Source organism: Amblyomma americanum, chromosome 5, assembly GCF_052857255.1.
Source record: "Amblyomma americanum isolate KBUSLIRL-KWMA chromosome 5, ASM5285725v1, whole genome shotgun sequence".
NCBI lineage: Eukaryota > Metazoa > Arthropoda > Arachnida > Ixodida > Ixodidae > Amblyomma > Amblyomma americanum.
In genome coordinates this window covers 72,879,589-72,951,677 of record NC_135501.1, presented here as the reverse complement: position 1 = coordinate 72,951,677, position 72,089 = coordinate 72,879,589, and the positions used below count along the sequence as shown (strand labels likewise).

General features: G+C 45.2%; 1 protein-coding gene and 1 long non-coding RNA gene across 3 annotated transcripts; one reads left to right on the top strand and one right to left on the bottom strand.

The window, feature by feature from the left end:
• Positions 1 to 160: 160 nt before the first annotated feature.
• LOC144132541 (chymotrypsin-elastase inhibitor ixodidin-like) lies at positions 161 to 7,505 on the bottom strand. The gene is made up of 3 exons (XM_077665026.1): positions 7,349 to 7,505; positions 5,611 to 5,690; positions 161 to 442 (listed from the first exon to the last, which is right to left on the bottom strand). The coding sequence occupies exons 2-3, from the start codon at positions 5,678 to 5,680 to the stop codon at positions 186 to 188; spliced, it is 327 nt and encodes a 108-aa protein (XP_077521152.1). The 5' UTR covers positions 5,681 to 5,690; positions 7,349 to 7,505; the 3' UTR covers positions 161 to 185.
• A 22,273-nt stretch (positions 7,506 to 29,778) lies between these two features.
• LOC144134800 (uncharacterized) lies at positions 29,779 to 51,059 on the top strand. Of its 2 annotated transcripts, XR_013315257.1 has the most exons (5): positions 29,779 to 29,788; positions 35,864 to 35,961; positions 43,892 to 43,980; positions 49,177 to 49,261; positions 50,944 to 51,059. It is a non-coding gene; the product is annotated as an uncharacterized LOC144134800 (long non-coding RNA). The 2 variants fall into 2 exon arrangements; XR_013315258.1 differs by lacking the exons at positions 29,779 to 29,788; positions 35,864 to 35,961 and adding an exon at positions 42,031 to 42,052.
• Positions 51,060 to 72,089: the final 21,030 nt, after the last annotated feature.

Sequence of the window (72,089 nt, the reverse complement as noted above, 5' to 3'; positions counted from 1 at the left end):
CTACGAACTAACTTTTCCATTTGTCGCTAGGTATAGTGAGTGGCGCATGTTGGAAGAGAAGCATATTCCTATTGCAATTGTATATTTTACCGAATAAATGTTGGTTTGTCTGTGTTCATCCGTGTCATTCTGCAAAATAAGTGATACAAATTCATATTGCTCAATTTCTTCGGAGTTGTAGATTTTTATTCCTCATTTTCAATCATAGCTGCGATTAGCAGATATTTGCGAAGTTCTTGTGGTTTTTGTGCTACGGTGAGCAAGCACTGCATAGCACTGATGCATTTCTTTCTCTCCTGCGATAGGACATAGCCTGGCTTGCAGACACAGCCTGGAACACACGGCTTGTCACAGGTCTCGAGCCTTCGAGGCTCTCCACATACAGCCGGGCAGGCGGAACCACAGGATCTGAAGATAGCATTTAGTCCACACTTTGCATCTTCTGAAAGAGATGGGGGTATTTAGACTTTGAATAGGCGCAAAAACTTAACGGTCAAAGTTGTGGTTAGAAATACATGAGCTCGAACATAGCCGCGGACAAATATTAAAAAGCTTCTAATACAGATCTGATAATAAAAACTGAATGTTTGTTTTCAGTTTGCAAGTTCATAATTTCATGTATGTCAAAATTCGTCAGCATAGAAATGTTGGGGGCAGACGGGAAGTCCAGAAATATATTTCCAGAGCTTTTTCCTCACGGGCTCGGTTTCTGCCAAATTTCTCCGCCAGCGACGCTACATCATGGAGTCTGTCATGTCGTCCCGGCGGCCATGAGATAAAAATTAATTCGGCTAGTCGTCTGTGTAAGGACTGTGCTGCTCGGACTTTGGAGTACGTGGCGTATTACAGTCACGGAGCACATAATTTGCCGCTGAACGAACACTGAGGCGGGGCAAACAAGCTCCGATGTATAGCTTCAAATATAATTGAGAGGCTTCATAATACTCTGCAAGGGCACCGGCAGAGCGGAGACCTCTCTTGAAGGATGTCGCGTGAAATAACGAGCATGTGAGAGCCTGGCAGCGAAAAAGCCTCTGTGACGGTACTTCGAATCAAGCCTTACAGCTTGTTGACTTCGGAATTTTAGTAAACGGGCAACGAAAGCTCTCCTGTTTAAAAAAGAAAATTTGTCTCTTTCGAAAGTTACAACGCTTGGACAGAAAAATTAATGAAAACAAATGTGAAGAAAGTCGGAAGAAAAGAAATGAGAGAGACTATTTCATCCATCACCTTGTAAATCTGGCAGGTGGATGGAATGATCGGGTGGTGCACTGAAAAATTTTCCTAACATGTACAGGCCTCTGATTTACGAACAAAGGAAAGGACTGCTTGCCCAGGAAAGCTCAGCGCTCTTTTCATGAATTCCAGAGGTATTCTGTATCATAACATTTTCATGTAAGAAATGTTATGTAGACCGGCCTGGTCGATGTGTCAGTCATCGAATAAAGAAGTAGCAGACGTCTTTCATTACATAATCAGGTTCAAAGTATGTTACACAACATTGGAAAAAGACTCAGTATGTCCCATTCTGGAAGCATTCATCTCATCATATCTAGAGTTACCCAAATTTAGAAGTAAAATCTCGAAGCACTTATGTATAAAGCTTATCAATAACATTTCCAACTTCATAAGAGATTAAATGGGTGTGGATAGTCGTGAGTTTTGTTTTCTTCGAAACGTTTACATTCATGAAAGTAAAAAAGCGTATTTCCGCTTTTTTTCATTCCTTCTGTTAGAGAATTACGTCTTGATTTGATTTTACCCTTTGTGATAATACAAGCACTTTCGTTTTTCTCTCCACTAGAGTAATGATACAACTGAACGGAGATGGGAGGCAGGCAAATAGAGGTCCTTATGACCTAACACTCAACTGATTCCCACAGTTTCACCCAGCAGTTTTTGTGATGCGAACAATGCAATTATCTTGCCGTATATATGGGCCACTCTACAACGTTTTTCAGTTTTTCATGACGGAAACATGAAACTGCGAATTCGAGAAAATTAACTTGCTTATCATTCCTTTTTTATTGGGTTCGAATGTTCTCTTTGATTTTTTACTCAGAAAATTCATATTATTACACCTACAAGAAATATTCTCCTTATACCCGCTCGAGTCAAGTGCGCCATTTCGGCTCACATTGTAACGAGACCGTCTTAATTAAGATATGCGAGTTTCCACCAACTTCGGTAGCTTAATATGCTCAATATATTTTCTACCCAACAACATGACCAGACTGAGTCTTTTGGAGAAGTTGGAAATGAATCCTCAGTATTCAGTGGATGGTATCAGTGTGGTCCAGTTATTTTTCTAAAGTATTGGTTATTAGAGCTTTAACTATTTACTTTGAATTGCTTGCATGCGCCATATATTGAATGACTATTAATTGATATACACATTTTGTATTTGCACACCTTCTTTTGGCAATGGTTTTGACGCGCCGGAAACTCTGGAGAAACATACATTTCAGTTGATGCAAGGTACAATATTGCTATAATTTATTTACATGATATAAATGATATTGTGACCAGCAGGTTGGAAAAAAAACGGGCTGGCTGAAGCATGGCTTAAACGAACCGTTAACGGGTTGATAGAATTATTCAATTTGATCCCTGATAATGGCAATGTTCTTCCAACTCATCTACCCAGGAATCCTCGTATTGCTTTAGTCACAGTGAATGGCAGATTCCATTCCTATTTAAAAGAAACTTGTTCATGTGGAACGTTATGCGAAGACGTCCGTCAATACTGCAGTATTTGTTCACTTGCTGTTCCTTTCTTTTCCTGTTCAGTCTCTCTGCTCATCACTCATTACACCATTTACTTGCACATCTCTTTTAAGAGACCTTGCTGCTAGTGTTCTACTTCAAATGGTTCACCTCATAAGCAGCACAATTCCTAATTATACATGATTAAAACCTCTATTACTCTCCTTTATAATACGCAAGTTTTGCTCAGAGGGCTCCGTGCTCTTTTGTTGGGCACGTGTGCCCATCGTCCTGGCAAGAACAATGTCCGTTTAATGTCTGATTGTGAGTGTGAGAGCGACTTTGACTTTGCTGCAACTGATTTCCTCGCGTTTTTTTTTCACTGCCCTCCTTCTCGCCATGGCCTGCACACTGTGTTTGAGGGTCTGACTGTGATTGAAGCTGTGACCTTTATTTTCTGTGAATGTTTTCTTCTTGTTTTCTTTTTTACTTCTGTATTCTTTGCCGTGGCCTATTCTTTGCCATCGTGCTTTGGCTGTCTGGCTGTGAACGTGCCTGAGAGATTGACGGTGCTGCGACTTTGATTTTCTGTTGTTTCTTTTTCTTCTTTTGTTACCATCTTACTTTTGCCCCTAAACTTTGTCTTTTTTTGGCGTTTAGCCCCTTTTCATTTGCTTTCCTTCGGCTTTATGTCCGGCAAAGCGTTACTTGTTCAGGTTCCCTCTTTCTTTATTTCATTTTTTAATATTTTCCTCAGAAGACCATTAAACGAGTAAAAAAAGGGTGGTAGCAATAGAAACCAATGCAGCGGAAAGTCAATAAATAAGGAGTGCCCGTTGGCCTCAGCAGTACCTAAGTGCTCACGAGATACCGAGCTTTCCAGATCAAGCATCTTAAACAGCACAGTAATTTGAACATCGTTATAGCGGTTGCCTTTTGCTATAATAATTCTACAGCATGCTTATCCCGTCTGTCATAGCAAACAGAATGTGATTAATCTATATAGAGCGGAGATAATCATAGCATACAAACGCAAAGTTTACCAAGCTCTCAGAGAATTTTCTATGCATAAAAAGCATGAAATGTGCTATATGTAAAACTTGTAATATCGGTAGGAGACACGATTTACTCACGATGAACTACAGTTTTCAGAGGAAAATTGGCAGATGTAATGCGGCTTGTATATAGCTTATCAATTAGTGCCGCTATAATGCCTATATTTAAAACTTGCAATACTTCCAAGTGAAACTTGCGCGAAGAAACTTACAGATTTGTTTAAGCTTTGAGGCACTGGATGCGAAATATAGCCTGCTATGTACTCTCACGCACGGAGAGTTGGGCAACGTCACGAAGCAGTTTTGCTTTTGCACTTGTGCTGGCATATCTCGAACGCTATCCCTACATATAGAAAGGAGGCCTCTGCGACGTTCAGAGCTCGTTATCAGGCAGCCGTGGCGCAGCATGTTGCGTCGCTACACCACTCAACTGTCGAGTACTCATGTCTGGAGATAATATCTGCTGCATAGGAATGGCTCTCTTGCACCGCTCCGTCGATGAATAGAGTCGGAGTGCTGATCGCTAAATGAAACCAGTAAAATAAAACTCTTGTTTGCGCCAGCAGCCAGTAACCTTTGTTTCGGGGGTGCTGTCATGTGTCATGATCACCGCATTCGATGCGGAGTGCACACCGTAGCTTCCGCTAGATTCAGGAAGCTTGTTCAGATCTTTATAGTCTTGGAAGACATGATATTTTGAGGCAATATCAAATTATACGTAATATGTAGAATTATTCAGCTGGTTACCAGCTCACTTTAAGGTATATCATGCTTTGAAAGAGCTATCACTTCAATTATTTTTAGACAAAGATGAAGTTGTTGCGTCGCAGAGCACCGCATGATTTTATGCTAGCGTGTTAGCTTTCTCTGATAACTATACAAGCAAACTTGAGTTGAATGCCGTCGTTAGCAAGTATTGATTGGAATTATCACCAGCAGTGTATTGCGCTTCGTGAGGCTACCGTTTCGAAATAAGCGCTCGCCGCTCTTGGGCTGCAAATATAGCAAGTAAATGTGTACGGAGGCTCTCACAAAAACGTTAATTTAGCGCTTTCCTTTCCCCTTTCGTCTTCTGAACGTGACGACCATGTAAAAGTCTCATCTCAATGGGCCTTTGATTATCTTTCTGACATTATGAGAGACGGTACAGCGCAGCTTGGTATTCAGGGACAAGCTTTTAACACATTTGAAGGAGCGACCGCTTACAGCAGCGGTCGGTCGGTCACTTTGACATGCTCAGCGTGCACAGTTCCTTTGTTCTAAATACGGTCGAGAGTAGTAAAAAATGCTTACCTAAAAGTGCAGTCAAGATATTTTTCCGGATATTTGTCACGGTTTGCTTAAGAACGAGGGAAAAAAATAGAATGGTACTGCGTTGCACTACATTAAAAAAAATTAAATTGGACGTTTCTCAGCTCATACTGCATTTTTACTGGACATATCTGGGCCTAAAATGTGTAGTTTAAATTTCGGGTCAGCAACAGCAGCGAAACCTGTTAGGCCAAAATAAAAACATAGGCGTCGCTCAGCACGACGCATATCCATCCTCACATACCATAACTTTTAAAGCCTTGGGTCGAGAGTAGTATTTAAAATTCTGCATCTTACCTCGTGTCTATTTTCTTCTTATATGAGATACTCGCAAGATCCACAGAACACTATTTTTTTCAGTGTTTCAAACATATCAACAGCGGAATTTTAAATGCCAATGTACAACACGTTATACTTCAAACAGTGATGGCGATCCCCGCGGAATGTGCCTAGAACGATTCAAATTCGACAGATGTCCAAAATACTCTTAAATTGTACAGATGTCCGAATTGCTTTCCAGAAGTAGCTGAACGCTCACCGTCGGACACCACACTGTGCATGTTGAATGCCAGGAATTTTAGGAGCACAATGACGAGGCACATCTTCATTGTGAAGAATCTGGAAGCAAGGACCAGAAAAAGAGGGCAATTTTTTTTGTAACTGAAAACTCATTATGAGCAAACTTGAACTTAATCTAATAAATTCCTCAATCGATGCCGAAGGCTAAGAAACCTGTGCAAATGACATAAACAAGTCGCTGTTTCTTACTTATGTACTCTGTAACAACATCTTGCGTTGAATGCCAATGATTGTATTAGAACCCGTCTTTTAAAATTTAACAAGCCTTCAGGCGCCAATTATGGCACAGCGGTTCAGCCGTAACAATACTAATGTAGAGATATTGTTTCAATATGTTAAAACAGGTTTCTAATAGGTACACATTCAGTACCAACGTGAACCAGAACGCCACATTTATCACGTGTCGAGATACTGTTGAAGAAAAACATCTGTGGGCCTCTTACTGGAGCGAAATTTATTGCTTTGCAAGCGCAAAGTTAAAAAATATAAAAGCAACAATTATTTTGTTGCGAGCGAATTTTTAGTTGGTAATAACGAACCTTTATCTCAGTAGAGAAATAGTTTGCGCAAGCTTTCCGATTCCGTAGTCGGTCGGTCACTAAAGCCCATAATATGTTTCTGGACAAATTTCTTTTGACAGTTGTGCATCCGTGATACAAACAGCAAAAAAATATAGTGCGAAAAATTCAGAAAGCAAAAGCTTGCGCAGCATTAGTAGCCATAATCGAATTCCGAATTTATTGCATATTGTTACCAGGAGTTCCTTTTACACAAGCCAAGGCGTCATTATACATTAGGTAAAATTTCTTTATTGAAAAATTCAGTGGACAAATAATGTCACCGCTTCAGACCGTAGCAAAGCACGCTGTCATAAGCAGCTATTCGCTGCTAATCCGGCAGTCATGTATTCTTAAAGCGGAAGAGAACTAGACCGAGACGAAATTAAATAATATTTTGTGAAGAAAGGGGAGAACCTCTTAATTACTATCATAAAAACAATATCACGTTGACGGCCACAAAGTTGAATCCTTCATAGTTTGTAGTAGTCAATTTGGATGGCAGTGAGGACGACCTTGTGGGGATAAAAAAAGTTATTGTGAAGCATGCAATACTGCTAAAAATGCATATTTAGTTGGGCTAAAGACAATAATCACATGAAACAACATTCACATAGTCTTGGTTTAGCTTCGTTGTTTTGTGAGCCTAAATTCAGATATAATTTTCCCCCGCCCTATTTTTTAGTAAAGAATGCATAACGCGCTATTTATTCAGAAAACTATAAATATTCCAAACCATATAAAACGCATTGTATTTAAACATTGCTCGAGCTCAAAGAGGCCAAGAGGGAAATCACTGGAGTACATAGCTTATGCTTGTTTTGTGGTATTTAGAATGCAAAATCATTATTCTGCAGCACTGTCGTATTGATATATGAAAGCATGTTTGCTCAGTAGGAGGGAACATATTTGCATTTACAACATAACAGCAAAACAAAGTTTGATTCGTTTTTGATACCTATTTTCTGAAAGTGTACTTAAGCAGCATAAAAAAACAATAATATTTTCATTATTCCATCACATCATTTCTTTTACTAGGTTCTCATAAGACCACGCTTTGCGCTCAGTTATTTTGGCTTTCTTCAGTGGACATCTATAACGGAGCTTTTTGATGATCAAAAAAGGAAATAAACATCTCACCTGGTCCGGTAATATCTAACAGGTCAAGTCCAACCGTCGCTCCAACGAAGTGGACGCAAACGATTGAGGCTGACGTCGAGCTTTGCGGAGATCACTGTACCCAATAGCTGTAGATTTCTGCCGGGAAACCCGAGCACGAGGAAGCGACGTTATCAGCTGCAGCTCAAGAAGGTCAGATATAACAGGGCAGAACAGCTGAATTCTTATCGCGAATTGTACAATGCCTGTGACTGATTACGCTATCTAATTTATTTTCTGAAAGCCTGGTAGCAAAACACGTTTAGGGTTTTGCCTGCTTTTGTCTATCCAATCGGAGCTACATTACTGACGGCTTCTTTGTATAAAAGCACAAATAATGAATGTTGTATACAAATGATGCTGTTATTGCTTCATTCCACGGCTTTTCAGGTTTTAAATCTCAAAGCATAATACTGATTTATCTACTGATAGTAGCAGATATTTCTTTCGGGCAAAGAGAGAATAACGCTCGAAAAAGTTTTCCAGCAGAATTTTCGGAACAAAACGCAGCTTAGAGACCATCAACAGTAGCCTGCCTGCGCCTAGTAAAAATGGCAAGAGATTCGTCCCTTGAAACCTATTTGGCTAGATTAAAGGTCGTCATAAAAGATGGAAACACAAATCACTTAGGAGAATATGTGTTCCAATATTTTGCATTACCCTTGAAAAATGTAACTTTCTTTCGTGAGGTATTTCCCTATCAAGTAGAACCCTTTGGCTGAGGCGTCGCCTTGAAGAAAAGGTGCTCTCAAGAGTGGCAACAGGCATGAGCAGTCCAGATTTAAACAGGAAGGTCATGTAGCTTTGTTGTAGCCATATAGGCGTGCATGCAGCGTGGAATCCTCATTGCCATCCTTTCATTAAATCTATCTGTTCAATTCAATAGCTACCGGTCAATTCGATTGATATTTACTCGCGTGCCAACCCAACGCTGGCAGGTGACGGCCACCTGAAGAATACGCAAATAGAGGGTGGTGCCAGAACAGAATGCAAAGCGGTAAGGACAATGCAAAGCTATACCAGCGTTCATTGAGTCACGCGGTAAGGCTGTAAGCCAGGCTCTACTAGCTTTTTCCGAATGTTTTTACTCTAGGTTACATTCAATATGATCCTGTTACATACAAACACTCAGAGTTCTTACCTTACATGCTTAGAGTTCATGGTGTCAGTTGTGGTCCGAACGCGGCTGTGATCCATTAGACGTGACAAACCCTGTGAAAACACAAATGCTAAGTAAGAGAGGTGGTTGTTGCTGGGCGCACAGTTTTCGCCGCTGTAAGACTGAGAACGGGTGCGCAGTCAGAGGTGATCAGAACAACAACGTTTAAGCAGCACAGGTACCATACACAACGGTTACACATAACGTCTAAGCACATATATGAAGAACTGAACTTGAGGTAAGCTACAATACGCAGAGATCTTATAGTAATAGTGTACTAATACGCGAAAATCTCTCAATAACACGAGAGAAACAGACCTAAGAAAAAGTTGCTTCTCATGAAATGCGGCTGTCTGACTACCGTAGGATTAAATAAGTGACCGTTCCGAAGAATAGCACGCTATTTCTTGCTGGTCCATTGACCGGGCGACTGCGGTGCTGACTTCGAGAGTCCCACAGTAGAATTTTCGTCAAAGCAACCGAGTCTACAACCCGATCTAACCACCGGTGGTAAGCGACGTCCTCTTGTGGATACGCCTGATCTGTTTCTTGCGTTGCTCATAGTGCCGTAGTGACATAGTGGCTGCCTTTAAAAAACAAAACAAAATATCCAGCAAAGACTGTAAGCAGGACCACGATACTCCATAATGCGAAATTTCACTGCTGCTTTGTAGGCGTGGGAGGCTCTGATGGCTCATTGTATAGCTTCGCTGCGCCGTCAGAAAGTCTAGTGACGCTACTTGTTTGACGGTAGTATTAGTAGATGATGACATCGATGTGCAATGTACAGGGCGTGAGAATGCGTACATTATTCCGATAGGTGTATTAGTTGAAGACGAGGACGATGTGCAGTGCACAGGGCGACAGTGCATTGTAATTTAACACGAGGTCTGATTGGCTGCGGGGACAGTGGCGAACGTAGGTGATAAGTTCGCGGTGCCGCGGGTTCGAATAGCAGTCACGGCAAAGTACATTTTTTTTTATTTATGATTCGGTTCGGCTACACCGAGGGTGTCCAAAATTAAAAAAACTCCAAAATATCCCCCAAAATTTTCTGTGCAGTATCACCACATTACACGCTGTAAACTGTGGCATAGGGGAGCCGCTTGGGAACCTGCTTAGCTCTTTGTGCCGTCCACATAATGGCAAGGGTTTTAGAGCAACAAATTGTTGACATCAGTCATGTGTTGCGTCCACTACAAATTCTCCCATCGTCTGATTCGTGCGAAAAGAAACTGGTAAGAGTTCAGTATGTGCATACAAATTTGGGCAGTATGTTTGCCGGCGACGGCGTGCAAAACTAGTGTACGGTCATCAACCAAATTCAGGAAAAAATTCTATTTTTCAGCACTACCTTGGTAGCTTCTCAGCTGGTATTTGTTCCAGCCTGGGCCACAGCCATAACTCTTTATGCTTCTGTGCTTTTCATTTGTGGTAGGTGATCCACATTTTCTGGAGGTCCGGGTAGCCGCGGCTGGTGGGCTGGCATTGCGGGTTTTCGCTGGCCAAGCTTATTGCCGAAAGGTGCTTTTGGGACCACCTGTGGCGTTGGGACCACCTGCTGGGAACAGAGGGCACAAGTCAGTTACGAAGAGGTCGGAATTGGAAGAATACAGCAGTGCTGTGTCAATTATCGGTGTTGGATGGGGTACGCTGTAATGTGTCGCAAACATGGCCCCGCCTGCGACGGCTGCTTTGTCCTGCACGGAGGCAGTCACTTGTGAAGGCGCCAGGTGTAATCCGTGGCAGGCGGTTCGGGTGGCGCGTGACGGGCGAAAAGGCTCTGGTGTGGCTTGCATGCGCGCCCCGAGACATGAAAGAAGGACAGATGGGCCCACTGTGGTTGGGCATGACGTAGCAGGCGAACAGGCGACTAGAAGCGAGTTCGGGCCCGGGTCGAGAGGGAGCTCTTCTGGTGATGGTCAAGGGTCAGCCGCCACAGTGATAAAGCAGAACTGGGAAGGAGGCGCCGTGGGACGAGAGCTCTCAGGGGGATAACCGTCCGTAGGGGCCGTTGGAGCAAACTTGAGAGAGACCGGTGTGGGAAGCGGCTCCGGTGTAGTAGCTGGCAGAGGGAAAACCGAAGAAGCGGTGAAGGATGATTCGGGCAGTGGTCGCGAGGTGAGTGGCGCTGCAGCTTCCTAGTCAAGAACAGCAGCGCAGAGAGTCGGCGTAAGTTCCAAGCCAAAATACGCCGTTAGGCACTTTGTGAAGTCGGCGTAAATGTCTGGGCCAGGAGGCGGCCACCGAAGTTTTGCCAGGTGGCTGGTGTGCTGATAGCGCAAAAGCTGGCTGGACACGTTGTTGACGTGGAAGTGCGAGTCCAGCAACGCTAGCCACAAAATAGGGTCCCTGGCATAAAACGTAGGCATTTCGGGCAGCCGAAAAAAGGGAGCGTTGACACGGCTCATGGAGTTCATCGGATGCGATGGTAGGCGCGTACATGGCGGCGAGAAGCTGCCGAAAACCGGGCCAGAACAAAGGGTGTGCAGCGGCAAGGCCAAGTGAAGGGAAAGGACCGGCAGGAGAGCAGAGGCGGTGGGAGCGGCGGTTCGTGCGTTGAATCTGTGGTGCACGGTCACCAGATGTGGTAGGCGATCCACATTTATTGAAGGTCCCGGTAGCCGCGGCTGGAGAGCCGGCGGTACGGGCTGTCGACGTTGCTGGCCAGGCTGATTGCAGGATGTTGTTGTTGTTTGCCTCACAAAATCGTTCATATCCACAAGGGGCATTGGCCATAAGCAGGCGGTGACTCTTTGCATACCAGATTGCATGCGGCAAGTTTAGGGTGACCTAAAAATTTTGGGAACTCAGTTTCTGTGACAGAGTAGGTTGCAGGTGGGTAGAGGTCTAACAAGCTTAAATTTAGGCAAGAGAGTGAGTACAAAAATATAATAGTAAAAGAAAAATTGTGGGAATTGCGAAATTGAATTATCTAAATAAAAAATCATATGATGGTGTGGGCAGTACGAAAGCTTATGATGGAAAAAGTTTTGTTTCTAGAAAAAATTTTTTAACAGTAGAGTGAACATTCCCATTGGTATAGCCAAGCTTAGAAGCGCCAAGAGACAGTACAACCACGGAAGACAGACGCAAACTGCGGTTCTGCAACTGAACTTATAACAGTCGCCTCCTGAGCGAAGAATAGAGAAGAAAGTTATCTACTGTTTCCGGCTCAGCACAATACGGACACATTGGGGAGATCGGAAGAACTGGCCCGGTAAGACCAGGCAGAGGTAAAAGTTTAGATACGGCACCCGGCAACGTAGTCGCGTGATGGAAACTTCAAGTTTGCGAAGTCGCCAGGCAGTACTCCTCCAAGGGAACAGGGGGTGCTGAAAATCATCCAATCAAGTAAGCGTCCATGCGCCAAATTCTTACATTAAACTGTACGTACGAAACCGTGCTGCCGTAATGAAAGCACTGGTCGGAAGGAGGTCAACAATCAGAGTACTCAGGGCTGCCTCCGCTAAAGCACCAACTGATTTATTTAATAGAAGACCCCTGCGCCCAGGAACCCAAACGAATTGATTTCACATGTCGAGTGATCAAAAACTTTAATATTCGAAATGGTTCCGAATCAGTAGACGCAGAAAGGGAAGTGCATAAAGATAATGAGTCCGTAATTATTATTTCGCGTAATGAGTTTCTTACCTTACGCAGAGCAAGAACCACTGCTAGAAACTGGGCCAGATTAATAGGTGCTAAATCTTGATGACGGAGCGAAAAAGACCACTCAAGGGACTGGGAGAAAATGCCTACACCAGCCTTTTCTTCACACACCGAGGCATCAGTCGCAATTGCAACATGTGGGCAGAAGGTCTTCAAGTGGTCTTGCAACATATTGTTTAACGATGTGTTCTGTTCTGCTCGAGTGAGGTCACGCTCCCAGCTTCATTTTCATCAACTTGCTGGCGACACGAGCGCCGCTACAGGTTTATTTGCTCTGCCTGATCAGGCACCAGTAATTTTTACTCCTTGAGTCCACATTGTGAACTTTTGTTTCTTACAGTAGTGGACCCGAACTTCAACGTGACAAAAAATGCGCTAGCTACCATTGCATTCAGATGAATAAGAGTGATGAAATTTTCTGCGTCGATTGAGCTGTACGCAGCATGCCATCCCCTTATCCTGAGAATGCGTTGAAGTATCTTTGTTTTGGAGCAAAAATATTTTCTTTTTTTTTCATTTACGAAATATACGTGCCTAATGAAGCTATGGGCGTAGTTTTTCTTTGAAAAATTTTGTATTGTTCAGGTGTCCAACGATATATGAGACAGATACTGCGCGATTTCCTTTCCCCGAAAAACCAATTCTTAAAAAAGACGAAAAGAAAGGTTTTTTTCGGAGCTTTCATGACTTTATTAAAATTGAAGTCTCCAGCTCCAAGGCAGGGAGCGCTCATGCAATCCGTTCATAGTGCAAATGTTTTCTCCTCAACCCGCCAGGGCGCACGTCGACATTGATCAAGACAGAAGCAACTTTCTATAAGGTGTGAGTCATTTCTCATTCGGTGAGGCGCTCCGTATCTGGTGAGATGCAGAAGGGCATCGCGTAACACACGCAAAGTTGCGCGCTCTTCATCAATAATCGAAAAATTAAGTTTTCTCGCACACGCGATGGTGTAATGAATGGCCTGTTAAGTCGGCGGAAGAGCTGAAAAGTACGACCCATGGTGACAGGAAGAACACCAGTGCATTTCCAAGCAAGCCAGCGGATCGCAACCAAGGCGTGGAAAACAGCACGCCTCAACGGCTGCCGCGCTTTGGAATCTGTGGACGGGACGCCAGTTTGCGTGGTTTCCAGAACCCGTAAGCGGCGGACGCTACCGCGGACGACCCAACGGACCCTAGTGCGGCGGGGAAAGAGGGATGGACAGCATCGCCGGCTTCGCTTGGAGGTCGGTTTACTGTTACGCCCTTTCAGCGGAACCGACACGCCGCCGAGGAGGCGCACTCAAGAACGGCGGTGAAACGGACCGAAATGCCGGGCAGACCGTGGTTGCCTGTGGAATGCTGGTTGTGTTTGTTTTACGCGGTGATATACGTGCTCGCGTCAGGGAGGCGGGTCTCCGTGGCGCCGTGTGAAAAGGTGATCGTTGATTGGTCCGTGCCAATTCCCTGACTGGGGACCTGGGGAAATAGAGAGGGGTTAAAGAAGCCATGGTTCAGTATTGGAGGGCATTCTTCTGGTTTTCGCTGAGATTGCAACATGTAAGACGAAAATAAATTCGTTCTGTTACGAGAGCTCCTCTTCTCCGTGGTCCTTCAACGCCAAGCCGGTCTTCACTACCTTCGGCTCCGGCCCTACATCCGGAGTCGCGACAATGGCTCGCGAGGGCGCACTTCTCTTCGCTGCACCCCGAGTCCCTAAATTTACGCGAATTTTGCTACTGTTACGTAGCACAGACATGTTGCCACGTGTGAAAAATCTTCTCAGATATCTCACTGTGAAGAAACAAAAATGCATAAGGTTTGATTAGAACGTTTCATTTCGTTTGGTTTCTTGGGGTTTAAAGTACCAAAGCGACTAGCGTTGTCAGGGACGCCGCAGTGAAGCGCTCCTGGAATTTCGACCACCTACGGTTCTTTGACGTGCACTGACATCGCACACTACTCGGGCAGCTAAAATTTCGCCTTTATCGAAATATTTTAAACACCGCGATAAATGCGTGTCATGAAGCCGGACACATCAAAAGGCGATCTATCGTCTGCACGTATTTCCTCGAAAGCCCAAAGTTTTTGTGTGGCCTGACACTTCTGCCGCGCACATTGGATTCCATCACAAAAACTGGCGTTGAAACGAGAGCAAAGCTTACATAGAAGACAGTTCTCAAACAGCACGATGAACCACCTGTGCAGTGTAGCAGACGACAAACACCGTGATTACTCGTATACGCTGACGGACACCGGAGCCGGAGGTGATCGGGGATATCGTCAGCGGTACCGTCTGCTGTAGTGCGTGCATCAATTTCGGGTGTTTTGCATGGCGTTTGAGGCCTGCCTTTTCAGTTAATGCTGCATAATCTGTATAGTTTGAAACACTGTATTTGTGAACAAATGCAGTGCGCGCAGACGCATATCGGAATACACGAGAAGCTTGCGCGATTCAGGAAAGCACCGATCAGGTAGAGCGCCTAGTGGGGGTTAGTCCGGCTTGACAACAAATATTTATAGTCGCGATTTTCAAAGGCAGCTCAGAAATGACAAACTATACTCTATCACATTCCTCTTGAAAACACCTACCAAAAGTTAACAGACAGCCGCTTCCATAGGTACCCTGTGAAACGACGAAAATATTCCTGAAAGCTTTTCTTATATGCGTTTCAGAGCGCGCGCTCCCGCCCAGCACCTCCGGCCGGGAATTACGCCCATGCGCAGTAAACGCGGTGTTTTGAAAAATACATGGCCTTCGAAATGATGTCTCATGCTTCCGGACTCACTTCCAGGGTGAATTTGGCTATTTTTGTGGAATTGACGTCATCGTATCTGCACTTTTATATCAGAAACCTGCTTTCGAAACATTTGCGACCATAAATTCTTTTGGGCATTAAGCCTATTTTTCACCCCCAGTTTTACCACAGTGGTCGCAGCCCGCGGCGGCAAACGCCGCCTTTTGCTTATGTCTCCGATTGGTGTTCGTTAATTGCATTTCAGGTTGAGGATTTAACACCTTTTATTTGTTGTAAGCACGAATTTCAGTTACAGATCCGTCAGAATGAAATAAATACACATCGAGTACCTTTTTCAACCTTAAGTACTATTACTCGCAATCTGCATATTACAGAAAAGACTGGTCATAGAGCCCCAACGCTGCCGCGTATGCTAATTTTTGCTCTCCTGCTCCAGAACAGAGGTGTCCCAGTGAATTTCAATTATTATTTTGACACAGAGTGAGACAGGATATATCCTTCAGTATATGTCCTCGGATAGAGATTTCTCTTGCATTTCTTGAGTATCAATGCTCCTTACTTTTACACCCCCTTTCTTAAGACTGCACAGCCCAATTTGTAAAATATTTAGAGAGGTGCTGCAGAATTTGCCCGCAATGCAGTGGTGTGCACAAAAGGCAGACAAATGCCCGTTTATGTTACAGAAGCTAGAGCTCCATGCTACAGCTAAAAGAAGCTACAGCTGCCTGCAGTGCACGCGTTAACAATACAATTCTTGTGGCGCCGAAATTCGAGTCTGTAAACAAGCATTGCATACTTTTTCAGCCGTCCATATAAAGCCTAACGCCGGAACCAGGTATATCCATCTCTCGCGAAAAACTATGCGCCGCATATTTTGTAAATAGAAGCCTTATCAAAACCGGGGCATTTTCAAACCTTTTCCTCTCCAACTGGAGTGTTTTAGCACTGCCGCGAAATTGAGTGATGCCGGATAAAACAGGACGCGGGGTAGCAGGACATGGACAATAAGACACATCGCTGACGAACAATTTTTCTTCTTGTGTGCGTCTTGTTACCCTGCCCACTTTTTTGCTCAGAATCACAAACCAACTGGCCTGTTTGCTTCCCTTGCTTAACTGCTAGTTAAGCAAACATTATAGGCATATGCTTACAGAGAGACGTACTGGTAGCAAAAAGATTGTCTTGCAATTTTGCTACGCCACTGTTATAGCCACTTCAATTTTCTATTCGTAATCAAAAATTTGTCTTTTCTGACGTCCTTCTTAGTTAGCTAACAGCTCAAAGTGCAATCTCTTCCTTAATAATAATAATAATTGGTTTTTGGGGAAAGGAAATGGCGCAGTATCTGTCTGATATACCGTTGGACACCTGAACCGCGCCGTAAGGGAAGGGATAAAGGAGGGAGTGAAAGAAAAAAGGAAGGAAGAGGTGCCGTAGTGGAGGGCTCCGGAATAATTTCGACCACCTGGGGATCTTTAACGTGCACTGACATCGCACAGCACACGGGCGCTTTGGCGTTTTTCCTCCATAAAAACGCAGCCGCCGCGGTCAGGTTCGAACCCGGGAACTCCGAACCCGACCGCGACATCGCACAGCACACGGGCGCCTTGGCGTGTTTTTTTCTCTTCCTTGGCACCACTGCTTTCTGTATGTGCGTCCTCGGACTTCCCTAGCGGGTATGTTTTTACACTTCGCATGTTTCGCATGGCGAGCGGAATCAACGACCAGTTGTCAGTGCACCTTGGTTTGCTAAAATGGACTATAAGAAGCATATCTCACATAGAATGGATGCGATAATATACGTACTTCATATTCCTTGTTCTGATACTTCACTTCCTTTCGGAGTTGGCGCGCTCACCACATGATAGTGAGACTCCGACAAGAAGAAGCTGGCTGGGTTGGTGCTTGATACGGGGTAAATTGACACAGCGATATCCCATTCAACCGTTAGTTTTCCTATAGGAATGCTAAGAAAGACATTTGTGTTTGCATTACCAAAGAAGCGTAGTCGCATTGAAGGTGCTAGAGGCGCTTTCGGAGCTCAGCCCTTAAGCGCTCGTTCCTGGGGGCGAGAATGGCAACAAAGAGGAGATTATGGTGACAAAATCAAAAAAGAGAAATACTGCGCGACCGAAAAGGCGTAAGGCGGAAAGAGGAGGCTTGGGTGCAAACAAATAGCTGCGGCACACTCCGTCTGGGACGATTTTTTGGGGGCTAATACACCTACTGCACTGAGTTTGTTTAATGCTTATGTAAACTGTGCAAATGCTGCCTGCATTATCTGCTTAAAATTTCGGAAAGGTTGATATGAACTTCATATCAACAATAAGCAATAGAAGTATCAGCTAGCTTACGCATTCTCTTGATTTCGTCCACACCTAGCTTTGCGTCAGACATTTTTGTTAGCACTCTTCAGAAACATGTTTCAGCGGTGGTGCCTTCAGAATATGGTTACCGAACACACCTAATGGCCTTCGGTAGCATAATGGGTCGGATACAGTAGAGTGTAACAGGAGTTGTAGCATCGGTAGCGCTGAAAAAATCTCTGCTGAGAGTTTTGCCAACTCGATAAATTGCAACGGCCGGTGGAGAAGGCTGGTAACATTCAGCGGTGTTCATCTGATGAGGTAGAATACCACTCCAGAAACTGCAGCAGAGGCCAACTCTAGTAATACCATATTAAAAAATTCGGCCGTTTTATTTGCTAATGAACACCATGATATGGCGCACGGCTTCAAATATAGCATGTTGAATTGGTATATACGTAATAAATGCATAGACCCAGACCAGTCACGCTGGCGTTTAGAGCTGTTCAGATGTTCTTCCAGGCTGCGTACTCAGGCATCTTCTATTCTTGATGTATTTTATTGATTTACCATCGTGGCTAACACCATCATCAGAGTGTCTTTTGTATGCAGACGTCACCACTGTTGTTTGCTCGCACAAAAGCATTGACGCGTTATCCCACCAACTGAGCCAAGATATCGCTACCCTAGATGTATGGTGCCAAAATAACAAACATGTAATTAGGCCTTCCCCAACTAAGTACATGGTTTCTAGCACGCGAAAGAACCATGATAACATAACTCGGGTTCTCATCAACGATGAACTTATACAGCATAGTGGTTATTGCGCATATCGCGGTATATAGCTTGATGCATTTTGATGCTCATCCTCAGGATAAGCAGATCACAAAAATATTTCATATCGCTTACAGGTTGCCTTAAAAGCGCTTAACTTCACAACACGAACGCTATTCATGATTTATTATGCCTTCAGCCATTGTCGCCTCAATTAGTGGTTTAGTTCCTAGGGACATACATATCAGTCTCATTACTCCTGAACACACCCAAAATTATACTGCTGGATTCATTACAAGCCCAATAGTCGTGTTAAATTTCACGTTGCCCTACTTCTCTAAAGGACTGCTTGTTCTTTCGATTAATTTGCCGGTCATCTCTAACTTTGGCATTGCCGCGTTTCGTTTTGTCGCTAATACAGCACTACTTTATATAATAGGAAGCACTAGGCTAAGAGAGTTATATGGAGTTTAATGGCGTAAAAGCAACTAAGGCTGTGATGCGCCAAACAGAGGGTTCAAATTACCATTGTTAAAGGAGTTTGTTTAAAACCTGTAGTTTGTTTAAAATACTGGCTTCCTTAACAGACATGAAAAAACTTGAAAAATCAACCAGGAATTCATTGCCTAAAGATCACATGCGGTGCAGTCAGGTCTATTCATTATAGAACGTCGTAGCATATTTATTTCTTCGTTTCTCACAATTTGAACATAAAATTAAAATGTGGTTTACTGTGGCACACGCTATTCGCAGAGTGGTTTGTCTTGTTTTGTCAATAAGATGTTATGTGTAAGATGTGCGTGTACAAAGTGTAGACGATATAAAATAACTTCTGTGGAACGTTCTTGATCTTTACATGATTACCATTCTCCTAAAATGGGCTTTATAGAATGCAGTTCGTTGTTTACCTGTACTTCCCATGTTGCCTGCCACTTATTTCCCAGTTTAATGCATAGTATTTAAAACAGCCTCTGTATCTCTGCTACAAATCGTGCCTGTGCTGCGCCTGTATCCAGCTTTTTATTTCCAACCATTCCGACATGCTAAGTACCAAGAAAGTTTAATATTTTAATTTTCTGCTTTGAATTTGCTATAGACTCTGTGATGTTTCCCATTATGGGTTCATAGCATTTCTAGAGTGCAGTGCTTTGAGGATACTCAAGGAATCAGTGCAAATGATGCTGTTTTCTACATTCTCTTTTACTATTTCTGATCAATATGCGATGACATAACATTCGCCAGTAAAAACCTATGCACACTATTGCAGTCATATCAATTATTCAGTTATGCCTCTAACTGCTGTCTTTCTAACATGAGTTTTTGTTCTTGAGTCATCATTATAAAACGCAGTATAGGTGTCTTTTTTTTGCAGAACAAAGCATTCTGAAATATGTGCTCATGTGCCATCTTCATTTTGTGGAAACGTGTTAGCGTGAAGCTACGTACCGAATGGAGGGTGTAATATGTGGCTAATATTCATTTCATTTTGCTATGTGCGGAATGGCACCTATTACTGCCGACTCTTCGCATCTAACTTGAAAACGCAGTAATAAATTCCTGATAACAGGTGGTTTGTTGTTGAACAATCTGTTGGAGGGGCTATGAGTGAAAATAGGATGGCAGAGATGTTTCGGGAGAGAACAGATTTTTAGAGCGTATATGCATATAAGTACGAATCTTCGATCGACTGCAGCGGGCTGACCCGCTTCAGAGTAATGATTGGCTACCCGCGATGTTCTGTGTGGTCCAGATAATAAGCGCAGACCAAGATTATGAACACGTTCTAAATGTTTGAGCACTATGTTCTTGCTGAAACATATACTACAAAGCCGTAATATAGCTTAGAGCGCACTATTTAGCGAGAGATTTGAAAAAAGGGGGCTCTCTATGAGCCCACCGTTTTCTCTAAAGCGCTTTTGTACTTTGAGGGCTTTAGAAGCTATACTTTTAAGGTTATGTGTGGTATAAATGTGAGTTTTTTGTGATATGTGACGCCTATATAATTTATCTTCTTGTTTGGTACTGCGGTTTTGTTACGGTATAGAATAGGATCGACCTGTTGACGCCGTCGCAATCAGAACATAACAGCTGCTGTTTTTTAAGAAAAACTTGAATCTTTTTCTGCATGCCCAAGGGGCCAGTTTATTTAGTGTCCAGCTGGATAAAGAGCATCCTATTTCTTGGTCATCTCAATGAATCAAAAACGTTGTGGATTTTGGGATTATTTTCAGTAAGGAACAAAAATTTAGAATAAACGGTGTCGTGCTTAGAACATACCCATTGGCTATTTAGAAGAACTTTGGTGTACGCCAGTTGGTATGACATCATGAAGAGGGGGGCTACGCTGGTTTATTTGGTAAAAGTCATGGCTAAAGTCTCCTTAGGCGGATATGAAATGTGCGGATAGCCAGGAAGTCTTTCAAGCAGTTCAGCATCCTGCCACGGACACCTAGCTCTGTTAGGTCACGGATGATGCCGAAGCTCAATGTGGTTTGATAGGCCTTCTTTAGGTCGAAGAAGACCCTGATACAGTGATACAGTGCTGCTCGTGGATAAATTGCCCCCGATGGCGTCTTGTGAGTGGACAAGGTGATCAGTAGTTGAATAACTTTTATAAAGCCACTTTGGTAGATGTCCAAAAAGTCAACGGTATAAAAATACGAAAGTCAGTCTTGTCTTAACAACACTTAAGAATGATTTTAAAACACAGCCGATGAGGGCTATCGGCCTGTAGCTGCTAGGAGTTGTTAGTGGTCGTCCGGGTTTAAGGAAAGATACTGTAATTGCTTTTCTGCTCATTAAGCATACTTTCCCATTTACCCAATATTTGTAAAAAGATTTCAAGAGTGACTTTACGGCTGCTTCAGATAGATGGGCAAGCATAGCTTAATGCAGACTTTGTGGACCTGGTGCTGCCTATTTACTGGAGGATAATGCACTATTTAATTCCTGCAGTATGCTAAGCTGGTTGCGGTGCTCATGCATGCCTACATAATCGGGGAATTCTTTGTTTTTCTGCTATTGCTTTGTGTTTCCAGAATGTATTTGTGTTAGTTGACGAAGTTTATACTTCAGCAAAACGCGCATCCAATATATTGGCCTGTTTTTGTAATGATGTTTACGTACCAGGCGTTGTCACCAACGGCAATTTGAAAGCAGTACAGCAACTAGTGATTTTATGTAGCGGTTTCCAAATTTTCTTTGAAGACACTGAACTGCTCCCAATAAAAAATCAATTACTCGTTTGCATAAACCCAATCGCAGCCAGACGGCTGCAATGTAAACATGTGCAGCTTTCACAGAAACATTGCAGTTAAAGAAAAATTCGTCCTCGCCCACGGTTCAAACTATGGACGACCGCTTCCGCGGAACAGTCACATCCACCCAACCGCAGTCCGGTGGATGCCAGTGAGTACCCAAGCAGCACAAGTGATTGACCCAACATTGGAACCGTATTGGCAAAGGCCGGCCCTACAAAGGGCCAGGATGGGACCATCTTGGCGCAATATTGGGCCGATGACCTGTGCTGCTTGGGTAATTGCTCCCGTATTACTAATCAACTCCACCTTCGCGTATTCTCCTGAACATTTGACCAAATGTAGAGGACACATATTTCTGCTAGAAGAATTTCTCTGCAATTATTCGAACATACCGTGTTCTGGCCTTGGATATGTTAAATATAAGTCCATTACATGCAATGGCATAATGATAGTGAGCGTTCCAGACTTTTTTTTGCTGCTTTTTAGCGTATATTCATTCTTGGCTACACCATATTTCAAGTTTCTTCTGTAGGAGTCTTGTTCTTTGTGGAGCTAGTGTTCTGGCCGATGCTATGCATATGGTAAACTTTTCAATAATTTCATGTACGCTGAGCTCTTTACAAAATTATTTTTCTAGAGTTGAACCTGTGTCTAACATTCTCTGACAAACATTTTTTAAATTTCTAAATTCTACAATACTGTTATACAAATTATCTAAGGTAATGGTAAAATATTCTAATTTGTAGCAAAATCTTGCTTTTAAAGTGTTTCCATTGATTACACCGAACAGTTAGGACTGTCTAACTGATAGGGAACGCCTTTGAAGATAGCAAAAACGCAAATAAAAAAACAAGACTGCCGTTGGGTTACCTTCTGATATATTGACTCTTATAGTAAAATCTTACATTATACTACATTTGTACGTAAAGTTTCGAGACTGATTTATTTTCTTCTCTAGAGATGATCTCCCAAAGCAAATGTTGGAGCGTATGTGAAGCGCCATCTTTTCTGGCTAACCTGAGCTATTTATGTTGATTGCTGTGGCAGCCGCTAGAAGGCACTACATGTAGAAAAATATGTTGTGACTAGTCGTTTGCGCATTCTACTTTGAGTGAATGTGGAGAGATGGACGTCCGCCTCGAACAGCATGTAAATGTAAAATCCTGTGTGAAGCTTGCCAAGACACCCACACGGACGTATCAGGTCTGTTGTGTCCTAGGTTTCGGTTCCTGTTTGGTTCAACTTTTCTTCTGCAAACGACGCGCCGCTCTGAGGTCCCTTACGGATTTTTTTTCGTCTGTAACGTCTTTCTGCAGGACAACGAAAAGAACGTAGGTGGTCTAATTCAATATCAAATTCAGTGCGCGTTCTAGTTGACGTCAGGAAGCCTCTAGCAACCTTCATACCTGTTTTAATGTCTTCCAAACTGGAAGTGAGGGCTTCTTTGCACGCCTCTTCCATTCGAGTCTTAAATGCCATCCAATCGATGTCGCTTGTTTAACTGGGCCGGACGCCCCAAGACCTGTAATATTGAGGTAGGTGGGTATGAGCTCACTTCCGTGGGTCTCCACATCACAAAACCACTGGACACGCCGGCGCAGAGATCGCATAACTAGCGTCAGGTCTAGGCAACTGCTGTATGAACTGCCTCGCAGGTATGTCGGGCTACCGGCATTCATTACGTAAAGTTCATTTTCTGAAGCACATAATGCCAGATACCTCCCTCTGGAGTTGACTGTAGGACTTCCCCGAAGCTAGTGGTGGGCGTTGAAATCTCCGCTAAAAATTCAAGGAGCCCGGGTTTCCTCCATATTTGTCTTCAGCCTCTCGCAGTTCAATTGACTGGAGCAGGAGACATACGCCGCAACCAGTGTGAACTCTATGGATCCTTTTTTGACTATGAAACACACGTATTGATTATCACTGTGGGCTTGAACTGGGCATCAAACGTATGTTATGTCGGTGAAGATGTAGACAAGAACTTCGCTGCGCTCCCCGCATGTGGGAGAAAAGAAGGGCTCATTCCCGGAAAATCTGATTGCTTCGAATAAGTTAGGTTCAATGATGACTAATATCGGAAAGTGGTTGTTGAAAACATGTGGCCGAAAACTTGCGATTCGTGACTTTAGGCCCCTTGCGTTCCACTTGAAGACCGCTGCACCCCTTTTTTGATCAAGAAACGTGGGAAGCTGGCCAGCCATTCTGTTTTAAAGATCTTTTAGTGCTGGAACCAGAGTGTAAAGGCGCCAGTAAAGCTGTTCGGGAGTTGACGATTGCAGGGCCTGTATCAGAGGGCGAATGGCGTTGACCACCATCCTGAGGATCACTGGGGCTTGGCGATTTTGCTCCGGGAGCCCTTCTCTGACGACAGGTGAGCTCGGCCACGGGAGCTTGCGCTAAGGAGGCTCAGCAGGACGTAACGGCGGAAGCGCTGGCCAAGCATCCGCACACGAAGAGGTCTTATTATTCTTGGCGATATTTCGCTGACTGGACACACTTCAATGTGGCGGCACGGGAGGAGGTTTAGAAGGAGGTGCCGAGGGCGCGTCGATGTGATTGCTTCTTGCAATAGACTTTCTCGAGTTCTTGCGGTGAGAACGCCTTTTCCGAACAGTAGCGGCAGCCTCATGGTGCGTAGAATTGTCCCGAACTATTTGCATTAGAACGGCTCGCTTGTTATAAATGCGCGGACAATAATTAGATGAGGCGTCACGAGGCCCGTTGCAGTTGGAACACTTAAGCACTTGCGCATTACAGGACTCAGCGCTGTGAGCTCCGGCACAGCGAGAGCACACTCTCGTGTTTTCGCAGACCCCACTCACATGACCCATTTTCAAGCAATTGTGGCATTGCAGGGTTTTGGAAGAAATGAGCGCAAGGCATGGCGTAAACAGCCCGCCTTCACGTGTGATGGAACGCTGTCGCCTTGGAACAATATCTTGACACAACGGGAATTGCCCAGACGTGATGTTCGCAGAATTACGGTGCCTTCATTTGCCTGCCTCACGATTATGGACAAATCATCTCGCGTGATAGCCTCGTCAACATCATAGATTACGCCGGAAGGGGACTCATACTAGCCGAGCCGAATTACAGTACGTGCTGATAAACAGCCGAGCTGAGTTATGGCCCGCAGTGATTCTAGTGCAGCCGCATGGTAGACGTCAAGAGCTACAATGTTCTCCATGCATTCACTCGAACGTCTTTGATTTCGATAGGCACGAGGGTCTCAAAATCGACAGAGACGACTTGCCTGTTAAGCTGCCTCATGATGTCGGTTGGCTGCACAGGAAGGACGAGGATGGTGTGTTCAGATGTGTTGCCACTTGTTTTTACAGTGAATCACTGGATGATGATCCGGATCATAGAATTCTTCTTTTGTTTTTTCGTCTGAGATGAATGTTGTCTTTAGTCGTGAGGAACTTGATGCTGCCCTTGCAGAAAGCAAGCGTTCGTCTGCATCAGGTCCAGATGGCATTACATATCCTGCGCTATGCGACCATGGCCACACGCGCTAAAGAGCTACTCAGCCTTTAGAAATATTCGTGGCAAGACGAAGTTCTTCCTCTCCAGTGGAAATCCAGTCGCATGATGCCATTACTAAAACCAGGAAAATAACCGCTCGACCTGTCATCATACACGCCAATAGCGTTGGCAAGTTGCGTGGGAAAAGTCATGGAAAGAATGCTTCTGGCGCGTCTTGAGTGGTACCTTGAGCAGAATAACGCGCATCCTAATGCCATGGTGGGTTTCCGACGAGGTCGCTACTCTATAGAAACCGTCATATTCTTGTATCCACAGTACAGAAACAGAAACGCCTGAAACACATGTGCGCAGCACTTTTTCTAGATATCAAAGGTGCACACGATAACGTGACACATGAGGCCATCTTTGATGCGCTAGAGGCTGTCTGAATCGCTGTACGGATGTGTAGGTGGGTCCAAAGCTGTCTTATCAAAAGGACATTTTTTATTATCTGTGAAAAAGGCTCCACACCCGTGCATTACACCTACCGGGCCGTGCCCAAGGGCGGAGTGCTGAGTCCTACTTTGTTTATTCTAACATTTATAAGGCATCCGGAGTGCTTACCTGATTCGTTCCATATTTCTGTGTATGCCGATACCATCTGCATCTGGGCCTTCTTTGTGACGCGTCTCCAGGTGCGAGCATGACTTCAGAGGGCAGCAACCATAACTTCCTCCTATCGCCGAGAGCAAGGACGGAGCGTGTCAGCCGAGAAGTGCGCTATAGTGGCATTTACGCGCAAAAGTATAACTCGTTATCCGCTAAGTATTGACGGCCATGTCATTGCCTATCGTGCATCGCATCGTTTTTTTAGGAATAGTTATAGATCTGAATTTATCATGGGGCCCACATTGCCGCATTCTAAAGAAAAAGCTAATGTCTTGTCACACACCTGCTCAGATTTCTTGGCGCAAATAATGGGGCTTGTCGATTCTATAAATGCTGCAACTCTACAGAGTACTCTTTTTGGGATTTTTGCGGTATAGTGCACCAGTGCTTTCAAGCACATGCAAAACGAATTTGCGTGCCCTCCAAACTATACAAGGTCAGGCACTTCAAACATGCCTGGGTCTCCCTGGCAGCACATCAACACTTGCTAGCACTGCTATCACCCAGGACTACCCACTCTGGACGTATATAAAACTTGGCAGCCCGCGGATTTACATACGGCATCTAGCAAGGATTCGCCAGCACCACCTTGTGTCAGTGGCGGATCAAAGACCACATGCAGCGTTTTCAAAGGTTATAGCAGCCCACCAGTCGCCCATCCCATCACAGTCAACCCCGGAAGCAGGGCCTTTCTCGGCGCTGTGGTGTCTGCGGGAGCCATGCGTGCGCCTTACAATTCCGGGTATGACGAAAAAATCAAACTTGTCGACACCAGCTATTAAACAGTTGACACTCTGCCTACTCCACGCCGCATATAGTGACCGCACTCTTGTGTATACAGATGGTTCGGTCTCAGGTACAAATTCAACCTACGCCGTGGTCATTCCTGCGAGACAGGCCAGTATTATCTAGCAAACTTCGCATCGAACAACCTCCACCCGGTCAGAATTGGCCTCTCTTCGTGCGGCTGTGCAGTACATTGGTGCACAAACACCCCACAAAGGGCTGTGTTCTGTGACTCAAAAGCAGCCTTATAGTGTCTCAATTCTGCTTTACGCCGTGGCGATCACGATCAGCTCGTAGCTGAATTAAGACATTTCCAACACCAGGCGCAGGAAAAGGGTCATGACGTCGTCTTCCAGTGGTTACCGGGACACTCTGGCATAATTGGAAACGACGCAGCTGACGCTGTAGCTGGAGCGGCTCACGGCAGTGCCAACATTGTCCAGATACCGTTCACAAGAGCTGACGCAGCAAGACATCTGTGAATGTTTGGCCAAAGAGAGCTTTTAGCGTCATGGTCTTCTCCTGACAACTCCACATGCCGTCTGCACCGCCTAGACCCCTTACTTCAACTCAGTCCTCTGTCTGGTCTCCCCACTGCACTATTGTGTCGCCTGTGGCTGGGAGTGGTGTTCACAAATGCCTGCTCCCACTTAATCGAAATGGCAGACTCTACTGCGTGTGAGATCTGTGAGTGCGACGAAACTATAGAACGCCTTCTTTGTAACTGCCGTAGGTTTCAGCTTGAGCGTGCACTCCTGGCTGCAACACTCCGCCGTTTAGATCCTCGGCCCCTTAATGAAGCCAAGATACTGGGTACTTGGAGGAAGCCTTCATCGCAGAAGACAGCTTTGAAGTCACTTTTCAAGTTCTTGAAAGACTGAAGACTGAGTGCAAGGTTGTGAACTATCAGTGTGCCTTGTGTACGCTCCAAGTAATGGCCAACGGACATGTGGAAATGCGATCATCTCCCTTTGTTCTCTCACCTTTCTATCTCTCCCACCGTTCCCCTTCCCACGTGTAGGGTAGCATATACTGGGCGCTGCCTAGTTAACCTCGCTGCCTTTCCGTTTCTCCTTCTCTCTCTCTCTCTTGGTCCTACTTGGATTAAATTTGGCCTTGTCTATGTGCATCTGTACTTTGGAGTGCCATGTGATCGTTCTGTATAAAAACGGATCCCACCATTAATAAAATGTCACTCGCCATGTTTTCCTAAGTCTCGACATAGCTCTTGCGGCCATCCAGGCCGACACCACATTGGCCACGAGTACGGGATTTATTAGGCCCATTGGCCTAGCGTAAGTTAGCTTTCAGGAATTAATTGTGACGACGTCCCGTCGTCTTCGGTTCTTTTCTTCACGTCATATTCCTAGCGGCAAATTCAACTTCTTCATCGTTGGACCGGCGTCTGCTTGCCTCCTCCTGCGTTGTCATTGAGGACCGGGCCACTACCAAGGAGCTGCGTTCGCCCGGAGTACTGAAGCTTTGGAAAGCGAGCGAATGCTTTCATCACCGGTGTTTCTTTGACGCGTGAAGAGTGTTCTTGTGAAAATGAACGAGGTTATGTTTTGAGACGCCTCGAGTTCAGCTGGTTGAGGTGGTCGCTAAGCCTAGCGAACCTACGCAGTTACCGCCATTGCGTGCAACCTGTTGCTGCACAGACGAGGAAGGAGGAAGACCGTTTGCTGCCATTTTCTGTAACCGGCAATCGTGAAGACCGGGAGGGCGCCAACTTTCATGCTCAGTATTCAATGCGGATGGAATGAAAAACCGCAAGTACGTTGTACTGCGACCAGCATTTTTGTTAGCAGCAATTCAGGAGGCTTCTGCTGTTTTCTAACCGGCCATTTGAGGAGCCGAGAAGCTGCTGCCGTTTTCATGACCTGCCATTAAGAGATTGGAAGGCCATTGCCGTTTTCGAAATCGACTAGTGGGGTTGCCAACCGCCTTTTTGAGTATGTGGTCGGGAAGCCAATGCGTCATATCTGGCTATAACGTTTGACAGTTGAATTGAGGGACGATGGTACTAGAGAAATACAACATGTGAACAAGATTATCAACGAAAATGAAGTGTCGAACGCGACGCACGGGTTTTCCGGCGTTTATGAGCCCGAGCCTTTTTTCAGAGACCGGGACGCCTGGCGGTGCCTCGGGCACAACGAATACAAACATTTGAACTTTATTTGAACTTATCTGGTGGTTCTTCAGCATCAGCTGAAAGCAAGAAATCGTTGTTGATATGCGATTTAGGGGACAAAGGGCGCATAATATATTTTTCATGTACTACGACGCAACCGGAAAATGCGTCGCTTTCAGCTTCAGTGTCCACAGAGACGGCAGATAGTGCGCAAGTTTTTTATCAGGCTGCTGAAACATTACTTGCCCAAGAGTTTTCTGTGTTGTGAAATTTGGTTGTAGAACGACGTAAGTTCTACAACCGCGTGCAGCAGCCACATGAGCCGCTCACAGAATACATAGCCGCACTCCGAGATCTGGCAAACGCGTCCAGTTTTGCGTCCCCAGATGAAGCAATGAGAGACAGGTTTGTGACTGGCGTCTCATCACTACGTGTTCGCTAATGCCTTTTGTTATAAGCATCCTATATACCCTTGGCTACACCTTCGAATATTGCTTTGCAGTATGAAAAAACGGCTCGCCACACTCTAGAAGTCGCAGCACCAATGCAGGAAGCCACCTACTCATTGAATCAAGTTTGTTCACAGCGCTAACATCTATCGTTGACACAAGTTCCTCTGTGAGCTCAAGAAGAAGTTTCGTCTTTTCATCAAGCTCATCCCCGACGTCAAGAAACTATGCCTCCGCTTCAAGACGCCCGTTCTTTAAGACGACCGGCGCAACAACGCATCGTAGCACTGTGTGTGGCAGACGCAACCTCAGCAACGTTGCTGCCAGCGTTCCGACTGAACGCAAGTTTTCCGATAATGTTCTGTCAATGAACGTGAACAGACGCGCAACGCGCAACATGCCACACTGCTACTGCTACAAATGTGTATCGGATCGCCACATAGCATCGGCACCTATATGTGCTGCGCAATGAAGAAATAGTTTTTATTGTGGACGTGCTGGACATTTTCATTCAGTTGGCCATCGTCGTCGACCTTCTATGCAGGAAGTGCAAGACTATGCGTTTGAGGAAGGTTACATTCCAGCTACGGCATACGCGTCGGAAGAAGAGATCATTCCAACAACTAGAGTTCATGGCGTAAAAACTGCGAAAACACCTGTGCCTCCATTGCCGCCTCTTCCTTTTCCAGACAAGCCTTGGCAAAAGATGGCAAACGACACAGTCAGCCTGTTTGAGCGGCGGCCTCGACATTGTCGCTATGCATTAAATTTAGTTGACCATTTTTCGAAATTGCCTGAGGTGAAGATGACAGATAGTGTAACAACTACAAATATTGTAATAATAATATTTGGTTTTTGGGGAAAGGAAATGGCGCAGTATCTGTCTCATATATCGTTGGACACCTGAACCGCGCCGTAAGGGAAAGGATCAAAGAGGGGGTGAAAGAAGAATGGAAGAAAGATGTGCCATAGTGGAGGGCTCCGGAATAATTTCGACCACATGGGGATCTTTAACGTGCACTGACATCGCACAGCACACGGGCGCCTTAACGTTTCGCCTTTATCGAAACGTAGCCGCTGCGGTCGGGTTCGAGCCCGGGAACTCAGGATCAGTAGCCGAGCGCTAACCACTGAGCCACCGCGGCGGGTGCTACAAATATTAGATTTGTTTTTTGACGTTTTGCGCATAAACGCTATCCAGAAGAGATAGTATTCTATCAAGGCCCTAAACTCATAACAAATGAATTTAAGCAATTTCTGAGTAACAGGGCTATCAAGTTAATACTTCTTCCGTGTGTCACCCACAGACCAAAGGGCAAATCGAAAGATTTAACAAAACTTTCAAGTCATTTGGTGAACTGTCATCGCTGGAACGTCGGTTTTTGAAAACCACATTTGCACAGTATTTGGGCACATATAGATGTACACCTCATGCCACAACATGGGTGGCACCGGAGGTTCCTCTCCATGCAGATGCCTTCGTAAAAAGCTAGATATTGTGGGATTTCCTTCATTTCCGTCATTTTTTGCTCAGAATCTATATCTAGCTATTCAAGATGTGAAAAAAAAGGATGGAGAAGAAACAGATGATGATGAAATAATACTCAGATAACAAACGTGGAGCACGTCCATCCAGAATTCTGCCACGGGACTTTGTAAAAGTCCGTAAACAGCTCATTCAGTTCAAAGGAGACAAACGTTTCTACGCACCACGGGAGGTCATTCAGCCACACAGTCCAGCATCTTACCGCCTAGATGATGGCAAGCTATGGAATGCGTCTAAGCTGGCAAAGGTACCTAGACAACTGAATCCCTGAATCCGGAATAGGAGGAGGAACATTTTGATTTATTTCAATTACCTTTTCTCAAAGATTCAAAAAGTTATGCACAGGATCAAGGCTCGGCGGGCCCACTCTTGCCTCGGCAGCTTCCTAATGCATCATCGGTACTTCAGTCTTCAGAATCTAGAACTCGCTTTACCATTTCTTCAAGGCCACCAGCTGGACAATCCAGGTCGTCCCGCCTCCACAGTGATGTGAGTGAACCTGTGAACGGTTGTGATGTGCCTTTTGGCACAAGTGCTCAGTGTCCAAGTGATTTATTTGTGGGCATGCACGATGTGTCTCCTGCCTCGCGTGCCCAGTGTTCAGTGCTGCCTGATGAAAGTGAGCGAGCCCCAGCTGTCCCACCAAGGAACAACCTGGACTGAGGACGTCTCCTCAAGAATCCAGTTTGGCACCGGAGCAACCATTGAGCACTCGAAAGCCATACTGGTTTAAGGACTATGTGTCCCGATAACTTCTCTTGCATTCGTCTCCCTTCTTTAAGCAGGGGCATCGCATTTTTTTAATTCTTTGCGTAACATAGCTCATGATATGCAACCGGGTATTTCACATGTATTTCAATCTCATTTCGTTCGTGTGCAGTTTCTCCTTCCCTGTAGCTTTTGTATGAGAAATGATTTCAGTGCATAATGTCATACTGATATGACGTGACGTGTTTCGATATTTGTGATATTTCTTTCATTTTATTTGCAGGATTATTCAGTATAAAATTATGAGGTTGAATTTCTCATTAACGACATTCTTCTAAGTGACATTATAACATTATAAAGATAATGCTCAACTTTTCAATAATGAGTACTATTTTTAATGCTAATATGCATATTTCTATTTCGTTATGAAGGCACATTCACCTATTGTACTGTATAATATCAGAGATTATATGTCATTGCAATCAGAGTTGTGTGACTTGTTTAGAAGGTGACTTGTTGTTTGTATATTTATTCCGGTTTAGAAGAATTGGCCGATGTTCATGTGCATATATTCAGGTTGAATAAATCTAGCCGATGTCCTATGGTTGTGTAGACCTTTAATTTTCAGTGATGTAGGATGTTTCTTCCGGCCAATTATAACTAGCCGACGTTCTACGGTCATTTCATAATTCACCAAGAAGGAGCATTTTATAAGATATAATTTTATTCGGACTAAAATTTCACTGCTTATGGGGACGACCATCAGCAGATTCTCTGGGGACGCTCAGGGAATAGAAAGTTCATCTAAACCTTAATGATATCACTCGAGCTCCAGTGTCTTACGTTACTAGTAACCTACAGTGGCACTGCCCTAGCAGCATTTATCGAACATTTTTGAAGATTTGAGCTTGCCATGAATTTAAGACCTCTCATTATTTCGTTTAAAAACGGGGAGAAGATATATTTCGGAAGAATATATTCATTGTTTTCTATGAAGTGTTCATTGTTCTTTTCGGATGTTTTAGATCTTCATTGGTTTGATGAAATGTGAAACGTTCGTTTTTGATGAAGAGTGAAGTGTTCATTCATTGTCCTTAAGGGATGGGTTGTGAAATTTTGTTTTGGATTCAAGCCTTAGATAGGAGAAAGCTAGCTTCTGTGTTCAGATACTTGTTCATGTTGTATTTGTATAATATCGTATTCAAAATTTTCCATTCAATCTCAAATTTTTACCAAAGTTTGCTTTTCCCCGAAAGGAGGGATTATGTTGTTTCCTAGGTTTCGGCTTCTGTTTTGTTCTACTTCGATTGGATATGACCTGGTCTGTGTGCATCTACACACTGGATTGTGATGTGATCGTTCCATATAAAAAACCATCCCGCCATTATGAAAAGGTCATTCGTCAAGTTTTGCTAAGTCTCGACTCACTTCTTGCTGCCGTCCAGGCCGACACCTCAAGCTCCTTCATGTCGCTTACGGCAAAGAGACATTATCGCGGGCGCGAGTTTTCGAGTAGCACAAGAGTTTCGTTTCGGAGAGAACGACGGTCGAAGACGACACAAGGCAGGGGCGCCCTTCAACATCACCGAATGAACACAACGTGGCTCGATCAAAGAAATCATACAGCAAGGCCACATCATTACAGTCCGCATGCTATCAGATGCTCTCGACATTATTAAGACAGCATGCCAACAAATTTTGTGTGAAAACTTGGGGAAACGAAAGCTGAATGCCAGACTTCTGCCGCACTCTCTCATACAGGACCACAAGGACTCGTGGGCATCAGTGAGCGCTGATCTGCTCTCCGAGGCAGTGAAGGATGCTGCATTCGTCGGCAGCATCATTGCTGAAGACGAAATATGGTGTTTTCAAAAAGAGCCTCAAACAAAGAGGCACAGCACCGGATGGCGGTCTACCGGCTCTCCGGCGTCGTGAAATGTGCTGCGACAGAAGACCAAAACAAAGACGATGCTGATAGTTTTTTTCTCGATGCCAGAGGTGTCACACACCACGAGTTGGTCCCACAAGGGCAGACGATGAATATGGCGTTTTTTAACCGCGGGCTCTAAGACACGCGTGATGCACTGCGGCGCCGTCGCCCTGACTTATGGGCATCTGGACAATTGAGCCTTCTCCGCAATAACACAAGGCCGCACACTGATCTCAGCGTGACAAAATTTCCCCAAGCACAGCATTACTCTACTTCCCCATCCGCCATACTCGCCTGACCTTCCCTCACGCAATTTTTTTTCTGTTTTCCCCGGTGAAGAGAGCCCTAAAAGGTCGCTGAATGGGGAGCGTGGAGGCCTTTCAAGACGGCACGACAAAGATGACTGCACTACCAAAAGAAGCGGTTTTCATCTGATTCCAAGACGACGTAGTACCCAAGACTGGTGTCCTGAAGACATAGATACAGGTAAGATTTAAAAAAGAATACGTGTTATGTTACTGTAATTTCTCGGCAGTCATCTGCAGTTTCATATAACCAAGAAAGTTATTTCAGTGTGTTTTAGGCGAGAGGGGATGGTTTTATTTCTTCTTGGGGCCCTTTACCAGAACTCTGTCTTTTTTCGCTTGAGAGAGCTGTTTCGCCAATCTAAAGCGGGTGGTCTGGAAGTTACATCGAACACATCACTAAGAGTTCTGCTGCAGTGCGCGGAAATCGCGGGGATGTGAGTTCAAGGTCTCCCCCGGTGGAGGGAAGTACTGCGGGTCCCATGGACTGGAGCTCACTGCTTTTTAGCAGCCTTCGCTGTCCCTGCTTCGGGCGTAGATGCCTCTGACAGAGGCTCGAAGAAAGTGGCCTGGACATGTATAAGAATGCTGTGTGGTGGTCAGAACCTGCGCACCACATCAGGGATGTTTATTTTTAGGTAGAAGTTAAAAGCGTTCATCGCATGGAAGAGTCATCTCGCTTCCTTGTGAGTGATATTTCAGTGAGCATCAGAGTTCGCGCTGCGAACAGCTGCTCCTTCACAGTTTGCCGAAGCGTGCTCGTTTGAGGCGCATTTTGCGAAAATTTTGTGGCCACAGTAGCCTTGTGACCTATGACCGTACATACGAAAGTTGAATCACTTTCTTCGATTCGGAATGTAATGCCGGACGTTTATTTACAGGTAGCCTGCTTCTTTGGAATTCGGGAGTGTGCTAGAGTTGAAAGTTAGGACTAGATAATTTGTGGGTATCTCTCTGCCTTAATTCCTTATTTTGATGCGATATACATTTATGAATTTCTGTTCACTGAGGCACTCAAGCATCTCTTCTTCAGTGAGATGAATGAAATCAGTTTAGAAGTCACACCAAGGACGGTTTTAAGGGATCTGTGCGCAGTGATTGACCCACGTATGTCCCCAATGGACACTAGGTTGGAAAGTTTGGAGTGTTGGTTGATGTACTTTAGCTATGTTAGCAGGCCACCACTGGGAATTTTTGAAAGTTTGTAGATGAAACCAAGGCATCAGTTATACGTTTTAAGATAATGATTTCCCAGAAATGCCATTCACTCGGTACCACACGCGTGGGTGTAGCGCTCTTTGCGTTATTTCCAATCGCAAACTGCGGTCACCACAACTCATTCGGCCAAGAAACGCATACTGTCGTCACAATCTGCAGCGCAGACTAGCACGAAACATCGATAGTGACTTGATATCAAGTACCAAACATTTTATTTATACCTTTGTCTTGTTGCATGCCTCTTTTGATATTTTATTTCGAATGATGCTATTTTTACCGGCATTACTGACTGATATTTTTTTGGCTGCTTTGCTCGCACGCGGGATGTTGGCATTTTATAGAGTTATAAACCAGAGCAGGGGCAGTTTTTTAGTGTAATTTTCAAATGGCATTTAAGCAGAAGTCAAGAAATTGTGCTCATGAGCATAACTTCAAAGGCGCTAAAATTGTGTTCTGTTGTGCAGGCGTTTTCATTAACTTTAGGAATGCATTACTATATCAAATCTGGATAAATAGTGAGAAATAACATAACTGAATTAAAATATTTAAGGCAATAGGAAATCACGATCATTTCTTCTGCGCATGTGGCACGTGTATTACTTCAAATAGCTACCCGCTGCGGTCGGATACCGCTAAGGGCGTTGGGTTAGTGAGCCGCAGTACAAGGGTTAGAACCCGGCCGCGACGGTTACTTTGCGCTGCAGGAGAAACACAAAAGGCGCCCGAGTAGTGTGCGATATAAGTTCACGTTAAAGATCTTTACGTGGGCGAAAATTTTCCAAAGCCCTCCTCTGCGGTACCTCTACCTTTCTCATTTCACCCGAACCTTCATGGCGGCCTCTGCGGCGCGGTAGAGTTGTCGACCGACAAGTAAGGCAGTTACCATGCCTTTTTACTTCGTTGTAACCCATCATTTTTTCTTTAAAACAGCTGTGTTCACCACCTTTTGTTCACATGTGATATGTATATTTTTTTTAGAAGCAAGGCGGTGGGTCTCGAAAAAATGAGCAAGCCGCTTTCCAACACGTTTTCACTATTGTATGTCATCACAGGGTTCAATTGTTAGTCACAGCATAAAAGTAACTAACATAAATAAAAGTATACCTGCGCATAAGTGGTTCCCTCTGATGAAGTAGATTTTATTCGCTTTCGTTCCTCGTGCACAATCGATCGTTTGCAGTTAAATCGTCATGCAGTCAGTGGCATGCCATCTCCAAAAGAACAATATCGAATTGTTTCGCAGTATAGCTATTGTTGGAATCATGCTTGAAACTTATAATTTCGGCATGACGACGCCAATTGTGTTTAGTGGTTAGCTTGTTTTTTTTTCTCGGAAAATTTGTGCTTAAAAGCAGAGTGCAACACTGGCAGCTCTATTTCGTGTTGGAACTTAGGTAGTGCACTGTATATCTGACCATGGCACTGAAAATGATTATCAAAACAGTGCTCATAGGCAGCATTTTGCTCTCTGCAGGCAAGTATTTGCGTTTTTCTCATGTAGAGAGATATGAAGCAGTCCAGCTATTCTTTTTGGCAAACTGAAGGAAACTGAGCTTGAGGGGACCCTAGTTTGGGTGCGATCCTTATCGCGCTTCTTGACGAATCTTTCCTGCAGATACTAAAGTGGATTTTGCACTCCGGTGACTACTGTTTAGGCCGCTACAGAGCGGAAAAAAGACAATATATAGGGGCTTGTCCACTTTTTAGATGAATCAATAAAGTAGATGTAGATTTGAAATAGCAATTTTCTGGTAACTACTTATGAGAATTGCACAAGAAAGTTCTAAAGCCTTCACGAACACTTACTAGTTGAGAATCTCAACCTCCTAAAATAGAAACCATAGCCACTGTCTTCCTGAACCAGTCGCTCTCCCAGCTTAGAGAAACCGAAGGGCGAGTAGATGGCGTGGTCAGACAACATAAATAAACAACTCTACGTGCGACCGCTGCCTAAGTGTGGCACTAAGATGAGACTGTTGGAGACTAAGATGAGTTACTCGGGTGTGTTGGACAAAACCAGCTAGTTCTATCATAGTCTTACGGGATCGTCGGACACGTGGACATATAGGGCTCTGTAGCAAAGCAGAGCGCCGACACACCGCAAATGCCGTTCATTTCGTGCGCATATGCCTTTTCACGCCTCCTGGCTTCTTGATACGCACCTGTAAGCGCTTTATTCGCTGCTCAAACGATGTTGTTTCAGAAGTGGTCGGTTACGTGTGCAGGTTTTGTGCAGAAAGTGGGGCCGTACCTTCACAATCCCACTATTTAGTGGCTTATGAAAGAGACGAGACAATGCAAGACTTGTCATACGTTCGCCACAACATAGCTAATCGCAGCCAAAGCAGCGGGAACCCACTAAATGCCACGTATATTAGCAGAACCGAATGCTTTTTCTCGCGGGAAAGTTCTAGAATCAAAACTTGTCTTAACTGTAAAGATCTTGAAATTAGCTGTTCCAGAGGAGAAAACTTCTACACGCTTTAGCACATGCATGAAATACATGTACGGTCGACGCATGATTTAATCATACGCACACAACTACTGCATGCCAGCTCGGAGTAATTGCAGATATTCCGAAAACAAGGCAGAGTTGAGAAATTGTCGTTCTCTTTAATAACAAGAACCAGCATTTCTGCCAAGGCCACCTGCATGTTCGACAGTGTTTATAGTTTGGAGAGTGTAAGCAAGCTATGACTTCGAGCGAACTTTGTTGTACGGTGGCCGGAATAAAAAAAGCAAATACAGATGATGGCATGGGGCTGCAGAATAAAAAAGAACTTCTGTTTTAACTAGTTCTACGATTGGAACCAATAGAAAAAGTCCGAATTTTCGTTCTTCAGGCTCTTAAGTTAAATTTTCTTATGCCGCCGAATTTGCGAGTGCATTATTAGAACTACGTACTACGAATTCAAAGAATACTTCTAAGAAGCTTTCTTCAAAAGCATAGAATCTCTTGCCATCTTTTTCAGAGCAGAAAAATGATTAACAAAAGAAGCATGGGCCTTATTGAGGATACGATAAAAGGGTTAAAATGCGCTGTTTCCTTTACAAAAAGATTGGAATGAACAAGGCTGCGAGCTTCATGGTCTGTGTCATTATAAAATTGAGCGTTGCTTTAAATGCAGCGAAATGTAATCATAAACCAATTAGTGTACTTTTCATGGAAGATATGCAAAAAACAATCTAACGACTCACTACTTGTATTTGGGCATCACCACCATGCCTTTCTTTGTGTAAGGAAAATAGAGCTCACCATGCTGCGTCAGCAGTTGTGGTGCTGCATAATTTTTTACAATGTTATATGTTCGCAGTAGAGTAGTGCATTTAATACAGCAAGGCAGGCAGAAACCAAAATACGCTGGCGTATCTAGATTTTAACCTTAGAAGTTGGTTACCTCTTACAGAATTAAAAAACCAATTCAAAGGAGGGGGATGTATAGGTGATGCTTATGCTTGCATTGCTATCTTGATTTGATTAGTTTATAAAGTACTCAACCCTACTGAAACAATTTGACTTCTACGATATTAAATAAAGTGGATACGGAGTTCTAGGTATGAAGAAATGTTTGTGCGCTCCTGAAGTAGTTCGTGCAGTATAAATTTTCTTAGTAAGGAGAGGCCAAGGACTTGGAAGAAATACAGACCAGTCAGCTTCCTCTCCATTGCCAACAAGGTATTTACTAAGGTAATAGCCAATAGAGTCGGGGCAAAATTGGACTTTAATCAAGCAAATGATCGAGCAGGCTTTCATAAAAGATACTCTACAATAGATCTTATTCACACTATCAGTCATGTGATACAGAAATGAGCAGAATATAACCAACCATTATATATAGCCTTCATTGATTACGAGAAAGCATTCTACTCAGTGGAAACCGCAGCAGTCATACAGGCATTGCGCAATCAGGGTGGAGAAGTGCCTTATGTCAAAATACAGGAAGATATATATCGAAACTGCACAACTACCATAGTCCTTCATAAAGTCAGCAATAAAATTCTAATAAAGATGGGCGTCAGGCAAGAAGACAGGATCTCGCCAATGCTGTTTACAGGAGGTGTTTTGAGCCCTTAAGTGGTAAAAGTTGGTGATAAGAATTAATAAAGAATACCTAAATAGAGTGCAATTCGCTGATGACACCGCCTTGCTGAGTCATTCAGGAGGTTAACTGCAAAACGTGATAAATGAATTTGAGAATATAGGGTGGGCCATAAATTAACATGCAGAAACCCAAAGCAACATTCAATAGTCAGGCAAGGGAACAGCAGTTCACAATTGCAAGGGAGGTGCTGGAAGTGGTAAAGGAATACTTAGGGCAGATTGTGGCAGCTCATCCGGATGATGAGAGGAACTAGAATGAAAAGAATGGTGTGGAGCGCATATGGCAAGTTCTCTCAGATAATGAATGGCAGTTTACCAATATCTCTCAAGAGAAAAGTGTACAATAGCTTTATCTTACCGGCACTCACCTACGGGGAAGAAACGTCGAGGCTAACGAAAAGGGCTGAGCTAAAGTTAAGGACAGTGCAGCGAGACATGGAAAGAAAAATTATAGGTGTAACGTTAGGAGACCGGAAGCAGACAGAGTGTGTGAGGAAACAAACACAGGTTAACGACATCCTAGTCAAAATCAAGAGAAAGAAATGGGCTTGGGCAGGACATGTGATTCGAAGGCAAGATAACCGGTGGTCCTTAAGGGTCCTTAAGAGATGGCAAGCTTTGCAAGGAGCGGCAGAAGGTTAGGGGGGCGGATGAGATTAAGAAGTTCGCAGGCATAGGGTGGGCGCAGCTGGCAAAGAAACAGGGTTAATTGGAGCGACATGGGTGATTCCTTCGCCCTGCAGTGGGTGTAGTCAAGCTGATGATGATGATCAAATTTGCTTTTCACGCTGCCCCGCAAGGTTGCTGCATGAAATTCTTGATGCTGTACGAAGTCTATATATGCTGTCCCCATTCACCATTAGAGACGAGTGGAAAGTATTCGGGGGAAGAGGAGGAAGAGGTGAAGGAGGGGGAGAAAATAGATTTATTCTGCGACAGAAATGGCATTCTGCCACACCCCTTGGCACAGGCCGGGGAGACAGGACGTGCCGCTTTAGATTCTGGCCAGGAGGTCTTGGTCCCGGCTGCCTCTTCAGCCAGTCGGACGAGGCGCAGCTTTAACTCAAGGTCCGACCTACGCAGCAGAGTCTCTCAGGATTCTTTAGAATCAATATCCAGTGCCCTCCCAGGAGAATTTGGAAATTCCCAAATTATAGGCCTGAGGCACCCTCTCAACCCGCATTGCATACACTCGTCTGATCGTACCTCCGGGATCATAGCAACTGTGTGATATAACGTATGACTTATTTCCACCCTTTGGAGGTAAGATAAGATGTACTTCGCAGTGTGCTATATCTTTCTTAACAACAGCGGCAATAGTGGAGGCGCTGACTGATGCTGTAAGCCTCCGCACTAGTCAGGAATTATACACGTCAACATGGACGTTTGGCACGCAGCAAAAGAGGTGTTGATTGGAATTAACAGTCGATAATTCGAATTTCTTTGCTGACGCAAAATTTAATTTTGTGTTCTTCTGCATTGTTGTCTCAGAGTTATACTGCAGATTCCTGACTCACTTTCGCAGCGGCAGCATCTGCTATGGCGTTCCACCGGAGATCACAAACGCGCGGGATACAGGCCCTGGCACGCGGTCGCGCTTCTTTGAGGGCGAATTGAAAAACATAGCCGGCCTGCTGTGCGATTTCAGTGTAATTCAACGAATTAACGGTGATCCAAATTTATTCGAAGGCATCTCCTTCCCCGCCTCTTTTTTCTTCTCTCTTTCGCTTTCTTTCATCCTTTCGTTCATGTCCCTTTTATTCGGTAAAGTCCACAGTGTGTGACAGAGTTCAAGCACCTTTCCTTTCAATAAGAGCAATTCTTTTTCCAGCTCACTGCGGTGCTCTTTCCATGACCCGTATGCAGTGAAGCGAACGCATGACGCGTCCTCTGGGTATCATCGGTTTCGTCGCCAGTAACGGCGGCCGCCGTAGGGACTTGCAGAGGGATTAAACCCGTGAATTGTGGATAATCATAGCTCTGCCTTTTTGAATTTGCTTCCTTTTTAAGTACATAATTCATGGCATCGGTAGCACGAGCCGCTCTGTTTGGTGTTTGCGCCCTCTTGCCTTTCGCTCATTCAGCACGTGACAACAGAAGCCGGCTTACACCTCCATACCGCGGTATCCACGTGTTAGGGTGACTCTCCTAACACGTCGAGACTCGCAATCTATGTTGTGTAAGTTTCATGGTTTTTTTTAATGCTCGATGGCGCCGATGGTTGAATCAATATAAGTTAGGACCGCCGCCTCTGAAACAGGCTTTGGAAGTTGCTCCTAAGCTCGGATTTTAAAGCGGAAAGCTCTACTCCTTCCATGCATAGACGGGGGGTCAACTCGCTTTTGGATCACGCCTTTAATGTGAGGCGCCGCATGTGCAAAATCTCGAGTGGCAGCTGCCTCCATCTTCTTCTTCGACGCCACAACTGCCGCTTGGCAGTCACGTCCGCCTCTGCACCGACCGCCGTTCTGAACGCTCGCTGTTGCACTTGTGGCACTTGATGTATTACATGATTTGCTCTCGCTGAAGCACTTTGCGCATGCTGAATTCTTGAAGAAATGAACAGAGATTTCGCCCTGCTTATCCTGGCTCAGGTGCTTTGAGCTTCCCCAATCACTTTTTTTTATATTTCTTGACAACCCGTCAAACTAAACATTAATATCAATACATTAGCCGTTTTGTGTATATGTAATTTTTAATCACGAATTTTAGCCTTACGTAAGTGCCGTCCGCTTCAGCCACCAATCTTCCAATCGCATTTTGCTCATTCTTCCGCACATTCAATAACGTTACTTTTGCTTTATATAAATATTAAAGCATCAGGGAGAGTGACTATTCCCGAATCAAAATCCGGATGGATACCGCCACATTCTCGCATAAGTCTTCTAATTGTTTCCACGTAATTACTGCCCACTGCACGTGTGTCGTTTTACTGCCTAAACTTCTTTTTTTTATCTTCTCGTTCTAAGACACCCTGATACAACTTCTAATATTAGGGCGCTGGCTCTTGAGTTATCAGAGAACGATTCCTCACGGACATTGCTATTCTAATTGCTATATAACCAACTCGCCCAACAAATGGTATTGTCGGGCTTCTTTTTCTTTCAACTGATCTAGCCCTATGCGTGCGACGGCGCTCTCTATGTGCGCCTACCCCACCGTTTCTGCTGCGTCGCCTTCTTTTCACACAGCTGTAGCATTGTCCGCCTCGGCGCCTGTTGCAGCCGCACCGCCGCATAGGCTCTAAATCTCCTCTCTGCGTCAAGAGGACGCTTTCTTTTTTCGCCCGTTTGTTCGAGCCCTATCCCCCTCTTTTCTTTCTGCGCTCTTTTCTTTCTTCTTGTTCTTCGTATGGCGCGCGGGCTCTGCACGAACGCTACTTTTTCTATTCGCTGCTCGCAGGCGTGTCGACTTGGGGACGTGTGATGCGCGAAGCAATTGCGGGAGAACTTTTCCATGACAGGTAGTGCTGCAAACTACATTCTATAGAGTCCTGATCATTGGTAGAAAGATTAAAACTGTTCGTTTGCTCTTATTTCTTTCGTAGCGCATTGTATCGCAGCCTACTTCAACAATTTAGAAGCGGCACCTGCCATTTTGATTCATAAGGGTATTAAGGAAACAGATCCTGTGGACTCTGCAGTACCACTGTCATTGCGAAAGTGGCATTTTTTGCTTTTTTGCTCCGCTCGTCTTGTAGAGGTGCATGAAATTCTACAGCATTTCTAGCCTTCCGTTGTATCAGCTTTGGGTATGTATACAGAAGGATTGCTTGGTGGTAGTTGCGGTGCAAAACATTTATTTTTACTGTTTACGAAACAGTGCTGATTGCATTTAGCCTGAAGGGCACGGCTCTCAGAACCACTAGGAGGGGTCCCTTTTCCGGGAACCCTGCGGCGTCCGCGGCGGCCTGGGCTTTTTTAACCAGCTCTCGTTGGTCCTGAGGAGCTGAGCAGCCGAGCAGGGCAGCCTCCCAATCCTGTCGGGTAGGGCCGGGGTGGGGCGGGTGGTGTGCGGTGGAAAAGCAGGATTGGCAGGAAATCTCCACATCATGTGGCACGTGTTCGCAAACATTTCCCAGCATTGCATTACAAAGGAAAAATAATGTTCCCGCTACGTCCAAGCGGGCGAAGTCGTCCAAAAATATAACCACTATAGCAGCAATGGCTTTAGCAGTTTTGCAGCTATGTTGAACGATCTTACGTGTGCGGTTGTTGTTAAGCAATAAATATTACTATTGTTAACAAGTAATAAGTATTATTATGTAGTAGTTATGGTTAAGTAATAATCATTAGATGTTATTTAAAAGGTTACTACTGGTGAGATTAAGTAGTTTTTTATTTGTATGGTTTTAGCTAGCATTTTTTCAGGGTTGTCTCTTGCCGATACTTTGCAGGATGAAACGATTCTTTCGTCGTATTGCAAGGCTAAGAACTAAAGTAGCAACGCTGCACATGGGAGCCTCATTAACGCATCGGGAAGAAGCGGGAAGTTCGAATTAAGGATAGAGATCGTGTTTCGTAACGACTACCCATCTGCACTTGCCTGTGCTCTATTCCTGCGTTTCCGGGTGGGCAGATCACTTGAACTAGAAACTGGGCCGAGAGACACCTCCATGAAAACTATTATTTTGCGTCCCATAATGAGTTAGTCACATAAACTGCGCACTTTTTATATATGACATAACAACAGCTAGCAAGCGCGATCGAGCAGAGACACCCACAAAACATCACCCGTAAGGCGTTGCAACGAACGTAGAAAGCGGGTAAATAGATAAACAGTATACTGCTACGTTGTGGCCAAGCATGTTGAGAAGCCTGTAGTAACAGAGCTCTTAAACTGATAGGCGAAGTAAGATAAAGAAAGCCTTTTATTAGCCTAATTTTTCAGCCTGAAAACTTGTGGTTTAGATAACAGGAACGCGAAGCTACGAAGGCGCACATATGGCAATTGTTTAAAGAATTACTTTTGCTCTAAGACACTCTTTCTTTAAGCATGACTCTAGCTTTGCAAACATGAACCTACATAATCGCGAATAGTTCAGAACTGTAGGAAATAATTTGTTCGCGTAAGCTAGAAAATGCGCAAGTAATTACCCTTACATTAAAAAATGAAAGTAATTAGTCGGCCGAGTGAGGCGCGTGAAAAATACTCATTGCAAAAGTAAGGTCAACAAAGCGTCGGTTCACTCTAATGCTGCATCGAACTTTGCCGCTCTTTGTTGTGATGCTGTACGCGCACTCTACGGTTCAGAGGCATAGACAAGCTATGTGTGACCTGTATTTTTTCATACATTTTTCAGTGTTTGCAGCGAATGCCTATGATTATGATTACAGCGACCGGTATCCCGGACGCTATGGTTGGACCTACTCTGTGAAAGGAAACTGCGCAGTGAGTTCTGAAAGCCGAAAGAGTCCTTGGTTTTAAATAAGATCAGCTCCTTAAAATCTTCCGAAGCTTTATGTAATAAAACACAGGACTCACTTATACACGGAAAATTTTTGTGCTACTTTCGCTGCTTTTTTGCCAATACGGTTAATCTGTGAGTGACAGAAGAATTTCCTTAAAAAGCCGAAATGCCTTGAGCTAGTACCAGCTGATGTCATAAACAACAGTAACCGATAGAAGCCGTTCAGCGCTTCTATTTCATTCGTGAGGTACTTGGCTTTTCTTTTTCATTTCATCAATATAGCTATTTTTATTCCAGGTAATTTCACAAAGAACTCAGCAACGTTAAAAGCATTATATATTTTTTTCTTTCTATTAATATATATGTTCCACTGAAACTGTGCGCCCAATAAAGCCGGTTTATCAACCATCCTGACATTCATGTCCAGCTTTCTCGGGCAAAAAAATTGAAGATTTCAAAATTGTAAGACACTCATATTTAAATATTGAAGTTAATGGTCCAATATTTTGATATGTAGCAAAATGTTTCTTTTAAGTGTTTCCATCGACCGAATCGAACAGCTAAGGCTCTCATAGAAACCAAATGGGAAACGCTTTTGACGACAGCAAAGATGAGAATAGAAAAGAAAATACATAAATGCCCTCATGTGATCTGGGGATATATTTATTGTTGTAGTGAAACCTTAGTATATTTATAGACTTGCGTTGATGAACGGTTTGCCTCTCAAAACTGCTTTCGTCCAGAATTGCTCAGTATGTGACCACAGGCGTCGCGGCTATTTGTATACTTCCGAATTTTCGCCACTCAGTCTGCTGTTTTTTTTAGCATTTTTCGCTATATTTTTATCCTCGGGACGTTTCGCAGCTTTAATGTCAAAAAGATCTGGGTGAAACAAAATATTTCACCATTTCTTCCCATAATAAAGACAGCCATCTCTAGTTGGGGCAATTCTTCATATTTCGAAGACTGTTAGGCTCATGAGAGAGAGAGAATAATTTAATGAAATAAAAGGTGAATAGCTCGGCTGGCAGAATGGTGACGCTGGCCTGCTACTTCTCACTGGAGGGATAGGGGAAAAGAAAAGTTTAAGGAGAGTGAGAGAATTATGTGTAAAATTTGGCGACAAGAAAAATGGTAATCATGGTGGGTTTAAAAAAACAGGAGAAAATTAGCAACGAGACATTATTTCAGTTAAACATAACGACGAAGTCTAAAACAAGGTGTGAACCCCACTACAAATGCTGAAGAGAAAAGGAGACAACAACATAATGAATGCCAGTGCGGAAAGCCTTTCTGTTCGGCCCGATTCTACCTTTCTCAAAGTACGAGAGCTTCCATCTCTGGTAACATGTCAAGGCTACATACACCCTTTCTTTAAAAGAAACCTGCAAAACAGATACCAAGACGAAGCAGATGCGGCGATCTGCAATGAGCGCCACTTTCATCTACCTCAAACCTGTTTGTTGAATGTTGATAGCTGTCCTTTTTTGGGTTACAGCTGTGCTAGCTTTGATGTTGATGAGTAGTATCTCCATGATTAATGTTATATACGGCGTCCTAGTGCTAAAATTTTTACTGGGTTCAAATCCGGCACACTCTCAAGTGACGTGTGCCTTGCACTGCCACGGCCTCACCAGTAAGTAATGCGCGGTGCCGATCGCCTCAATCGTTGGTTGGTGGCTCCGATCTTTGGCGACCTATGCGACATTCCAACGAATATATATATATATATATATATATATATATATATATATATATATATATATATATATATATATATATATATATATATATATATATATATATATATATTCTGGAAGTTATCGAGCTGGCCTAAAAAAATTACCGACCAGTGGGAGAGTAAACCATAAGGGCGTAATTACTCATTGGCATCCACTCAAGCGCAGCCATGCGGCTACAAAGAAAAGATAACAGCTCTCTCAGAAGCTTCGTAGTTAAAGAAAAATTCGTCCTGGTCCGGGCTTCGAAACCGGGACCACCGCATCACCGAAGCAGTCGCTATACCAACTGAGCTAATCGGGACACCAAGCTTATGGCATGGCGAGAGCGAATAACTCGAAGTGCGAACAAAGTTGGTCGATTTGGGAGGATGCATCCATTTGGGCATCCACTTGGGAGGATGCCAATGAGTAATTGCTCTTTTAATACAAATCTACTCTACTTGGGGGATTGCCCTAAAATTTGACAAAATTTTACACTTGCATGCGCTTTAATATTCAGGTGCGTTATGAGCCAATATTCTGGTAATGTAGAGAATCATCCATTCTTAGTGAGAGCACGGCTCAGGGCGAATGCGCCCTGTGCAGCTCTAGTGCATCCTTCGCGGCCACCCATTGAAGCGAAGTGGTGCAGGCGCGAAGCGACCTGCAGGTGGGGCTTCGTGTCGTGTGGTAGAGTTGAGGAGGGCACCATGCGTGCTATTCTGTGAAGTACACCTAACTCACTGCATGCTTAATAAGCCGAAGTGCGCCGAACCGGCATTGTGGGAAAGCCCCCTTCACCCAATGCAGCCCGTCGTTGGTTCCGCCTGCAGCTGAGCGGCCGTTCATTTCAGCCCCTGACTCTAAGTTAAATACATGTATTGCTTCAGGGATGGTTTGGCTTGATTGGTCTTAATGCCATAAAGCGACAGGGGCGCCGTAGTGCAGGGCGCCCGATAATTTAAACCGCCTGTGGTTCTTTAACATGCTCTGATATTGCTCAGCACTCGAACACCTTGCGTTTCCTGCCCATTGTAACTGGGTTGCCGCGGTTGCGATCGGTTTCGGATCTCAGTTGTCGGATACTTAGCCGCTTATCCGCCACGACGGTATTTTCTTAGAATTCGGCCATATTCTTCAAGCGACAAGGGTAATAGAGCAAAGATTTATATTATGCGCGTGCACTCTAAGACTGATGGGAGGTTTTATAGAGAGCTGTGAATGCCGTCTGCACAGAAAAGGTGTCGAGCACGCTTTTTTTTTACAGGTCTCATTACACAGTTGTCATTACAACCTCATCTAAGAACTTAAGAAATTCGCCAACATTTACCAATTATTTCTAAAAGAGGCCAGAATTTGTTTTTTTTCGTGAAGAATTTTTCTTTCTTTATGAATGCGAGGCATTGCTTGAATCATTAGGCTGATTGAACGACTAAGTTCTTGTCCGGAATCTCACAAAACCAGTTACACGACTCTAATCGTACGCTTGGAACTCATTATATTGTGTTTAGATTTCTTCGGTTTCGAATCACCTCAATCGTTTTTATGGTTACCGCCAAGGCATTTCCGCCAGGAGCTCTTTCTTCGGGCATGGCGGAACATTGTGCAAATCAAAGGCGACTGGCACAAAGAACCGTAGTGACATTTGCGAAATATAGACAAAATTGTTATTCTAGGGAGCACATGTACTCGTCCTCTACCGACGAGATTCATACGGATCTATAATACCCGGACTAACACTGTGGCCAATTAGCCAAATATGATCACATTCTGTGGGATTGCAAAATATAGCCGCCTCCTGGTGATCTAGTCACCGCTCGTTCTCTCGAGCGGTGGGAGGCAGCGCTGGCTAGCTCTGACCCCAGAACGCAAGTTCAGGTGGTGGAGTGCGCTGACAAATTTGTCGAGGGCTATGTGCTCTCGACCACTTAGCGCGACCTCTTACCAAGCTCTTTCTGGCGAATAAAAAGTTTTACAATAAAAATATTCGTTGTGAGTCGCGAGGTCTCTGATGCCGACTTGAGCGAGAAAGAGGAGGCGCTTCTCCGTCACTTGGCGAGTTAGAAATTTACTGCTACACTATACCGGTGCCAGAAGCACAGTAATGGGGATCACTGGGAAACGAAGCGAAGAAGTAAAGACCCTTTTCTAAAATGCAAAATCTTCGGTTAAGCTCCTCCCACATTCAAAATCGTGACACAAATTTCTCTCACGACTGAAAATCAGTTTGTCGTTAAACTTTTCCTGGCACCTAAACGAGAAGCTCATCCAGAGCAAAAAATAATAAGCCTAAGATCCCGATAATATTAAGGGTTGCCTGGGGTAGAGAGAAAAGTCAGAAACTTTTTCTTCTTCATTAGTGCATCTCGTTAACATTAATTGCTATACATCATATCACTAATAGTTTAAATTTTGCCTGTATTACCTCGCACATAGTCCTCAGCATAGGGTGTTAAGCTACCGCGTTTTGTAAAGGACCCACCGACATAAATTTAACGTCCTTTTTTAAACCAAGCCATACGAAGGTGCCTGCTTAGCTGCTTGAAATACTAAGGATTGAAGGGTTCCAAATTCGATTCCGATCTCTTTCTCTGTAAACAGCTCCTGCGAACTTGGTCATGTCATGTGGTCTCGTAATGTAGGACAACGCATTCTTCGCTCACAAAGCAGCCGCCGGATTTTCACGCACTCTTATAGTGCTCTCTCTGTATGTTATTTTTTTCGTTAAGCAGAGTTGTCTGCTGAAATAAAGCGTGAAAATGATTTTTTAACTTTTTTTTAAATTGAACACATAGCATTTGGCGGTAATAGTGGCCGCCTTTTTTTTTTTCAAATTGCCTTTGCTTCTAATACATGGCTGTATGCGGAAAAGAACGCCGAGACGCGCAATGACTAACATTTGCCAAATTTCTGCCTTGCACACTTCGTTATATTCCACGAACAGCAATTCTTATTAAACAAAGCTTACAACGAAATGGAAAAGATGGCAATTTGCAAACTTCTCGAAGAAAAAGCCAATTTTTAATTACAGCACAAAACAACACTGAATAAAAGTTTCTATGCGTTGCTAACATCGACGCTGTCCTGTGCTAATCCTAGTCCAATGTCTATTGCTTCCATCTTGGTTGCACTTGGCGCTTTTTTTTTTCCTTTCGTTCTTAGCAAGTCAATTTGATGGTGCAAGGTTTTGAGACTTTCCCATTGCTCTCTAAAAAAACCTGAAAGTGAGAGAAATCGGAGAGTTAATTGTTTCTCCTACGACGATCATGTGCTCTTCTCAGAATACTTTCCCCACCCCTACTGAACCTCTCTGGTATTTATGCTCCTAATAAATGTTTTCCTCCTCCTCCTCCTCCTCCTCCTCCTCCTCCTCCTCCTCCTCCTCCTCCTCCTCCTCCTCCTCCAAGTGCCAAAAAATGGCTGTTTGTAATTTTTCCAATCTCCTAATTCTTTCAGGTAAAGAGATGTGGCATTGGAGCCTACTGTACCTACCGGCGCAAGTGTTGTGGCTTCCGAAGACATTGCACGTTTAAAGCTGCCTGTGAGTTCACAATCTCCCCTTCTTCAGTATGTTCTTTCACATGGAGAGGGTCAGATAAAGCTTCCAAATGATGGAACATACACGGAAATAGCAAAAAACGATCATCTCGTATAGGAACGTGCGCCCTGTACTGTCTGCATTAACGACGGGGTAAAATAATTGTTTAGCAATAAGCGACACGATATCTAGTTCCCACAGTTTTCAAAAATATATTTACCTCCTAGCTTTGTCTTGGATTCAGGATACTTAGGTTTGAGCAAACAATATTTTTGTACTAGAATACAGCTTGATTGCCACAAATGCCAAACCAAGCCCTTCAAAAGTCGGTCATCTCTGCATACCGGTATGTCCCTCTGGGGGATGCTTGATTGGAGGATGTCGGAGATTACAAATTACGGCTTAGTGTATTGATCACAGGTCTGTTATCAAAATTTAGGGACTCCTCGTCTCGCGCCCATGGAGTGTCGTGTGGGTGCGATAATATTGGCAGTTTTGTATATTAAACGCACATTAACTTTCAAGCGCCCTCAAATCATCAACCTCCCTCATAGCCTGATTTCCTTTAGAACGTTAAACGCCATATACCAAGAACGGTGAGCATCAATTCATTTTTTTCTTCATACGTTGCACCCAGAGAAGGACAATGACACTTTAGCAGTCGTCTGCATAGCTCCCCCCGACGCCGCATGCCGCCGTTTGCGGAGCTGCTAATAGCACTATGGTATGCACATCAGCGGTCAAATGTAGCCCTTTTTAAAAATAAGCAGTTGCACTTGTGATGCAAAATTTATTCGTCTGAACGTTTTAGTTTTTTTTAACTGCTGGCACATCGTTATCCCGACAATGCGTAGTAGTGACTAATAGAGTCATCGACGACGGATGCCCTAGAATCGCCGAAACATAGTCTCGATTTGTGCTCTATGAAGGTCGTGACTTGGAGAGGCCGCACAGTTTAACCACACTAGAGGTTTCTCGGGACTAAAGGTGTGATATGCCGATACAGGCTTGCTCGCCCTAGACAAATAAAGTAGTTTCACCCAGCTGTATAGCTACTGACGCTGCACTCTTCTTATGTAACCCATTCCTGCGTAGCAATAGCCAAAATTAAGCACCCTGAAATGGGTTCTTGCATGTTTTCACTCCGTAGCTTCCAAAATCTGGGAAATTGGGGTCCGTGTGCTATTGACGTGGTTGTGTCTGCAGGACTTTTGATGAAGAAAAGGCGACTGCTCGTTTTGCCCCATCTGAAATATACTCTGTACCCTGAGGGTATGATAAGTAAATAAATAATTAAATAAATAAAAAATAAAAAAATCATAAGTGTTGTAAACTGAAATGTGTTCAGCAAAGCGCAATACTCAAGTGTGAAACCTTGTCTCATATTTCAAAGGAAATAGTATTTCAAAATAATCAATGAAGAAGGGGGCAGCAGTCATGGCAGTAGTTTTTTTTCAGAGCAACTTTAGTCTACCAATAGTTGAGCTTTTTTCATACTTACATAGTCCGCCATGCTAAACGCCGTCATGTCTTTTTAATGGAGCTTACTTTTCCTGTATCCTTTTCATCTGAGAATGGTACCTCTGCTACTAGTACTCTAGCCAAAGACTCCAGGCGATTTTGCCGTCGTGTCATTGAAGCTCCCAGTGAAGTCAACTCTTCTTTTGCTGCGTTTTTTTTTTCAGGTCGCCCAGTGAGGAGAGCTTTTCGCTATCACGAATGAACCTTCCACAGCTGCTGATTGACACGCTTACCAGTGGAATGTATCTAATACAGGCCTCATAAACCGTTCAAACAAGTATGCTTTTGTGTCACAGTTTCATCTTTGGGGAAAACAATACCTACACGCCGCATCACACGTAGTTTGGTTTACAAGGATATAACTGGGGGAAATTTGTTCCCGGTTTGCAGAATACATGGCCTCATCAACCTCGTGTCGATGATATGGGGACAATGTTCAGCTTCGTATCTAAGGTTCTCACTGGGGAAATAGTGGTGAGAATTGCTTAGCCTTCCGCTTCGGTGGCACGTCAGGTACAATGAAAAGAGGCGTAAATATCGCACAAGCTAACACTACACAAGTATGCGTGTAGAGGAGTGGCTGTAAAAAAAAAATCCACATGGTGTGACCGAGCTACTATGCGTAGGGATCTGAGCCACGCCTTGAGAGAAGTAATGAGAACGTGGGAAAGGACGAGAGGTTGGCTATGCGTTAGAAGGAATCCGCGAAATATTCGACTGTGCAGAATTTTCGAAAATTATCCGGCAGCAGATTTCCATGATCACCCCTGCAGTCCACTTGGGCCCTCTAGGCCAGTCGCGATTATCGGTCCTAACAGAAGCATGTTATGAGTGTAGGACAGCCGGGCTAAGTCTAGGGGGAATCTATCCGTCTCTGCTCACTGAGTGGTTTTTGGAACGACTGCCAGGGCCGCAACGGCCCCCTTTCACTGCTGCTTCGGACTCCCTGTCAGTCTTCTCCGCTCTTCTCTTCACCCGTCACTCTTGCTTAATCACTCTATGCGCGTCCTGAGCCGAGGTAGAGATGAAAAACTAGAGACAGCATACACACATAATGTTGTAACTCTATTGAACAATTTCAAACCGCCAAGCTCCTAACTGCAAACGCCTAAAGCGAAATGCAGAAAAGCACAGAACTGGTGGATAAAACCAGAGGTGGGAAAAATTGAAAACAAATAAATAAGGCAGAACGAATGCCATGAGAAGCTATACGTTGCGAGTGATTGGTGTTAGGGGATATTCGAAGAAGGAATACGGTGGCTCAAAACATTTTGAATTCCTCTCGAGGCAAGCGGTAAAAAATGGAAGAAAAAAATTACGCGAGAGAGTATACCACTTGCATGAAGGCAAAGCGAACCTTAAGTTTCTAAGTTAAGATGAACCTTTTCCAAGGGCGATGACGCAGGTGGGCTGGTTCTCAGTATAGACACTAATTATATTGAGCATAAAAATAAGAAAAAAAGGTTTTGCTTGTACAGTTGCGTATAACATGTTGAGCTAATTGTACTGCAAAAAAATAAGGTATTAATAATAAGCAAAATAACTTGGAAAAAAGTATATGTAGTTATAAGTACACTTATACATATATCTAACATCACCAGCTAATTCTCGGCCAAGAATAAAGGCCAGCGGGGCTTTATTGCGGTAAGAGGAGTAGTATTTAGTACATGATTGTTGCTGCTATCAATCGAGCTCATGATCCTTAAGTTGAATTCTTGGGTTGTGAAGTTTGTGGCTCACGTGAATCTCATTCCAGTGAAATTTTGTGATGATAGGAGTACTGTTATAGATTTCCGGGTGTGTGTTCTCCTTTTCACTTATCTTCACTTTTCCTGAAGTGCCCCTGAAAGTAGATTCGCAGTTGATTAGTTCCTCACCCGTTCATTGTTGCTGAAGAGTTCAGTAAGTTAGCAAAAAAATTTTTATATACTGCATCAAAAAATGTGTTTTAAGGTATCGAAATGAGTTGGCAGTGAGCAGGCAAAATACTGAAACTTTTTGACTATTTGTAAGTTACTGATTGGATGGTTTAATAGAATACTAGTGAAATGCGGAGTGAGCAAGAGCTTTCTACGGGGTCATCAAATTCCTTATACAAATTTTCCCGTGGAAGATTATATAAACTATAAGAATTGTACGGCGGGATTTAACGCATTGGTGGCCGTCAGGAACGCGGCAGTGATTTTCTGGTTTGGGAGCTCGTAGTTGTTGTTTGCCTCACAAAATGGCACATAACCACAAGAGGGATTAGCTATATCCGGGCAGCCAAACTTCTCTTCTGCTACCTCTAACCATTCGGCGCAACTTCTTCATTACAAAATAAATGTGTGTCGGCTGTTAAAACAGAAATAAGTGACAATGAGTAGGTTGGGGCAACCTAAGAGAATGAAAAGTAATGGCAGTGGGAAATCAAAAAATAGCATTGTTTCAGTGCTGTGTTTTTGTCCGATATATTGTATTTGCTTAATAAAACGAGAGCTGTTAGGAACCCCTCATGCGACAGGGGTATAATCTAGCAACTGGAATGCGCCTTTCTGATTGGTAAGAACGAAGTGGCATCAAGTACGATGTCATGAAAAGGAGCACGCTGATTGGGCAGAATGAAAATCATGCATTGCTATAAACATAGTGGCTCCCCTCGGGTCTTGACTACCAAATGTGGCTAGATACATCTAAATTTTTTCGCATTGGATGTGCATGAAAGCTGCGCTACCGCGCTTGTTATATTTATCTTCTTAAGCTTCATTAGTGCAAATAGGTTGTAAACTCTAAAAAGCTATATTGAAAGAACCCAGCAGTGTCTGAAATATTTTTTAATAGAAATGTGTAGTGAAGAAGTTCTTGACTGACTGGGGTGCTTGGAACAGAAAGAAAAACAGGCTGTGTATGCAACCTAATGTGAGAGACAGAAAGATAAACTTATTCTAAAAATCCGTAGATATAGGGAAGTTGATGCACAAGGCCAAGAAAAGCAGAGGCAGGAGCCCGTTGTGCAGGCATTGGGGATTTGTTGGCAATTTACTCTTGATAGACACCATGCCGCCGCTACGCCTTACCATAGCGACAGAACGAATGGTGTGAGATGAATGCTGTAATTGCGCCTTTGCAGGAGTGGTTTGAAGGCACTGTGAGACTTTTTCGGCAAAATTCTCCCGTAAAAATATATCCCAGCAGCGGTCCTAGGATATAGGATCGGAAAAATTTTAATATCCAACAGAAAGAGGGTAGCCAGAGGGCTACCCGCCTAGACGACGGCCGAAAGGTCTTGACTCTCGGCGGCGGCTTCGGCCAGTCGGACGAGTTGTAACTGAGTCGCCGGGTCGGAGCTCAGTAGTAACGTCTCCCATTGATCTTTTGTGTTAATACCTCGTCCCTCCCGGGGAGTATGAGGACATTCCCATAGTATGTGGTCCAAGGTGGCTCTAAGTTCGCAGTTCGCGCATTTTGCTGAAAATTGCCCTGGGTACATAAGACTCCAGAGGGCCGGGTTTGGAAATGTGTAAGTTTGTAACCGGCGCCAGTTGATGGCTTGGTATCTGGACAAGGATCTATCCGCTGGAGGAAGTCTAGTTCGTTGCAAACGATAGTGTTGTGTAGTTTCTCTGTAGGTCACCATGCGATCCCTGTCTGTAAAGACCACCTCGCTCGGGTCCGCCCGGAAAGAAAAGCCTCGGGCGAACTCGTGGGCCTAGGGCACGTTTTCTCGCTAAGAAAATAGAAAATCTGCTAAGATTCTTTGTGTGAGTTTTATGCGCCCAGCATATAGAGAGAGCACGGCAAAAAAGCCAATTTTTCTATACCGATTTTTTTGCTGTACTAGAAGTGCGAGTGTACATGCGAGCTGTGAGTCCGGAAACATCGCCGAGCTTTTGTGACTAACGGCCTAATTCAAAGCCTGACAAGTATTTTGCATGAATGAGTTCCTGCAAGTGAAAAGACCTTATTCGACATCCGAATATGGTGATACGCTGGTTTTCATATAAATATTTTATTACAATTCTGTTTGATTGTGATTGTTTTTACATTTGTCCCAAGTTCTCGGCGCTGTTACAGTAAATCTATCCGGCGGATGGCGAAAATAAAACAAATTCGGACATAAAGATATTGGTCATAGCAGCATTACGTTGATAACATTATCACATCATGTACTAAACTGTCCCCAATTAGTTATCGAAAACCCATACGTTCGTCCTTTCTGTCGTAACAATGCCTGGGCCTCCGCCACTTTACTTGAGGCTAGGGCATCCTCCCTACACGGCCCCATTGATATCTCACCCCCAGAACACCCAAACATTAATAATTTCTACGATATGTCCCTGAGGCTTATATGGAGAACATGGTACTTTCCCATCCCGCCTACCATTCGCACGCCACTTACCTCATGCAGTTCAATGTCACGTGGAATCGCTGAGCATAGCACGGTTTTCCAACACAGATTCTAGAACAAAACTCACACACATGGCAGAAGCCAAAGCCTTAGCAACATTTGACATACGCGAGACATTCGAATACATATATATGATCACTACCTCAACACAACAGCTGAGGCGCAATACAAGCTCTACGCCTGCATGAGCATGTCGAGCAGCAATTTTTGCTTTATTTTTGTTCAGAGTATATACGCGAGCAGGTGTGTTCCGCCTGGCGAGCAGAGGATGAGATTTCGTTACTGGCAAAAGCAGCAAAATCCAGAAACGTGCAGGAACGGCTCGCGACATAACTTTGTCTCCAGACGTAGACGTCTCCTTTGAGGCACAAAAGTTCTGCCCAAAAACCGAGTCGCTCTGCCAAGGTGATATGATCTCTATGCATGCAAGCTGAGTTCCAGAATCGGGCCACCAGTTCATCGCGAAGTTCCGTGCAGGTGCAGATTTGCGTATTCGTGCGAAGCCATTTCTTGGCTTAGTGTTGTCACCGGATGCTGTGGACAGGTGATGTGGACGGAAGTTGCGGACAAAGCATGTCCGCACGAACCAACGTTTTCAGATAACGACAGTTGGAAAGCTTGAAATGGTGATGCGGCCCCAGATTTGTTGCCGCTTCAATCTCCAAGAGACGCGTGCGCCATCTGTAGGGTTCTGTCAGTAACACGTTAAGAGTACTGCGGCTCTTGGCTGCACTTGGTCACGTGGTCAACGTGCTGCACAACTGTTCTACGGTGGCTCGCGCCTCACATCGTCTACGCCGGGTGCGGCTGCTTCTAGGCGCGCGTCGCTATTTGTATTGTGCTCGCGCTCCCTTCCTGCTATTGAGTTCGGCGAAATTGGACATGGGGGGAGGATTCTCTGAAAACCACCGCGAAGGTGAGTGTGCCCTCTGGAAGAAACGTGGCTGCAGGAACATCGGGTGCAGCGACGGTAATAGCGTCCCCACGTATTCGTTCCGGTCATCAAACGACGAAGTACAAGATCAGCGTTGCCCTCTTCAGTCACGCTGGGGTTGAACAATTGCCCGAGTGCCACGCCTTCGACAGAGGTTTCGCGTTCCGGTCATCAGTACATCTTTCAACCCCTGCTGGGAGACAGCCTGCATTCCTGTGTCACGCAGGCACCTTCCGGGTCCACATGAGCGCGGGCCGGACACACGTGCGCGCCCCCCTGGAGGCCGCGTGGACGACAACGTGACCGGGTCCTGTTCCTTTCCCTCGACCGAGCTGCGAGAGAACATTAGGATTGCCCTGCCGTGGGTGGTACCATCAGTGCCATCGTGTGATTGGACATCATTCTTCGAACTATATTCCCAAGCTAGGGATCTGGGGAATACGAAGAGTATTTAAGGAGCTGGTGGTTTGGTACCAGATGAGAGCCCCCCTCTTGAGAGATACACTTTTCTGGGAGAGACTCCCGACTGCTTAGAAGCCCCCTTTACTGAGAGGCACTCTCAGTTGTTCTTACGTGTGCATTATGTAAATAGACTTTGTATAAAGTTTTCCAAGTTTTCTTCCTCCAATCGTCCTCGTCTCTTCTCCGGCCCAGTCACGCTACGTGAATGCTAACAACTGGTGCCAGCGGTGGAATGCTGCTACCTGCATTCGAACAACTGGGAGGCAGCTGTGGGACGTCCACGTGAAGTTACCGGCTCCAACGGACCTCGGCCCCTACGGGACTGACGGGCTTCAGCTTTACCTTGGCAGGGTGAGTGCCCAATGTTTTTCGTTCATTTCGCCAGATCGTACTAGCAGAGGCAGATGCTAGGTGCGAATTACTGTTGTCTGGGAAATGTATTTAGGGAAACTGTTTTGTCCAATTGAAGCTAGGGCGTTTGTTTTAGTGGTCTTGTTAAAGGATGGTGGATCTCACAATGGAGAAGTTAAAAGTGCAGGAGCTGCCCAAAATTTGCCAGCAGCTGGGAATTTCGCTACGTTCTGCGAAAAGAATAAAGAAATTCTCGAGGTTATGCGACAGGAGGAGGTGACTACTGAGGAGTTCGACGGGGCTTGGTAAACGATTCTTGGACGCAAGGAAGAGCAGAAAAGACAAGAGTTGTGCGAGCAGAAAGAAAAAGACGAGCTTCGGTTGGCTCAAGAGGGACGGGAGGTCCGTGGGGCAGAGGAAAAGGCGAGAGAACATGCTAGAAAATTGAAGGAGCTCAAAATTGCGTCGAACGGATGGTATATGCCGCGTCTTAGTCCTGTAGCTTCGGTAGAGGAGCAAGGGAGGCAGAGATTGCAGGATCTCGTCTCACCATACCGCATTGGAGGAGATATTGCACTCTTCTTGGTAAATTTCGAACGCGCATGCGGGGAGGTGCACATCGACAAGAGCGCTTGGTCGGAGAAGTTACTTCCTCTCCTTCCGTGAGAGGCAGCCGAAGTGGTGGCTCGCCGCTCACAGTTCCGAAGAGTGTGATGACTACGAGAAGGTAAAGAGCGCACTGCTTAGAAAGTACGGGCTTTCTGAGGAAGCCTTTAGGCACCGATTCAGGCAGGTAAAAAAAGGCGGTCAGTCGCATAATGACTTCGCGTACCGTCTTAAAGTGAACTTAAACGAGTGGCTTAAGACCGCTGAGGTGCACGGAAGTCATGACGAGGTACTGGAGTGCATCGCACTAGAGCAGTACTGAAGCGCGATTCCAGAAGATCTGAGGATATTGCTGCAAGATAGGCTAACAGATATAGACCTAGACAAAGCGGCACAGCTCGCAGACAAGTATTACGTTCGCCGAGACCTCCAAAGCAAGGCAGGGTATGATAACAGGTCAGGAAAGGGAGAAACCTATTTAAAGGGAATCCCCGACCGAATGGTGCCACCAGCACGCCGGGATCACCGAGCAGAGGAGGTGGGATCAAAAGGAGGAGATAGCGAAAAAAAAAAGATTGAGTCACCCAAGTCTGCCGATTCGCCGAAACAGCAGCCACCTTGAGCTTACGCGTTTTTAGCGCGAAAGCCCAATGTCTGCTATAATTGCAACAAGAAGGGTCGCATCTCATTGAACTGCACACAGCAAAAGATGGCGTTTGCGTGCATGCGAGAATCGGAGAAAAACCTTAAATTGCTCGAGAAATACCTGCTGGACGTGGTGATAAATGACAAGAAATTCTGAGCACTGCGGGATTCAGCGGCTACCATGGATGTTGCTTACCCGACCTGTGTTTCTTCCACGGACTACACCGGCGAATGCGCCTGGATTATGCAGGTCGCCGAAGAACAGAGTGCATGTTTGTCTATAGCGAAGGTGACTCTTGAGGGGACTTTTGGCAGGCTAGACATAGACGCGGCAGTTAGCACAAACTTGCCGACACGCTTGTCCTGTTTTAGAAAAAATCCGAGCAGCTGCTGAAAAAGAATGGTCTCTCTTTCGCCTCGGACTTGGCTTGCATGGCGCCAACACGTTCGCGAGCGCGAGAGCTCGCAAAGAAACTCGACTGCGCTCTGATAAATTAGGAGGTACCAAACCATTCGCCATACCAGCCGGGGGTTCCTTGCAGGAAAACTGATCCGTGTAATCTGCATTACCATGAACATGAAGGTGTTCCCGAACCAGCGGTAGCTCATGAAATCCAAGGAACTGCCGATTCCATAGAAAATCTGGCAAGAAAAACCAACGCAAAAGTTTCGACATTAACACCTGCTTCGACTCGTTGGGAGGAGTTGAGTAAGTTTGATAGGAAATCACTCATTGCAGAGCAGAAAAGCGACCCGGCGTTAAGAGCTCTAAGCAGTAATGTGAGAGAGGGAGTCATGAGAAAGAACATGAGCTTTCATGAAAAATGAGGACTTCAGTACCGGAAATACTGTTGCTCAAGGGACGCGCATATCAGCTACTCCTGGTGCCTGAGAAGTACCGGCGGCAGCTTCTAGAGCTCGCACACGAAAATGCATGGGCGGGCCACCTGCGCATACAGAAAACAAAAGCTAGATTAGCCCTCAAATATTACTGGCCTGGCTGCTGGAAAGGTGTGGAACAGCTTCTTAGATCTTGCGACACCTGCCAGGGGGTTGGCAAGCCGAGAAATAAATGAAAAGCGCCCGTGAAACTATTTCCCATCATTACAGAACCCTTTCGGCGTCTTGTAATAGATACTGTCAGCACGCTGCCAGCGCTCAATTCTGGTTGTCGCTACATTCTGACCTCACTGTGCGTGGCAACGAAATTTCCCGAGGCCATTTTCTTGAAGGACCTAAGTTCGTCATGTGTTGTAGACGCCCTTTTGTCAATTTTCTCTCGCGTGGGGTTCCCTGCAGAGATACAAAGCGATAACGGGAGCGTGTTCACAAGCTGCTTGACAACAACGTTCATTGAACGGTGTGGGATTAAAATAATCCGCAGTTCCATACACCATCCTCAGCCAAATCCAGTCGAGCGCATGCACTCAGTGCTAAAACGGATACTTAGGTATTTGTGTTTTGAGCATAAGGTTGATTGCGAAGGCTGCATTCCACCAGCACTCTTTGCAATGAGATCCGTCCCCCACGAAAGCACAGGATTTAGCCCCGCTGAACTAGTCTACGGGCGGGACATGAGGACCTCGTTGCGCATGCTGAGGTAGTCATGTGATGGTTACAGAGAGGATCCCTGTGTAGTGGATTACGTTCTAAAGCTACTGGAAAGACTTGCGAAAACCAGAGACTTCGTGGAAGCAAATGTCAGACCAGCGCAGTCACTGTCTCAAGTGTACTACGACAAATCTGCACGCAAGCGCACTTTGCAACCAGGCGACCAGGTGATATTGCTGCGTCCGTCAATACGGAACAAGCTTGAGGTGCAATGGGAAGGGCCAGCTATGATGCTGTACAAGCTTTTGAACACCAACTATGAGGTATAATTTAAGAGCAAACACAACCGGATAAGCCACAGTAGTTTGATGAAGCCTTATGTACAGCATCAGGCCATGGTTAAAATGGCACTCAACATGCCAGAGGAAATCTCCGACATACATTATGTTCCAAATGAGGACGAGCAGGCAGCGAATGAGCTGCCAACTTCAATCGATGGAGAGCCACATTTGACGGAATGTCAACGAGGAGACATGAAAAACGTCGTCCGCGACATTGAAGCGGTGCGTTCAAACAAGCCATGAAAAACAACCCTCGAACCCTCGCCGAACACGACTTTCTGCTGTCCAGCTAACAGCCGTTCAGGAGCAAACCGTACCGTGTCTGTCCAAGACAAAAAGAACTCATTGAGACAGAGATCCGCCGTATGTGCGAACTTGGCGTCATAGGGCCCTGCGCAGGTGACTATACGTCACTGATAATTATTGTAGAGGTTCCAGGCAAGCATCCGAGATCTTGCATGGAATACCGGAGGCTGAATTCAATCACAGGGGACCAGACCTGCCCCATTCCGAACATCGAGTAGAGGGTTGAAACAGTCGCTAAATCAGAATGTAATATCCACACTGGATTTAGTTAGTGGTTATTGGCAGGTGCCACTCACTGAGCGTGCCAGCAGGTACGCAGCATTCGTGTCCTCCGCGGGCACGTTTCGTCCTGTAATGTTTAGCTTCGGCTTGAAAAATGCTCCGTACGGTTTTTCAAAGTTAATGGACCAAGTGCTGCGGGGACTTGCAGATTTCGCTCTCATATTTTTTGACGACGTGGCCGTTTTCTCACAAAACTGGGAACACAATGAACAAATGCGTATTGTGTCGAGCCGACTGCTTGAGGCTGGTTTAACCGTAAGGACGGGAAAATGCCACCTGGGGTGCGCCGAAGTGAACTATCTTGGGCACGTGGTTGGACGATGCCAACGCAGACCTGCAGAACTTAGTGGCTGCCGTAGTGGAGTACCGTCGCCCACCCACAAAATCAGAACTCAGGGCTTTTATTGACCAAGCAGGCTATTATCAGCATTATAAAAAGGACTACTCTGATTTAGCCAGCCCCCTGACCGACGCGCTGAGATAAAGTGAGCCGACCAATCTTTTTTGGGGCCAAAAGAAAGAGAAGGCATTTTCAGAGTCTGAAAACGGCCCTAAGCGAGCGCCCAATACTGGCAGCGCCAGATCTCTCGAAACCTTTTATCATACAATGTGATGCCAGCGACCGCGGGTTAGGCGCTATTATTTGCCAGGAAAGCGATTACAGGAAAACACGGCCTGTCCTTTACTTGAGCCGCAAGGTCAGCACGCGGGAAGAGGCGTATAGCACGTCTGAAAAAGAATGCGCGTGCCTCGTTTGGGCTATTGACAAATTGGCATGCTACGTCTCCGGGTCCCGTTTCGCAGTAGAAACGGACCATTTTCCTTTGACTTGGCTGCACAATATATGGCCCAAAAATGGTCGTCTTCTGAGGTGGAGCCTGGCACTCCAGCACCCCAGCTTCGAGGTTCTCTACAAGAAAGGAGAGCTCCACACAAATGCCAACGGGCTATGCCGAGCCTTTTAGCTGAGAAACATTTTACCAAAAAAGTATGTCCCCGAAATTTTTAGTTTTGGAGATTTATTTCATATTCTCTTCCTAATGGAGAGCGTATATCTCCCACTTTCTTTGCAATAATGTTGTTCATAATCAGGTAACATCCCTAGGAGTACGTTTTCCTTTTTTCGGCCAAGGATAAGTAAGATCGAGTGGTGTAACGTACCTTAACTCTGAGGTATTGGTGCGGGTAAAACTGAACCTCACGTCGGCCAAAACCAGTCACCTATTCCCGTACCGCGTGCCCTCTAAGCACCAACCTGATTTCATTTAGCGAATTGTTTTCAATTCAATACCAAGTGCACCTCGGGCGGGAGCACACGACTTGGAGAGGTGCCATGTCCAAACTCCTTGTCGGGAGACAAGGAGTTTGGACATGGCATTGCCGAGCTTCGGCAATGGAGGTCATCCGAAAACTCCCAAAGAACATGGGGTTTCTGGCACGCGCTGTCACCTGAGCTACCTGCGAGCAGTTAATCTTCCGGACGCAACATCTGGCAGCGGGAGTGCTGCTGTGCTCGCGCTCCCTTCCTGTTGTTGAGTTCGGCGAAGTTGGACAAGGTGTTCCTTCAGGCAAAACATTTGTTCTCTTCAAGTTTTAGTTGACTTCTGGTCTGGCGGGATGAGTGAGTTCTGAGGGCGCTTGCTTTTGTCACGTGTGGTTTGGCGTCTGTGATCCCTTTTTGGCTAGCATTGCAGAGAATTTCCCAAAACTGCCACCTGACGAGGGGAAGCGATGCCGAGCTTCGGCAATGGAGGTCATCCGAAAACTCCCAAAGAACATGGGGTTTCTGGCACGCGCTGTCAGCCGAGCTACCTGCGAGCAGTTAATCTTCCGGACGCAATATCTGGCAGCGGGAGTGCTGCTGTGCTCGCGCTCCCTTCCTGTTGTTGAGTTCGGCGAAGTTGGACATGGCGGAGGATTCCCTGAAAACCACCGAGAAGGTGAATGAGCCCTCTGGAAGAAACGTGGCTGCAGGAACATCGGGTGCAGTGACGTTAATAGCGGCCCTACGTATTCGTTCCGGTCATCAAACGACGAAGTACAAGAGCAGTGTTGCCCTCTTCAGTCACGCTGGGGTTGAACCATTGCCCGGGTGCCGCGCCTTCGACAGAGGTTCCGCGTTCCGGTCATCAGTACAAGATCTTTCAACCCCTGCTGGGAGACAGCCTGCATTCCTGTGTCACGCAGGCGCCTTCCGGGTCCACATGGCGCCATCCGGACACACGTGCGCGCACCCCTGGAGGCCATGTGGACGACAACGTGACCGGGTCCTGTTCCCTTTCCCTCGACCGAGCTGCGAGGGAACATCAGGACCGCCCTGCCGTGGGTGGTACCATCAGTGCCATCGTGTGATTGGACATTATTCTTCGAACTGTATTCTCCAGCTGGGGATCTGGGGACTACGAAGAGTATTTAACGAGCTGCTGGTTTGGTACCATAGGGAGCCCCCTCTTGAGAGATAGCCTTTGCTGGGAGAGACTCCCGGCTGCTAAGAAGCTCCCTGTACTGAGAGGCACTCTCGGTTGCCCTTACTTGTACATTATGTGAATAGTCTTTGTATAAAGTTTTGCAAGTTTTCTTCCTCCGATCGTCCTCGTCTCTTCTCCGGCCCAGTCACGCTACCTGAATCCCAACAACTGGTGGCAGCGGTGGGATGCTGCTACCTGAATCCCAACAGTGTTCAGCTATTTGGATTGTTCTATTGATGTACAGCTGTTTGGTGTGCGAGAAAGCAGAATGCTCAGGGTTAGATTTTATGTGTAGATCTCGACCAAAACCGAAGGCCCTTCTCTACGTCGTTCCACATGGTGAAATCGACAAAACACAGGAAGTGCCGCTTTCCCCCTCGCAGTTTGGCAAGATAAATTTCTGCAAGAGGGTAATATGCGGCTTTGCAGAGTAGTTTGCTATTGCTTCGTCATTGATGAATGCACAATAACAGCACGAATTTTTGCGAATTGGAAGCCCCTTAGCGCTTACCTTGCAGCTGCAACTGCAGTAGAAAAGCACCTTATTATGAGATTTATCTTGGAGTCTTTTAACAGCTGCGTTAAGGAATAGAAGATTGAGTGATTGACGCTCTCATAAGTAACGAAAACACCTAATGAATTTTGCAGTCCTGGCATGGGTGCGAACTTAAAATTATTTCGTAAAATCACCTTGTTAAACATAAAATCTAACGTTTGGAAGCTGCTCAAAACGGCTTCTATAAGGCTAACGATGTTAATTTCCTGGAATACATGCAGATACGGTTACAGCAGCACGAACAATGAGCTTTTGAGCTTCTATGAAGGAACACAGCATCCAATAACTATACCGCCGCCATAAAATTGCACAGTTAGAAAGTGATAACGAGACGAGCAACAGTTAGCCAACGCATCTTTAAGGGCCCGGGTGAAGTGTTGTTTTCACCGTCATAAGCCTCGCTACGCCCACTGCAGGGCAGAGACATCTCCCATGTCTTTCCAAGAAATCTTGTACCTACGCGAGGCACCGTGCACTGTGCTCCTTAAGGGGTATTCACAGGGGCGGTGTAATCCGTCTCTAAGTGACGGCGGCTGGGTGCTTGTCACGCCTTCGAGAGTGCTCGCAGGGACGCAGCTTACGGTTTTGCTCCGGCTACCGCCGCCGACCGAGGAGGGGACCATTTGTTCGGCCTTTACGTTCAGTCCCTGTCTTCACGGGAGATGGGGTCTTCTGTGGCATGCGGGGGTTGCAGTACGCTATCGTCTTTCTATTTGTGGCTGTTCCCCATCGGGTTCCTTTTCTCTTCTCCCCCTCCTATAGCGCATGTATTCTGTTTTCCCTTTCGTCTTTCTTTTTCTCCACAATCTCGCAACGGGGCATTGTTTTGGCCCCTTCCTTCCTTTTCGACCCCTGCCCCTCTGCCTACGCAGCCTAGCCGCTTAGCTCGTCCCTGTCTGCGTCTTCCTGCTGCCCGTGTAATTCGTGAATCTAAGAGCAGGGGAGGATTTTGGCGGATCAATGACGTCGCTCACCTCCTGACCTCATCCATCCGCGCCGATCTCCCTAGTGTGAATATCGCTTTGGAGGAGCAGACGACGCGCCCGTCCTAAAGCGACCGCAGCGCTTCCGCCTAGGCCGCGATCGTGTGAGTGCGCGCTGCGGCTGGTTTCCAACTGCCGTTATCTAAACACGTTGGCAAGTACCGGAACGAGCTTCATAGAATCGAAAATACAAGGCGCAGGAGTAGACAGGACGAATGAAGAAGAAGCACGGACAAGGCACTTACTGCAAAATGTAGCTTATTGCGCCAGCTCGACTTTTATAGCAAGGTGCAAGTAAAAAAAAAACGAAACACACGCATGTCTGTGAAGACAGCTGTGTCGATATCAGCTCGCACTCTCCGCCAAGTACACAAGCTTTTTTTTTTGTCAAAGATACAGACAGGGTGCTCACACATACCCAACCTGCACACGTCATCTCATCTCACCTCATCGACACAGCTATAGTGCCTAGAATATACTGGCTAGTGTGCTCAGCGCGAGCGGCGCGGTGGCACCAGAAGTGATTTCTGCTGGCGGCGACCGCATAGCGGCGCTGTGGTGCGGGAGGGTGTAGGGTGAGCGCGCTCAGCGGGGCGAGACGGTCTCGTGCCGCGCTGCTCAGAGTTGGAAAGGGTGCTGCGCGTTGCCTCGGCTCCCGTTTAATACTTTGTTTTACATCTATTTCTGGTGCTTAGGAATAATGTAACGCTTTAGCCTGCTTCGTACAGATTTCCACAGCTTGAAAGCTCAGTACGTGAACCACACGCTAACCAAATAAACGCACATGCGAGCGCAAACGGTTGGTGGAATCCAAACTAAAAAAAAACACAAGTTTAACAAAACACAGATTTGGTTTAATGAAGCGAATACAGCATTTTTAATCAAAGGGGCCAGTGAGAGTGGAGGGTAATGCTTTTTGGCGAACACAAGCTACGAAAAACGTGTATTCAATTGCAGTGGCTCAGCTTTAGAAGTTTTAGTCGCTCTCGCTGTCCGTCTCGCTCCTTGTTAAGACCCTTGACAAAGAATCCAAATCTCAACAGAACATACAGCTTTAGTACAGCTGCCAATGTTCGCTTCTGATGCTCGGGGCAACCAAGAGTTGGAAACGTCTGGGAATGTAAAAGGCTGGCATGCTCAGGTAAGCTTTCCATGTGCAACTTGTTCTTGCTCAAAAATGATGTAAAGCTATCTTCCATGAGCTTTACAACACTCGATAAGGCTTGACTTAATTCAATTCATTTTCCATGTATGCATGGTGAGGGTAGAAGGAAAAAACCCAGAAATTGTGGCTTGACATGACCCTCGGCCCCTAATATGCAGGGCAGCAGGCAACATACATACACATAAATCATTAGAAAAGACAATGAGGAAATGAAGAGTACACAAAAAATGGTAAAAAAAGCAACAGAAAAATATACTTCAGAGAAAAACATCTCATTGCTTATTCAAACCAGGTCAACACTTTTTGGAACGAAAGAGATAAGGAAGTAGTGAAAGCATGGTGAAATCTAAAAAGTAACACATGCATCCTGTATATTTTTGCGGCATGCTCGTGATACATCAACTTTTGCAGCATGAAACTTATTTAAAAGACGGGGCAGCGTATTTTCTAGGCTATATGTACCATATATTGTGCGGCATGTTGGAATATACCACTGTTCGCTGTGTCTGCTAGGGTAAACTTGTACATTTAGCGAAAGGTGTGCCGTGTCACGCAAGTAATTCACATTTTGTCTTAGATCCTTCTTATATCTTTCAGCCTGCCTATAGCCATTATACATTTCAGATACTTCTACGGCATTGAACTGGTGGAATAAGTCACATGTTTTTATATCTGAGCCGACGTTGAGTATTGTACGTAGAGCCTTCTTCTGTAAATGAGCCCGCCTTTGTCAAAGTAGGTAGTGAAATATGCATCCGCATTTGCGCTTGCTTCAGCATTGCTTATGCAAAGGTTAGCAGCATACCTGGGGCAAGCTGTTTTTGCAATAATTGTTCTCGCCACCTAGCCCGCTACATAGTAAAGTAGAGCACTGTTGCTTTTCTTTTCTGTGTATCCTGTACGGTCACTTTCTGCAACCAGGGTGTCAATTACGTCCTCGGCCTTATCGACCCTTCCTCGGTCCATTAAGCTGTCTATAGAATCTAAAATATTCTTAACAGATGTCTAACTGGTGTCGCTTGGATTCAGCAGTGCTTGGACATCCTGGGAGCAGTTGCCTCTTCGTGGAGACATGGCAAGGTTGTAAAATGCCATTAAATTGACAGTCACCAGGAACTGCGAGAAATTTGGGTCATCGTTACATCCCGACGATTATGTAATGATCCCAAAGAGGTTTTCTAATTTGTCTTGGCTTAAACGGGATGTTAATATATACTTTAAACCCACATTGGTGCAAGCCTAGAGTGCTCGTTATTGTCACTCTTAACCCAGAAGCTGTACTTTCAGATAGAAAACTACTTCCAGCTGGTTTAGCATGTTCTTCCCACTTGTCCCGATATCCTAAAAAGTCTTCCAAGAAACGCATCTACGGGCTGCCTAGCTTAAGTGCACGGTTGGTTACTCTAGAGGTCATTACTCGTATCAAACGATTGATTAGCTTGACAAAGTCTTCTGTTGGTTGCACCCGAGTGTATATAGTCTCCACATGCCGGCGGTGCAGGAAAAGCCCCCTAATTACCTCATGTCCAAAAAGTTGAAATGCGAGGTCAACCTTCATCTTTTCAAAATTATATGGTCTTATGTGCTCATCTGTTATTTCGGCATTGTAACAACTCCGACAAAGCGGCACGAAACTCGTCTTTTCCTTGCACTCACGCTTTGCCTTTGACATCATCGTGCTGCGCCACTAGCATTTGTTTCGCGAACTTACGAAACTTCGCGCTTGATGACAGAGCAGCCACACGACATGCACAGAAGTAGGAAAGCCGCAAAACAACCACTCAAACACGTGGAAATCTCATACACGCGCCAAAACCGACGGCGACCAGTCAGCGCAGCGAGAGGAGCTGCGACTGTGGCACCCTCCCGACGAGCAGCGCCCTCTATTGACAGTAGCGGGCAGGCATCACGGAAGGAGCCACCCTCTCGCATAGTGCGGGGCGCGCGCTGAGCACACTAGCCAGTATATTCTAGGCACTATAACACAGCTATCTTCAAAGTCAAGCGTGTGTTTTGTTTGGTTGTTTTCTCTCTTGCACGTTGCTATAAAAGTCGAGCTCGTGAAATAAACTACAGTCGCAGTAAGCGTCTTGTCCGTGTTCCTTCTTTGTTCGTCCTGTCTACTCCTGTGCCATGTATCTTCGAGTCATGCACCAACTCCCCAGCAGTCGGTTCTTCTGAACGGGCTGAATAACAGTGCAGTCGTAGAGCCATCGTGCGTCACCCACTGAAATCCCCCTCGCAATCTACGGCAATGGTCCAGCAGATGGCGCGCGCATAGGCCAGATGGTGGACGCGTTTTGCATTGATGCACCTAAGCAGACATAAGTGCCACACTGGATTTTTTTGACCGTAGGAAACATGTGGTGCGAAGAGTAGAAGGTCCTCGATTGATCTTCAATTTATTAAATTTATCCATAATTTTGCGGCCGAAAAACATGAATCAACTGCAGAGGGTGTGGCTCCTACTCGAGCATGGTTACGCTCTGCTGCAGCATGCAATATGCGAATGGCTTGGACTACTATGTATAACGCAAAGCCAAATATTTGGCAGCTTTTAAGAATCTTTATGTTAAACCCCACTCAATTTTCTACCCTGTAATGTCTCCCTGGAGTTAGGGATACAAGTTAGAGTAGAAAACACGAGCAATGACGACACAATTTTTTTTACATGTAGTTTTCTTGTTCATGACATAAAGGAAATAATTTAAAAATGCGTTTGAAAAGAGACAATTTTTGATGCTGCTGAGTCCGCGTGCGATAAGCCATTGCTATGTCTGACCAGGGGCGCCTTTTTTAGGGAGTGGTGGTGAAAGACGTTTATTGCCTCGGAAACAGGCACAAGGGTACGACTGGATTGACACTTAAGGGGCCGGGCCTCACAAACACTAGGTGCTGAAATATGATTCACTTTAGTACAGAACTGAACTAAAACAGGCGGAAGACATCGGCTTCTACGTTAATGTTAAAAAAAATTGATTATCCTGGGCGCTGTAAGACGGCTCCAAAGTGTTTCAAGTAATAACGTCTGCAGGAGCATGCACCATCTTACTTTATGTCTGGCCAAGGTCGCTCTCAATAGGTTTGATTCCACCTTACATAAAATCTTAGCTGATAAAATGTTATACCTAGCAGAATACTACTGCACGCGAAAGAGCGAGGTCACATGTGCCTGGAATAATTCTTTTCTCTTCCAAAAGAATGGTGACTTAGTATGAGATGAGAAGTGTTGGCGACGACGCAGTGGAGACTCATATCCTGGCTGCTGACTCCGCCTAAAAAATTAGACTCCGGTTACAGCATCCCGCCAATTAAATTGAATTCATTTCGTTGTCTGAGCCTCGAGGCCAATATCAGTGATGTTTGTAGTTGAGTAGCAGCCAGGTGAGAAACGCTACACTACTCCACCTCCGCTAATAACGGCAGGCAGAGAATACGGCTATAAGCCTCTATCAAAGCGAAGAAAGGAATCAGGGATTCAGGGTCCTTAAGAAAACTCAGTACTGCAAAAGAGAACTTCGGCTTCGGAAGCCCCAGCTGCTAGGGTTTAAGGAAGAAAACAGCTTGCTGAACGCCCCGAAAATTGCAGGACATTCTGATAACCGATAGCGAAGTAGCGCCTCGTAAGAGGGCTTTACTACAGTATCTACAATTCTCTCTTCGACGCCGGCATGAACGACAGTGCCTATGGTGCGCACAGGGTAGGAAGGAAAAGAAGAGGCATGATTTATACTAACAAAATCGCCTCTGTGATGGTGCTGTCTTCATCCTGAAAGATTTTTCGTGTATCAGAGTTCGCTGAAGCGATGGCAAAAGCTCTCGAGGTAGCGCAAGATGTGTGGCCTCTGTGGGTGCCACTTTGGCCAGTATTGGTGGGCAAACCCACTAATACCTGAGTCGGACCCCGATTGGCAATAAGTGGGCAAGCCCCAAGTTGGCCTTGCGTTCCTTAATGCTACATGGGTCCCATATCGGTGTTGCGAGGTCTGACCGAGGCCACATTCCGGCAGCTAGGCAACTTCGGTGACTAGTAAGGAACTTTAGGGCAGATTCGGCATAAATGTAAGATATATGTGAGAAAAACCTCCACTAGCCGAACTGGGGCTTTGCACACTAAACTCCTGGGGGTCAGACATTGGCTGTGGAAGGGGTGGAAAACAGAAATGCCAGTCTACTGCCTATATCAGTTCACTGACGGTTATCTGATAGGAGGAGAAAAATACTTGCAAACTTAATTCGAGAAAAACCGTTTCAAGCCTAATAGTGGCTTCTCACACTAAAACGCTGTATGTCCCACATTAGCCAGACAGGGGCTTCAAAAACGCGCCTGATGGCATGCTGCCTGCATGGATCTTGTCTTGGATTTCAGGGCTAATGAAACATAATCGCAGGCTTTATATGCAGGAAAACAAGCGGCGAGTCAAAATGGCGCTGCTGGTGCAATGCCTCAGTCGGTACCACACTGGCCAAAGCGGGAGTGTATACATCGACATAAATGCATGCAATATTGCATGCCTTCTTTCGTTTTGCTAATTTGTATTAATTATGTTTTTAATCTGCTCCTATAGATAGCTTGTAAAAAATTCTTGAACCTTTACTCCATTACAAAAATTACCAGGTTATTACATTTGCATTTAAGTATATTATGCAAAATTATAAAATCATACTTAGCAGTAATAAACACAAGGTTTCGAAGTACTGCCTGCGATTATACAACCATTATTTTTCAAAATACGCAGACGTGGGCCCCCTGCAGTGCGTCCATTGTGAAGTCGGTTCTGGCAGCTGACATTGCCCACATTCTATAGTTGCTTGGGCTGCTTGTATTGCGCTGACAAAAAAAAATCGTGTTTGATGTTATGGCCTGAGGGCCTGATGGTGGCAACAAGGTCTGTGGCTGCCCCTACACTATCCTCATCAGCTCCCATTGGGCTAAAAGTGGGTAATCCCTAATCGTGCTTGCCCCTGTAGAACCGGCATTTGTTCGAAGTAGGCATTGAAGGGTCTAACCGATATCAAAGACAATAATTCTGCTTCAGGGACTGCCAAAATATGCCCATAGTATGATCGTTGGTGGAGCTGGGTGCGCTGCCCGTATTGAGCAAAGCGGGGTAAATGGGGGATGCCTAACATGGGCTACCCACATCTTTCTCAAATGCGGCCGATTTGGATGTTTGTGGGCAGCCAAAGTGAGGCCCAGGTAGGCTCCCGTTGCAGAACCGACATCGAAGCTACAGGGGCTGTATGTATTGCCCGCATCGGTCCAGTAGTGTCCCCCACTTCACAGCACACTTGGTGCTACTAGGGTGTTCTTTAAACTATCATGTATCCTCGCTGTTCACGATTCCAGAACAATCACGATTCCAGATCATTCACTGGGGAGTGATCTGCGACTCCGGTCCGGCTACCTTCCCGAGCTAACCAGCAACCCATCTTTTGTCCAGATTGTCCTGCTGTACGCTTCGCATTTTGCGCATCGTCAACCAAGTTCGTGACTGCTGGCACGCGCCACGGAGCGCCACTTGTACAACCGTCTGGCTGCTATATAAACTGGCTGCCATCGGCACCGCGGATCATTCACGGGGGAGCGATCTGCGACTACAGTAACCAGCAACCCATCTTTTGTCCAGGTAAAAGGCACATCTGTGCGCTGCTAGTCTCAGATCGCTCCTTAGGTTATGGCTCCCACTGTTGCTGTAGTCGCTAAAGAACTCGAGGAACTAAAATTATCCTTCGAAGCAAAACTGCAAAATCTCGCTGATGTACTCGACACTGTCAAAAGCACCGTTGCCTTGCGCAGTGATAATACTGTCAAGGAAATTCAAACTGAGGTTGATGAGCTGAAAAACTCTCTTGAATTCATGAGCAACGAGTTTGAAACTATAAAAATTTGGAACGCCGGTCTTGCTGCCGAGAACAAGAAACTACAGGAGAGCAATGAGGCGCTCGTGCACAGGGTTGCCCACCTATAACAATATTCTTGTCTGAATAATCTTGAAATCAGAGGTGTCCCTGTTACCCAGGGCAAAGATTGCATCAAGATCGTTGAGGATCTCGGCAGCGAGATTGACTGCCTACATCCTACAACGACATGCCTGGGTTTCCCTCAAACGCAGGAGGCTCCTGTTTATGTCAATGAGCATCTTTCACTTGATAATAAGACCTTTTTTCGAAGGCGCGCAAGCCAAAGAATGAAAATAAATGGGCCTTCTTGTGGACATCGAACTGTGTTATTCTGGCTAGGAAGGAGCAGAACAGCAGTCTTTCGGATAA

What these genes read in the sequence shown, in the direction of transcription:
- LOC144132541 (XM_077665026.1), bottom strand. Translation starts at nt 5,680, where the DNA reads ATGAAGATGTGCCTCGTCATTGTGCTCCTAAAATTCCTGGCATTCAAC. An exon ending in GCACAGTGTGGTGTCCGACG is followed by an intron (nt 443 to 5,610) that starts GTGAGCGTTCAG and finishes CATCTCTTTCAG; the next exon opens with AAGATGCAAAGTGTGGACTA.